Source organism: Phaseolus vulgaris, chromosome 9 (genome assembly GCF_000499845.2).
Source record: "Phaseolus vulgaris cultivar G19833 chromosome 9, P. vulgaris v2.0, whole genome shotgun sequence".
NCBI lineage: Eukaryota > Viridiplantae > Streptophyta > Magnoliopsida > Fabales > Fabaceae > Phaseolus > Phaseolus vulgaris.
The window spans coordinates 21373271-21444859 of record NC_023751.2 but is presented as its reverse complement, the minus strand read 5'-3'; the positions used below and the strand labels follow the sequence as shown (position 1 = coordinate 21444859).

Below are 71589 nucleotides of genomic sequence, written 5' to 3'. Positions count from 1 at the left end.
TTTTCTATTTAATTCTTTATTTGATTAATGCTGTGTTTGGATTAGTTTATCTTAAATCACCCTTTTGTTTTTCAGTTTTAGAACGACAAAAGTAATTGTTTTCCTAAAGTAAGTTAAAACAACAAATATCAGTGTTGGCTCCCCCCATTCCAATTAGGCTCAATTTATGGAGATCAAAATTGAGATTTTTTTTGAAGTTATATGATTCATTCTAGTCTTTTTTTTTTACATTATTTTGTTACTGGGAAAATTTGTATTTACTTGCACCTTCCCTGCAACAAACTTCTGAGTCTGTGTACGCGTTTTTGCGCTGAGCAGAGATTAGGTGTTTGTGACAGTTTTCATTTTCTACCATGTTGCAGAAAGAACCATTTGTCATAAATTTTAATTGGGACTATTCAAACATAAGGACATGGTATGCCCTGGATGGACCATCTTGTTTATATTTTTTGTGGAAACAGAAGTTAGACATGTTTTGTTGGATTACTCTACTGACAACTTTGAAAAAGCCATTTGAATGAGCGCCTCAAGTTTCCACATACTTTTCTAGTTTGGTATTGTGTTAGGCACGAAATAAATGGCAAGTACCTTCTTTTTGTTATCGCTGATGATCCCTTTTATCTTTTATCTTCTCTGTTGTATTCGTTCATTTTTCATTCAAATTTCCCCTTCTGAGACATTTTTTATGTGGCACGTTTGCTGATAATTGCAGAAAGAGTTGTATAGAGTTAAAATCATAAACATTCTCAAAATTAGACTGATAACAGAATCGGGGGAAATACTGATTAGTTCATTACTTTGATCTTAGTTGAACTATTGGTTGTTAAAAATAAATATCTTAGAAGTTGCATCACATTGAGTGATGGAATAGCAATAAAATGTCTGGTAAAATTTTAAATTAATGTTAAATTATCAGATTATATATGTTGTATGCTAAAAAAGAAGTTAATAATAAGTGGTTGAATAATTGTAAATGACCTTCATATGGTAGACCTGTGTTTCTTGACTTTGGATCTTTTATTGACTGCAAAATACTTATTTAAATAAATAAAAATTACTAAATTAGAACAATTAGCTTCCATCATTGATTTTGCAATAGTTTTCATCAGATTAAAAACTATCAAATATTATTTTAGACATGTTTGGAAGAGGGTCTCTATAAACTCCTTTTATATAAAAAATTGAAATTAACTTTTCTATCCATTAAAACTAACTTTCCTACACGTTAATTTGTAATAGTTTTCTTATATAATTGTTTTCTACTTTTAGTTTAACTTGTTCATAAATTAAATTTATTTTATGAAGAAATTAATTTTAATTTTGAAATATTTTTTCTTGAAACTCCTTACACTTGTAAAAGTATGAATTGATCTTTGAATATTATAATTTAATGACAAATTTACCATCATTAATGTAGTTCTTAATATTACAATTTAATGACCAAACGGTCACATAATTTAGCAAAAAAAATGTAGTTGTAATATTTTTTATATATATAAATGTAGGAACTAAATAATTTTTTTGTTTTATACTCTTCTATTTTTATTTTGGAGAAAAAGGAATTTGGAAAAACTATAAAGAGTAACTGTATTTGATCGCTTAGTTTACTTTGTAAAGTAAAAATTACCATATAATCATAAAATGATAGTTTACTCAATGAATCTTTTTAAAAAAGTCTATATATGATTAGTTGAAATTTATTGAATATTATTAAATTTTTATAAGTTTCACTTCTTATTTAATTGTTATCTCTCTTGATTTAAAAATAACATATTAATCTAAATATTGTTTAGCCATTGTGAAATTAACTAGTTTTGATTTCGATTCTATAAAAAAATTATTTGTTTCTCATCATTATAAAATTTGAAATAACTATTTTTAATCCTTATAAAATGTGTTTTTAGTCTCTAAAAAAGAGTTACAGGATCCAAAATCAATTTCCACATATTTTATAGAGATTAAGTAAAACATATTTTAAGAATAGTATTTATAAAAATGTTTGTAATGAAGAAAACAAAAAGATAGTCATCAATAAAATTTGGCAAGTCTAAATAGAGTTGTTTTACATTGATTCATAGTGAGAAGGGAAAAGAACAAGTTAGGGATTGATTCAACCCATAATCACCCCTTCAATGCCTGTTACTTATGAATTATTACAGTAGCATGATAAATAATAGAATAAATAGGCCTTAAAGACAAAATTGTGAGTTAATGATGGGACGTAAATAGAGGTTAAGTGGAAAAAAAATAATTAGTGTGGGTCAAAGTCACTTTAGTTAAATTTAATTGGGAATAAACAAATTTATATCCACTTATATAATACTAAAAATATAATTTTTAAATTAATTAAAAAAAAATAACGTAAAATAGGTCAATTAATTATGGTTATTATGTGTTAACTTAGCCGTCACTTAAATGTTTAATTTTTATAATATGTATTAAAGTATGTAATTAACTACTTATAAGTATTTATTATATATTTATTATAAATTATCATATTTTTAAAATTGTATTAATTTTTTCATTTGGTCTTCATCTATTCCGTCTTCCAAAACTCTAGTTGGAAACCTTTTCATGGGCGACTTCCTACAGATCAACATATTCAGAATAAGGGTTTGCATATATGTTCTATGTGTTCGCTTTGTGAAAAGCAAGAGGAATCTATTCAACATCTATTTTTTGAATGTTCTAACGCATTGCATATTTGGAGTTGGGTACGACAAATTTTTCTTACTTCTCATTTCTCTAATAAGGATGATCTACTTTCTTTTATTAAGAGTGATGGTAGTCCTTTGGTTAAATTGATTAAGCTTGCGGTGATAACCTTTTCTATATGGATGATATGGCGTATGAGGAATTATGTTAGATTTCAGGATAAGATTGGGGTTTCTAAGGCTATTTCGATAATTAAAGATTTAACTTGTCTAGTGGGAAATTCGTCTAAAGCTTCAATGAAGAATGATATGTTGGACTTCAACGTGATTAAGTTTTTCGGTATTAAGACTCGTAGTGGTAAAGTTCTTCGTCCTCTTTCTATTAGATGAGAATTTCCTTCACCAGGTTGGGTCAAAATTAATACTGATGGGGCTGCTAGGGGGTATCCTGGTCTTGCTACTTGTGGAGGTATTTTTCGTGGGAGTATGGGAGAATTTATTGGTGCTTTTTCAGCGTTTCTTGAAGTTCAAACTGCTTTGCTTGCTGAGTTTTATGGACTTATACATGCTATGGAGGAAGCTCAAAAAATGGGACTTACTAATGTCTGGCTTGAATGTGATTCTGCCTTGGTTTGTGCTGCGTTTACTGCTAGGACTAATGTTCCGTGGATGCTTCAGAATCGATGGAATACTTGTCTTAATTTTTGTGGGACAATCAAGTTTAGGGTAACTCATATTTTTCGTGAAGGGAATGCGTGTGCTGATAAGTTGGCTAATTTAGGATTTATTCATAGAGAATCATTTCATTGGTATAATAGACTCCCAGCTAGTCTGTTCTTAGAATTCTTTATGAATAGGTATAATCTACCTATGTATCGTTTGTGTTAACATATGAGTTTTGGTCTAGTCCCCCCATATTTTTGTATTTTCTTTCTTTTTTCTTTTTTTTAATAATATTTTTTTTTCATGTGATGGCAGATGATTGTTGTTAGTTGAGGTGTCAGCTTAGCTGAGATGTCAAGTTGCATAGTGATGCCTAACACGAAAACTTTATAATAAAAAAAAATTGTATTAATTTCTAATTTTTTTATAATTATTTATCTTTTTCTATTTTAGGTAGTATCAACTAAAAGACGATAAAGTTCAAGAACATAAGAATTCAGTTAATCCTACTTTATCAAAATTTTAATTTTAATGAGTTTTCTTTTTCACTTAGTTTTAATCCTTTCTTATTTCAAATAATCTAATTTTAATTTTAGAGTAAGAGAAGTTTTCTTAAACTTATAATTGAATAATCTAGTTTTCTGCATGTTTGTCTAAAAGAAATAATTACAAATATGTAATACGGTTAAATAATTTTTTACCCAATTTTTTTTTATATTTTAATGAACTAGCGATAGAATTTTAATTTAATTTTTTTCTAAAATCATAACAATATATATACACATATATGGATAATTTAAATATATGAAAAATTTGTATGACACTTGTCTATGTGAGAGATGCAGTGACTCTATGTGAGAGATGCAGTGACTGATCTTCACATGGTAGATATATTATGTGATCTTTAAGCTGTGTGGTATTGTTTGAGCGTCCAAAACTGAAATAAGTCCGAAAATATCCATGTTGGCTGATAATTTCATGATGAACATGTATAATAATGGATCAAATTTGGATGTATGAAATGCTTGATTCTTTAAGGAGATTAAGGTATGAGTTCACCATGGAGAAGGGGGGACAAATAATGTGAACTTAAACATTGTATCCACCAATTTTCATTCACAGTATAATTTAGTTGAAATCAAGTTAAGTGGAAGATATGCACCCTATGATCCATATCCTTCCCCAGAAGGTCAAACAAGTTTATTATGTCACTTACCCAAACATATATAAGAACCTTCGTGGGTAGTGCGTGCCAATCAAAACAAAACTCCGATGACATGTTCAAGTTGACAATATGATGGATGAACTGGCGTTTCAAGATGATGAGACATCTAATGTCTTACTAGTTAGAAGAATTGAACATTTAGAATGCTTAGCTGACACATCTATTATCAAAGTACTTGATGATAATGATATTCAACCACTTTTTGATGACGATGATGAACATCTTGACCCCTTAGAAGTTATTCAGAAAATCACAACAATGACAATGATGATTCAGACTTTGATAACAATAACGAATAATGTACATTACTTTGAATATACTATGTTACGAACAACATATCCTCAATACATAATTACACTAATTTTGTAAACGAATATTTTTTCAGAAAAAATGGTTAAGGCTAGAGGGAGAGATGGTTCCATTGTTAGACGTGGTCAGCCTAAGTGTGGAGTTTCCACATCTATGCATGGTTAGCTAGTTGTAGACCTGGGAAGCATCCCTTATTTTGGTCTTTCACCAATGTCTAATTTTGGGAGTCCACATGTTTCATCACATTCCTCCAGATCGCCCTTTAATTCGTCTTCCTCCACCCCTCCTCCTCTAGCCATCAGCGTTTTTGTACTGTGTAGGAAAACTACCACGAGCGCCTGAAGACCATTCAATCACAAAGTTCTCAAGGATCAACATTTGATGTCCACTAAGTAGATGTAGCAACCAAGCTTCAGGCTTCGAAGGAAGTTGTTGGAGGGAAGAGTAAAGATCGAGTTTAAGGTACTGCTAACTTTCGCCAAGGAGTGTCTTCTCTTTCTTAACCCTCCTCCTTGTGTTTAACCACTGATTACTATGATCATCTGCTTGAAAATCAATAACTTCGTTAAGAAATTAATTTGACAAATGAAAGGTATGCTCACTTTGAAGACAAACTCAAGCATATGCTTCAACTAGTATGAGACAATTCCACCATTATGCTAAGGTCATGATGATCAGCCTCTTCCTTTACGTTTATTCGAAAATATAAATTTTATTATTTCACACTTCATATTATGTACTAAATATTTTTTTATTTAAATAGTTTACATTGTTTTGACAAGCTTTTATAGGGAGATGTCAATGTTCATTTCACTATATGGGAGACTTCTCTTCTATCTTGTAATGGTTTTTTTATTACTTGTATTTCACATTTTAAATTTTAATTAAATTTAATCAATAATTAGATTTTTAGACTTATTCGTGTATTGTCCACTTTAGTTAATTGTTGTTTCATTTATCATTTACAATTACAGTTGTGCGAATTTCAATAGTACGAGTACTTTTTTTTATTGTTAAATTTTGATTTGCAATTGCTAGTTCTTATTAGATTTTGTATTACAATTAAATTTTAAATTAAATTAATTTTATATGGAGAATTTAATTGATTGTTAGATGATTGTTTTAAATTGAAAATTTATTAGTTGAAATATGAATTAATCTGGATGGTTTTATTTTGGATGATCCGAATATGCTTTAAGAATTTTTAAATAAATTCGGTTTCTTACAAATTGAAGAGTTTTTTTTTATTTACATGGGCTTTTGTGTCGGTCTAGCATATGATAAGTGTCAAATTTAATTAATATTTTATATTAAAATATAGACACTTGTGAGTATTAATTGTTAAAATAAGAATAAAATAATCATTAATTTATGAATTTATACTTTTTTATATATTTTGTGATTTTAATTTCAATAAGAACGATTTATTTCCTAATTTGTGTTAATTTCAAGTTTCTAAGAAAGAATTGAGATAATTGGGCAAAAGGAAAATATACAAAGCTAAAAAGAGAAAGTTGGAATGCATCGACACTCACCAAAGCTGCCCAAACTCACAAAAAGCCAATATGCCACCAGTGAATCACGTTGGACCTTTTTACGTTTTACTCGCCCAAGCAAACCCATTAGCGTCCAAGCGAGAAGTCACTTAAGTCCAAGCAAATTAGGCTAAATAGGAGGCTTGAGGCACAACCCTAGGGTGCAAGATTGAGAGAAAAACACCATTGAGTGACTTGTAATCCAATTGGAAGAATAGAAGGTGTGGGAAACATTAGAGGAGACAACCGTTAAGGAGAAACATCCTGAATCTTCTTTTCATGTCATCCTTGTGTGTAATAGTCATCATCATGAGTGGCTAATTATACCCTTTGGGATTGAGAGTAATTTGACCAAACTATGAGGTATTGAGGTGATATTTGAATGTAATATTCCGTTTTTGATTGATTATTAGTATTATTGTTTTGCTTCTATGTCTTGATCTAGAATCTTAAACTTGACTGAAAACTATTTTTAGGGTTCTGACCTAAACGATAATACTTAACATATTTGAGTGCCAGAAATAAACTTGAAATGTTAATTGTCATCAACGTCTAATCTTAAAGATAAGTTGTTTTTATAAATATGCGAGAATCGATATTTAGGAAGCATCTTAATAATTTTATATGCGATGAATCGATATAAATGAATTTTATACGGACATCGATATCAATCAAAGAACATAATGTTATCATGCTAATCAAAATACACACGAGTGAGAAAGATGAAACTCAACCCCTATTTTTTCATTTGAAGCATCGAACTTTTTAACTTGTTTTCTTATTAATCATTGTCATCATAACAATTCTCAACAAACTTTTATTATTTTGTTTTATATTTAGTGAATATTTTACTTGATTATTCAACTGTTTCTTGTTGTGATGGATATCCGTCCTTAGGGACACATTATTACTTCTAACAACGTGGTGCACTTGCCAAAAAAAATTATAACGCACACTTAAGCATCAACTTTGCTGCCTTTAAATCTATTTTTGACTGACTCTAATGTCTAATCCTCTTGTAGTGACATAATTTTGAGTCACTAATGATCAGAGATAAAATTATTACGAAGTGGACTTTAAGTCTAACTCAACTCCATAAAACCGACTCATAGGGTTGAGGTTTGCACTCACTTATATACAATGAAAGGCTCTAATCTCTAGTGGATGTGGGATCTCCAACAAAAATTGTTGGTTTGGCCATAGTTGACAAGGATCTCTTAGACTATTTGTCTCCTTTTTTGTAGTGTTCAGAAATATTTTTATATTTCATAATTTAAAACCTAAAGTAAAAAATATATTTTACTTTAGTCATTTTTTTAGAATAATCAAATTTGCCCACCACCTTTTAATTCCTTATATTTAGATATTTTATTGTTTTACTAAATCAGTTTCACGTTTTTATTGTTTATCTTTGCACTTTAAACTGACATGAAAACGTGTAAACACGTTGCCTCTCTCAACGCATGTTACCTCTTTCAAAGTTTTTTTTTCTGTTTTTGATATTATCTATTATTACATCTTGAACAATTCTACTATTGTTTTATTTATTTTGTGTTATTTTAGGACATAAAATGACATGGTCGTATGAATATATAAGTTGAATCCATAGAAATATAGTAAAATTTTGGTATTCCATTTTTTATCACATGGTCCAGTATCTCAAAACTGATAACTAATGTGTTTGTGTGACTGAACTTCTGATGACCAAACATTATTTTAATAATGCGGAAATCAAAAGAACCATTGTAGTGCTCCATTGTGATTTGGTAGTAGAGTAAATTCCTAGGTTGATCTGTGACCATTTCTCTCCATTTTAGTAACTTTAAATAACACTGAAATCAATGTTAAATACGAGACATTATTTAATGGTTACAGACTCATGATCTTCATGAATTTTTCTATGTGATATACATAAGTTAGATGCTATTAATTTTTTCTCTTGAAAATATTGTGGAGCTGCTAGCTGCAGTGTTTGCTCTCATACTTGAACAACAGAAAAAAAGTTTGTCTGATAGTAAATTTGGTGTCATTTTCACTGAGTTAACGACTATCCTTGATTGGCAATAAGAATTTCGTAGAAGTTCACTAGCATAGTATCCTATCCAATCACCAAAATGAATGCATCTATTCTTTTTTACCTAACTTGAGCTTCAGAACAACCACTATACCTAACCGATCCAGCTCTTGAGCTACGTACAACTAATATGATCCAAAGCAGTTAACCCTACATCAGATTCTATCATCTAAGAAACCCTATCAGACATAATTTTAATGGAGGTACCTAACATGTAAACTTGTAACCAAATAGTTTCACCTCTTATGGTTATGGATGGCCTACTGTGCTTCAGCGCCCAGAACCAAAAATTAAATGCACATGGTGGGGTTTAGAACATGTTTTGAACATATATGCAATTTGAACAACACAAGAAACTAACAATTTGAAAGACTCTGCATATCTTCCTCATATGACCATTGCAGTTATTAGTTAACTACCACTGGAAAGGGACCCTTCAAAACCTTTGTTAGCAGTTCAACTTCAATCCATTTTCGGTGTTTTGCATGTTGTCCAAGTGGAACTAGGGGACAGGCCTTGTGGAGGGCACTTTCACATGGCCTAGACAAACTTGTATGGATCTCATTTCTAGCGTCGTTAACAACAGATTCTTTGAATTTTCTTTGCTTCATCTTTCAAGCATTAACAGCAATTTCATATTGTTGTCATTATTATCATCCTTCTTCTGGTTTTTAGATAGACTCGGTTTTAAGACATGGTGGAATGTTGTATGGTCATAAATTCTCGAGCAAGGAACTTTATTGTTTTCCCTTTTGGTCTTTTGCTTTTAGGACACAAGTTTTTGCAGTCCTCTATCAAAAACTGGCACTACTTTTTTTTTTGCATGCCCTTTTGATGTTACCTTCTACTTTTTGGTTTTGTGGCAAGGCCATTAATCTCATTAGCACCCAAAATCGGTGCACTCAAATCACATTGGCTCTTTCTTGCTTTTAGTTTTTGGTTAATTGCTTTTACATTTATATCTACGGAAACTACCCTGAAAAGACAATGATGAGAAAGGCGAAAAGGTAACAAAAAACCTTCACGAATATGGCAGAAATATCAAAATCAGATCACGGGGGGTTGATTAATTCATCAAATCATATATTATTTCATCTTTAGCAAGACAAATTAGCTGGCTTCATGAAAAGATGTACCTACAGTGATTTAAAAGGGACGTTTAATATCGTGTCCTTATAAAAGATTGTCACAATGGAACCAAAAGATTTGATGTCTTACAGTTGCTGATCTACCTCGTCCTTTTGTTCTTACACCTCCATTTTACTTTTTCAAATACTCTTAACTTATTATTTGTATTATAAATATGCAATGTTTAGATTAGGCAATATGCATCAGAAAAGCCTCAAACCAATTAATCTATAGTGAAGTAAATTAAAACCGAAGCACCATATCTCAGTCTGATTAAACATATGTTCTTGGCGTTTATTTTTCTGATGTACACAATAAAAACATGTTTTTAAGGTGCACTTTTTCATAAAAAATTTCAACCCCATGTAATAATCAAAATTGCTTCCAGTTGTAAGCAAACTAAATAACAAAAATATATATAATCCACGTCTCTTATCATAATAATAATGCATGCCAATCTGTAACTGATATAGCAAGCCACTAGATGGTTAATTAATTTCTTTATTCATATAAGTCATTATCCAAATTTCTTGCAATTGCTTTTCAGTTTTCTTTCGTGGATATCAACAGAACAAAACCACCCAATTCTATTTCTTTTTTTTCCCTGAAAATGACAGTTGAATGAATTGGGCCGTAAAGAACGGGACGGGCATGTGGTGGTAACGTGGTAGGGCCAATATGAGATCTTCCCACTGCTTTTTTCCACAACACCGTCAAAATGAACGTACAGAAAAGTAGCACCGTAAAATGGTGGTTGGAACCATCGAAAGCTTAGTTTCATATATAACGTTAAACAAAAAATTAACCTTCTTCGTTATCTTTGTTTAAACTTAAAGTCCTTTCATTAAATGCTTTGTCATAGTTTACTGTATGTTATTTGTTTAAGCCGAAACAAGGTCTTTGGTTAAACGCAACCACACTTCCATTTGGCATATTCCAAATAGTATACTAGGTTAGTTGTTCCATTCAACAATTAAACTGTGTCCCTGTAATGGTTATATCAATTTAATTAACACCAAACACTAAGTTGTTGTTATTCTTGATGTACCCTTCTAACCTTAAAGATTGAATCTCTTCTAACCAAACTTGCTTTTTCATCTGAGCATGGTGACATGGTTTATATCCCAATCATGCTTTAAGTAAAAATTATTTATCAGTGAGAAATTATTAGAAAAAGACTGTGTGACTATGCTATTTGCCTCCTAGTATGGAATGTGATCTTAGTAATTCAAGGAAACTAAAATCTTTATAATAAGAAAAAGTATCCCTTTAACAAGATTAGGAAAATGGTAAACTTTTGCAACACTTGATGTGGGTGAATTCGTTGCAGAAAAATGGTACACGACAAAATGTATATACTTACCACTTAGACATATATTTCTCAGATTTTATTAAATTGTTAAAATAAAACTACAGATGGAACTAACTGAACTAAAGTGAGGAAATGTCCTTCCATACTTAAGATGTTTCATCATTTTACAAAACCCACGATGGATTTTTGTTTGGAACAGATGAAGGAATAAATGAATTACATAAATATAGTAAAAACACAGTTTAAAAATGTAGTTTTGCATATTATAACCTTAAAGACATTAACTTAATTGGTGACTTGGATATCATTTAAGAAGTGTATCATGAAAGGCTAGTTTAGTCGGTGATGTATTCGATATCACATTATATATTAAAGACTAGATGTAGACTCAGTGATATGAAAGTGAAAATATAATTTATGAGTGAATAGTGTAGTAGAAAGAGTGGGTAACTAAACTTTGATTCACCATATAAGTGGGATTAGGGTAATTTATTTTGATTCTTGTTAAATTATAGTACAGTTTTGCTTAATTAGGGCATGATTTGTCATTGTGGCCGACGGATAAAATATAGGATTCTTTACAAGTATTAGTCATCTGAAGTGACTAATAAATGACAGGATTGTAATTAAAAAGTTAGGCAACAGAAAGAAAAGGACAGAAAATGTGTAGTCCTCTTCTTTTGAGTCTCGGTTATCATTGCAAAATTCAAGCACAATCCATTTTTCAAATCTTCTTAACTTGAGCATGCCACACGTGTAATCAAAATACTTGAGCTCTTGCTTTTGGTGGAATGCTACAGTTTCATGTCGGTTATTTTGCTCTGATTCTCTCCAATATTATATCCTTCTGCATACAACTTTTGTAAAAACTTGTTTGTCCTTTTCATAGGCAAGCTTAACTTAGAAAGGGCAAGTCTACAGAGGAATAGGGGGGATTGTAGCAGCATTCACAAAACGAAATTGTGTTTTGTAGACAAGTTATAGTCACCACTACTCATTTAGAACCCTATCAGCAGGTTTTATTTTATTTTTCTGTTTAAAAAAAACTTGACACAGAAAATATAGAACCATGATTCTCCTTGTATAGTAATTTTTGGTCTTTTTCACTGCATGTATCCTTTTTTATACAACTATATTACCTCAAACACTGAATATTAGGACCTAAAAAGATATGAAGCTTGATTTAATACCTTAGGGTAACTAATCGCACTTATTAGATGAACCCCATTATTAAATAAAGTTAGAATGGTCCGTTGAATGCTAAGTAGTCCTATATAAGATGAGAAGTGAAAAGGGGTCATAGCAGTGGCACTGTAGAGTACCCTAACAAAAGTCATTAATTCTACTCTGTTTGGTGCTGCCCTCAACAGCAGCACACCATGTTGGACGTATCTGAAAGGGTAGATGACCCAAAAATGGTGGCCCTTTTCTGCTATAGGCCGTGACTTAAGGGAAAATTTAAGAAGAGAATACCACACTTTCATACGTAACGACCACATAAAATATATAAACATAAAATTACAAGAGAACAGTTGAGAAATGCATGTGCCATGTGGGTCCGTAGATTAAGAAGTTGGTAGTGTAACCGAAACATTTGCATGTGCGCTTTGATTCTTGCTCGACGTTCCAAAAAATGTGAATCAGTTTTTGTGGCTTTGGCTCTCTCTTTAGACCTCACAAACGCTATGTTGTCTGATTCGGGCATGGACCCCATTTCTCACTTTTTCCTGCCTCCAACCTATGCTTAACTTTTCCTATATAAACCCAAACCAACCTTAGCTAACCATTAAGCACCAACAAGTAAACTTCTCCTATCTTAAATCCTTTGTACCCTCAACTTCCCTAATCACTTGTACCACACAATGGCCATTGCAGCAACCTCTACCATTCTTCTCTTCTTTGTTCTTAATCTATGCCTCCAAGGCACTTTTGGTGACTATGGAGGTGGATGGCAAGGTGGTCATGCCACATTCTATGGTGGGGGAGATGCATCAGGCACAATGGGTAGGTTCAAAGTGTTTATTTAGGTTTTAGTCTCGCATTACTAAATTTTGCTTATTCTAGTGTTTATATAACTGCACGAAAACTAAACTAAGTTCGAACAAATGTTTTGCCTTTTCCTTTTGGCACATATGAGTGATTAAAATGGAAAAAAGAACTACTTAAACTTTGTGGTATTGTGGTGCCCGTACATAACCTTGTGTCACGGGCACTTACATGTACATTACATTCACACTCTCTCCTATTATTGAGTCAAAGATGTTTTCACTTAGGATATGACTCATGATTTTTATTTTTATTTTTATTTTCACAGGAGGGGCTTGTGGCTATGGCAATTTGTACAGCCAAGGGTATGGTACTAACACTGCAGCACTCAGCACTGCTCTATTCAACAATGGCTTGAGTTGCGGGTCTTGCTATGAGATGAGATGTGACAGTGACCCCAGATGGTGCCTCCCCGGTAGCATAATCGTCACTGCCACAAACTTCTGCCCCCCTAACTTTGCCTTGTCTAATGACAATGGTGGCTGGTGCAACCCTCCTTTGCAACACTTTGATCTTGCTGAGCCTGCTTTCTTACAAATTGCTCAATACAAAGCTGGAATTGTTCCTGTTTCCTTCAGAAGGTAAATAAAAAATAAGAAACCCCTTTAAGTATTTTTATTTTTTTTCTCCCCTTTTAGCTTTAAACTTTGACTCAGAGGGAGTTAGCTCCTCTGAATAACAAAGGTGAAATAAGTCATTCCAGTCTTTATCCAAAACAATCAACCATTTATATAAACACATAGCAAATATATGCACATGTAACATCAGCAGTTGATCTTTCGTGATCAACGACTGGTATTGCACACTTGCTCTTCAAAGTAAAAATTGCTGAGTTTGGAAGAGTTGGATCCAACTTGGAGCATACATTAACATGTTTTTGTTTTTGGCTTAAAACAGAGTCTCGTGTGTGAAGAAAGGAGGGATCAGGTTCACCATCAATGGTCACTCATACTTCAACTTGGTTCTGGTCACAAATGTTGGTGGAGCTGGTGATGTTCACTCTGTGTCCATCAAGGGGTCTAGGACTAATTGGCAAACCATGTCTAGAAACTGGGGGCAGAATTGGCAAAGCAACTCTTACCTGAATGGTCAAAGCCTCTCTTTTCAGGTGACTACAAGTGATGGCAGAATTCTGACCAGCAACAACATTGTGCCTGCTAACTGGCAATTTGGTCAAACATTTGAAGGGATACAGTTCTAGGAAAGGAACCTTAAAAGTTCACATTTTGTGTGTAATATATGATGCCATTGTTGATTGTTGGTTTGTTTTGTTATAGTTGGAAAGGGTGGGGAAGAGAAAAAAGGTAGATTAGGAGGAGTTCTGGCCAACATGGGCCCTAATGCTGTGGTGGCTATATGGCACCCGCTAGGACTAATATAATATAAAGTCTTCTATTTTCAGACACATATCAACACCTTTTGATGAAGTAAAAGGTGCTGCTGATCTTAATTACTTTGTATATCTGATCCCCACTATGGTACAAAACCAATTTGGGGTTGAATTAATATCAATTTGATCATGCTTTTTTATTGCAAGTCTTCTCCAACTTTTGCATCTTCTGTGACTAAATTAGTTTTGACTTGCTAATAATAAATCCTGGAGGGAACACAGAAAATTGCACCGACTATTTCATTACTCCTTGTTCTGCGCTAGTGCTCTGCCACATATGTGAAAAACTAAACCAGTGTTTTGCTCCATAAATCCATATTTTAATATTGAATTAGGTTGGTGCCTCTGAGTATACAAAGGCTACATTACCAAGAAGTGTATGATTCTCAAAGTCAAGAATTTGGAGCAGTAGAACCATTTCATTTCTCTCTTACAATTTCCAATCTCTTTTGCACTGGGAAGAGGGCATTGGGTTGACTTGGACCACCCAAAAAAGGTAAAAACCTGATTATCCATAACTTCTTTGGCCAGAGTTGAAGTGAAATGTCTCAAGTGTGTTGGTACCAAGAGAATATGTAGTCGGTTGTGAGCAACTATCAACCAAAGACTTCAAATCTCAAACACTTTCATACCAAGAATCTCAAATATTGTCGATTATGAGTTTTGAAAATCATCAAACATGAAAAAAGAACTATATAAATTTTTAAACATAGTAAATTTAGTTATAAATAAAAAATACAAGGAAAAAATTTAGAGTTAATATTTCTCTTCATAAAGTTATGTCTACTTATAAAAAGAAAATACAAAGGAACAAAATTTGGTTTTAACTTTTTTGAAAATCTGAGATTGGGAAAGTATATTTTTAACGTTTGGTTTACCTTCAAAAAATAACATTCCAAAGAAATAAAGTTTTCTGCAAATGGTTTTTAGCCAAGTTTCCAACAAAAAGTTCTCCTGGGAGATGAGAATATTATGTTATACACCATGGGTGTACCAGATATAAAAAAAAAAGTGTTAAATAGTTATATAGAATAAATACTTTCTAAAAAAGTACTAAAACGTTACAAAAAGTGATAATAAAATATTTTAGAATAATTACTTTCTAAAAATTGCAACTGGTTTTAACTGAGGCACATTCTCCCTTCACCCAACACATTCTAATTGGCACCCAATCACTTAATAGTAAAAGACGAATATACCCTTAATGAAATTCTGAAAACTATAATTGTGATATGCACCCAATCACCTGCACCAACCCTATTCTTCTGTTCTTCCATTCCATTGTGCCTGCCGCAGCCACCGCAGCCACCGAGCCACCGTAAGCCACCGTGTTGTGCAGCCACCGTGAGCAAGCTTGTTGTCCAACCACCGTGAGCGACGTTCTTCTCCATTCTTCTGCACCCACCGTGACCTCCATTATCGCAGGCAGAGCACCAGATTCGAAGGTACGTCATGCTTCCGGATATTTTTTTCCATAAGTGAGTGAGAGTTGTGGATATTTTTATCCGCAAGTGACTTTTGAGAGGTGCAGATATTTTTATCCGTAAGGGAGTTTGGGGTCCGGATATTTTTATCCATAAGTTTGTTTTGACTTACGGATATTTTTATCCGTAGGCAAAACTGTGGCTGGCTTCCGGATATTTTTATCCGTAGGCACAACTGTGGCTTCTGGATATTTTTATCCGTAAGCAACGATCAGTTCCGGATATTTTTATCCGTAAGCAACGAGCAGTTCCGGATATTTTTATCCGTAAATGAAGAAGACAAGGGCATTTTAGGATTTTTAAAAGTGTGTCGGGTGCCGGTCACAATTGATCTGGTGCAGGAAGCAATTGCCTTTAACTGATTCTCTAAGGCCCATTCTATTATTCCTTGATTTTAACTGGTTTGAGTAGCTCTTTACTTCATCAATTTGTTGTGATATTTGAACCAGGTTTAAACTACCCAACTCAACCTACTCTTATTTTTAATACTGACAAATCAATAATATATAATAAATAATCAAAATATATTGATATTTAGTAATATGCAGCTTCTTTGCATTAATATATAATTACAGATTATAGATGGCCATGTATGATTATTAAGATTTATAATAATTTCTTCGAAAGTCATGTTTAAAATAATTTCTAATTAATCCTCAGTATAAACAAAAATGCAGTGTAAAACTTATCGAAAATCACGAGTGTTGTGTTAATTTTAGTAAAGTACATATAAAATATGATTAAAAAAATGAATAGTTACTGAAGCCAGTTTAGAACGTAGAATAATAGGCTAGGCTGAGAGATTAAGCATATAATAAATATTTGTAATGTGCGGACTTTTTTATCCTATCATTTAATTATAAATTACCATATGATAATTGATTGACTTAAAATAATGTTACTTTAAAGATATATATAAAATAATTTCTGGTTGACACAATAATACATTATATTATTAATAATATATGATATTTAAAGTATTATTATTATTGTTATAAGTGCTTCATTTTTTAATAGGGACTAATTGTAGAACATGGCATGTGCATAGTGATGCGTTGAAATGAAGCCCTAGTTTTAAATCAAATCTAAGTCAAAAAAATGATTTGTAACTAGAACCAATCATTGAATTTGATTATAATTAAGCTCTTAACTTTATTTGTAAGATAGCTTAAAATTGTTTTCTTATAGCTCTGATTTTGACTCTTCCACAGCATAAACATCTTTCTGGTTACTTGCTACCAAAATGTTTTTTTAAGACATTACTTTTTTTATGTATAACATGGTTTTCTCTAAAACTATTCCAAATATTTAAACTATTTTTCTTCTAATTAATAATTTAAAAATTAATTTACCTCTTAATAATTATAAAATAGATATTTTGTGGTGAACAAACTAGATAGCACAAAAATTATCACGTAAAATATCACATTATTATTTTAATAAACGTGTATATAAATTTAAGTTCCATATTTACTCTCTTTTTCCTAATCCCAACCTTATATAAAGAAATATCATTGTTATTAATCATCATCACATTATTAGTAAATCTGCATTCAATCAACGAATAAAATATGTATCATTTTTTGAAATTTTTGTATGGTAAAATTGGTGAAATCTAAAAAAATAATGATAAATTTGAGCAATTAAAATTTTGATAAAAAAAAAATCACAAAATTACATAAATTCAATGATAAAATGCATAATCTAAAAGGTAAAATAAATTTTTAAATTTTCTACATATTAGTGCTTTAATTATCAAAAACAATGTCGAAACCCTAACTTAGGGTAAATAAAGAACCCAGTAGCACTTTAAAGATAAATACTTAAAAAATCCTTGAATATTTAGACACAAACAAATTAATATAATGAATAAATAGTTTAAGACTAGAATTAGACCTGATCTCCTCCTTTGCGCGCAGACTTTTGCTTCTTGCACCCTATGCTAACGAAAATGACTAAAATATCCTGTCTTGGGAAACTGCTGTCATATATATTACAATGCTAAGTAAACAGACTAAAATATCGTGAAACTAGTATCATATATAATGTGGAGAAAACTTGTGATAAAAAATTTGTTCTAGATGTTCCAAAAAATTCAAAACGATTGTTCTAAAATGTTTTCGAAACCAATAATCCGAAAATCACTTTGAAAAAAATTAAATGTTGATTTTAAAAATTACAAGATTAGAGGAAGAAGAAACCTTGCAAACTCTACCACCACCTCTACACATTCTCTATCCACTTTGTAAAAAATCAATTTTCACCTTTTTCTAAAATTTAAATAATTATAAATAAAATATTACCTCATCTTTTTTTATAACATTAAAAGATAACATCAACTCTACCACATATATATAGGTGGTCATGGATTCGATTTTACTTTTCAAATCCAATAAAATGAATTGAATTAAAAATCTATATTTATTTTAATTAGTTTAAATTTATATGAATTTTTTTATAAATTTTTTTAAATTTCTTTAAAAAAATTAAATCTAGATTAAATTTACTATTATGTCAATTAGATAAATCCATTTTGTCAATTAAATTAAATTCACTTTGTCAATTAGATTATCTTGATTTGGGTCCCGACCGATTTAGCTTGAAAAGTTTTCGGGTCCACTCGGCTCGACATGAACTTTAACCCATCCGACTTGACATGAAAACTAGCTGACTCGACTATACATCGGCCAGAGCACACTCGACCTGGGACCGGACTGACTCGGCCTGGGTCGACTTGGCTCTACATGGGCTCGATGCTGAATCAACCTTGGTTCAGAGCGACTCAACTTGCCATCGATCCAGGTCGACTCAGGTCGATATCATTTCGGGTCGACTCGGCTCAAAATCGGCTCAGAACAACTCGGTTCAACATCGGTCTGAGTCGACTCGGCTCGAGATCATCCTGGATTGACTTGGCTCGTCATCAACCCGAGCCGACTCCGCTCGACATCGACCCGGGTCTACTCCGCTCGACATCACCCCGGGCCTACTTCGATCAACATCGGTTAGGGCCGACTGTGCTCAACATCGGCCCGAGCCGACTTCGCTCTATATCTTCCCGGGCTGACTCTGCTCAACATCTGCTCAGGCCAACTTTGGTCGACATCAGGTTGAGCTAACTCCGCTCGACATAGGTTAGCCTGACTCCTTTCGATATCATTATGGGTCAACTCGACTCGAAATCAGCCTAGGACGACTCGGCTCAACATCGGCTTGGGCCGACTCGACTCGACATCATCCCAGGTTGACTCGACTCGACATCATCCCGGGTTGACTCCTCGATATCGGTCTGGGCCGACTTGGTTCGACATTGGCCTGGGCCAAGTCGGCTCGACATCAGTCCGGGCCGACGCTGCTCGACATCGACCCCGACCGACGCCGCTCAACATCGTCCTTGCCGAATTCGAGTTGAGTCGGCCCGAGTCGACTTGACATGGGCCTAGGCTGACATGACTTGACATGGGTCTGGGTCAATTCGGCTCAATATGAGCCCGGATTGACTCGGGTCTATACCGGCTCGAGCCGACTCAGCTTGACATGGGCTCGAGTCAATTCGACTCGACATCGACCCGAGTCAACTTGACTCGACTTCGACCTTGGCCAACTCGACTCGACTCTGAACCTGACCGACTCGACTCGGCATCCTCCCGATTCGACTCGACTCGACATCGACCTTGGTCGACGCAACTCGACTTCAGCCCTTGTCAGCGTAACTCGACATCTGGTTTGATTTGGCTCGACATCATCCCGGTTGGAGTCGAGTCGACAGGGATTCAGACCGACTCAGCTTGATATCGACCAGGGTCGATTTGGCTCGACGTTGACTTGAACCGATTCGGCTCGACATGGGCCCGGATCGACTCGACCCGACATCAGTTCGAGCTGACTGGACTCGACATTAGTTCAGGTCAACTTAGCTCAACATGGGTCTGGATTGACTCTACTCAACCTGGACTTGGACCAAGTCAAAATCTAACCCAAAATCCAATTTGGATAATCCAAAAATGTATCCAATCTAATCCATATCCAATTAAATGAATTGGACTTAAAATCCAAAAATATGAATTTGAACGAGATAAATTCATTTAAATAGATTAAAAGTAATATATATTTAAATAATGATGGATTGAATTTGGCAATTTAAATTTTTTGTCCACCCTTATATATCTACCTACAATTTCATCATTTGAATTTGTAAAAAAGTTGACAAGAGCAAAAATAAATTTTTTTAAGTTTTATACTTCCTTTTTTTACATCACTTTGATTTTTTTTCTAAATTTTGTATCTTCAAAAGAATTTTTTTTTAAAAAAAAACAATCATCACTATAGAAAATATTACAAAACTTACATCAATTATCAACAACGTTTACCACGAAAAAGATACCACATCGTCTACCATATCCTCTACCATATTCACAAGGATAGGGTTATAAATTAAGAAAATATGAATTGCACGAGGAAAATATGGTGTCCAGGGAGAACTTGTCAAAACCTAACTCAGGTATCTGCTGATCTCTTTGGGTTTAGACTATGAAAACATTTAACTCTGGCCCACTTGAAAAAAAAACAGAAAACAAGGGAGCATGACGGAGGCCGGACGTGAAGCTCATCAGCTGTCGTCGTCACACCACATTAAGAAGGTTACCGTCGCTGAAAGTCGTCGTCATTAAGAATTTATGGTTTCAAAACGCTTCTATGCACATTGGCAAGAGTAAGTGAAATGGAGACACCCGATAGAAAATTGTTACACTTTCTAAAAGAAACATTTTAATTAAAACTCCTTAATTCCAGTCCTTTATGCGTAGGTAACAGAATAACTTCGTGGTCACTTGGATTTAAAGGCAAGATATTCAAGAAATTCATACAAGGACTGATGAAATGGTGGCCTTATATTAAGCAACCATAAGACAGTTCTGATAATCACAACCAACAGCCAGACCCTTCTAATTACTCATCTAACTGCGTTTTACCTGAATCTACATAAATTAAGACTACTGTTAAACCTTGTACAACATGGAACCACTTTTACTTCCATTGTGTTTCATTGTAACCTCTGTTTTCGCAACCTCTCTAATTCCTTGACCATCTGCCAATGTTCTAGAGAGAGGCTGGACTCACCATAGCTCAATGACATGAGACGCCCCATTGTTACCAATCTGTCGGGAAAAGGAGAAAAAAAAGGCGTCAAAGGCAGGGGAAAACATGAAAAAATAAATATACTATCAGTACATGTAGAAAAGTCACTCGCAAACCTGCTTAAGTCTTGGGGACTCAAGGTCCTGTCTGCTTGTCTTGCTGCAACTAAATCCCTTTCTACGACCTGAGAACACAAATGACCAAAGGTTCCGTTATGCATCCTCGTCATAACATTTAATTATACTCTACAGGTTATTTTTAAGCAAAAGATGGGGTTTGCCACAAATAACAATGGACCAACTATTAATAATAATGTCCACATGAAGACTTCCCCTGGGATGTATTCTTGTAAGTATCAGAAGTGGGTTAAGTGTATCTTCGGTAAAGATTTATGGTTTGATGTTGATAATGAAAGAATCAGCCCAAAATGACTTCTGCTGAGCTTGGAAATTTATTAACTGCTGAGAATGCTACGTATGGGATAACAGTTAAATAAATTATTCAAGTAGTTTGAGCCAGAAAAACACTTGATCGTGAATAATGGTGCCAAGGTCACAAATACCTTCTGCATTTCTGGTTCAATAGAGTGCGTTAGCTGTCTAACAGTGGCCAAATACCACCTCCAAGCTTCCAAAACTTCTGGAGTAACAGCTTCCGAGTAACTGAGTGTAGAAGGCTGGAAAGGTACAATTACATCAGCTGGCAAGATATTTGATTTTCCCTCCGACATAACTAGCAGCTGAGCATCAGTTTTCATATCCATTTTATAGTACTTAAAATCATATTCCACCTGAAACACATAACAATCATGCAAATTTTAACAGCAACTCGAAAATAATAACTGCAAACAATCAACTGTAAATAGTGAAGTGTTTCTATAATTAGCAGGTTAAACGTATAACTTTGTCCCTCAAATGCATATCCTAAGCCATAATAGGACACGTGAGCGTGCAAGAAGATGAGCAAGTTAGACAGCCAAGCGCAACTACCTCCTGCAACTCCATTAAATTTTTCAGCAGCCTGCAATTATCTACCCCTACAGAGTTGAGAGTTCCAGCTTCTAGTTTGGTCTCATCAACAATCAAGTGTGAACCTTCAGCTAGTTGCAAGACACCAGTTTCCAGTCTGGAGTATTCACACAAAAAGATGTAAATATATTTGTATACTGGTAACAGGTCCATGCTCAGATGGATTATAGAATGTGATTACCTGTTAGTATCATAATTCTTTTTTGGTGCAAGTGAAACAGTGTTCAAGTATTCAACTGTAAGGGGTATGCAAAATGTTAATGGCAGGAGTTTCTTCAGAACAAGGGTTAGTTGTTTTCCAAAAACAGAGACGGTTTCTTTTTTAAAGCCCGTAAGATTTAATGAGAGTTTTCCCACGGCAAGACCATTATCTCTAGCATGCACCTGTTCATCAACAATCCACATATAAATACTTTGGAGGGTTGGGAAATTAGGAAGCACAGAATGAACAGCACGAGTAAAATGGGAAATAAGCAATACGAACAATAACCAGAATATTGACAGTGCATGGACTAAGGAAAATTATCTTTTAAGAACTGCGTACTTTGGATAGAAGATGTAGTAACATGAAATGAGAAGTGACGTCATCATTGCCAAGAATAGTCGTGAGATGTCTTAGCAATGCTTCCCTGAGTCCTTTGACCAAGTCGGGCTTTGGCTGTGAGATCAAACATATGCTTTTTTTAGCAAGGAGTTGTCAAGTTGAGAGAACGATCCAACTCAAAATGAAAACATAACTAGTAATCTTGTCAGAAGAATAAACTTCATTTAGGTTCATAAGATAGTTTACCTCTACAGTATGGTTATTCTGAAGAAAGTCTTGAATTCCTAGTTTCCTGTGAATAAAACAATGAAGTCGTGGCACCTGGAGCAAACAAGGAAAAATACAAATTTAAAAACCAGATGCTGAGAGTGGTCACCGACATGAAACAAATGCATATTTATGCTTTGTGGTTGTTCCCAAAAGAACAGCATAGCCTGACAATCAAGGGATAAACAAGGCTTCGAATATATGCGAAAATCCTCAGATAAACAACAATGTGCTTACCTGGTTAGGTGGGAAATGGCGCAAAGTATCTTCTGAAAACCCATCTGATAAATCACCATCTTCATTGTCCTCCTGAAGCTCTGGATCAGATGTCAGGATACCCACAAACTCAAAAATGTCATTCAGTTTCATTTCGGACTCTGGAGAATCATAAATCTGACATAATACAGAAGAAAATGAGGAATGAGGTTTGTCAAAATTTCATAAAATAAAAACAATGATTAATTATCCTAAATATCAATGAAATGTATCCCATACGAAATTAAAAGTACTAGAGATTAATTTTTACCTTGACAATACAAGGAGGTGAATTGCTAACAATTTCAGACCCCAAACTTGTAGTGGAGCTGGCAATATCAGTTGCAGCTCCCGAAGAATGAGAAGCAGCGGAAGAGTGTTCACCTTCTCTCTGCAAAACAAGAATAATTCTCAGAAGAATCACAAAAGAAATATGCAAGGAGAAAGAAAAACTAGATCATCTAGTAAACACACATTCACGTGATAAATTGAAAAAATACAACTGGAGCTATCTCTATCCGTGTAACTTATTAACAGCTCAAGACCGCATATTTTGTCATCTAAATAGGATACTGACTAATTGTATGAAGGTCAGCTTTACTCAAATTTGGATTACAAATATCTTTACTTTATTTGAATTTAATTGAAATTGAGAATAAACTTAAAAGCAAAATACAACAAAACAACACCAATTAAAAATGTTTTTAACAAACTACTTCAAACCAAATATTAATAAAGTCGACACTCAGATGGTGAACAAAATCCATTAACACAAAAAGACAGGGTCATATGAAAGTTCAGTGTACCATTCTTTTGGTATTTGGAGAATCTTGAACCTTATCACAAGACACCTGTAAAAAAACACAGATCAAGCATTTCAAAATTTATAAAAAGAACCAAAATTCTTCCAAAGTATAACAGTTATCTAGAAGCTTAAATGAAACAACCAACTCAACATTCAAAATCAATTAACAGTCGAGCCTAAACGGCCAAACTATACAAATGCAGGGCACTGATATTTGAGGTTTCATACACTCTAGGGAATGATAATTTAATGGAAGCAATAAACCAATAAAGGCAGTAACTGAAAGCCAGAAATTACAGGCATATCAGAAGACTCGTCATCTCTCATCCGTTTTTCTCTACTGTCCGACATCCAATCCATAGATAGATTGCCAAATTCTTCAGCTGAAACTTCAGTCCATGGACTCAGTCCCGGAACCTAAGTATAAAAAAACAAAATTAATCCTTCAAAATTCTACTGTTTAAGTAGATCATCAACCGTTTGTACAACTAAAAATTAATATGGGAAAATTGAACGCTTGTGAGAAAACAAACAGAGAAGACGGTAAATCAGAACCGAACACCTTACCGGGACACAGTAAAGCAGTCTCCGTTCCCAGATTCGCGTATCCGCCGAAGAACAAATAGGAGATTGTAAAACATCCATAAACTTGTTCGTCCTCCACATCGAACCATCCTTCAATAATCATCCACACAAAACGAAATATTACACTTTCCCTCAATTAAACCTAACACTCGAGGTAAACTAATCCTCAAATCTATCCCATATATTAAAAAAACGACAGAAAGAAAGAAAAATAAAACCTTAAGATTATCCAAATTAAAACACAACAAAAATAAAACCTTGTAAGCGCCAACATAAAATTCATTTCCGGGCATGTCTTGTATCATTCCGCGAAACCGCACGAGTGTATTGGGCCTAACAAATCTGATGGTGGTAGGGGTGAGAAGGGGGACCTGTTAAGTTAAGTAATCGAAAATTGAGAGTTAATATAATTGCGTAATCAAAAAATAGGGTTTGGTTGTTCTTGTATTTCAAGATAAGAGTGTCAGGTTTAAGACTGAACCTGAGAGATTCTGGATTGTTCGAAGAGGAAGTGTCTGAAAAGGGGGAGAGCGCCCCAGTCACGGCCTTCGAGGGAGGAGGGATCGGTACCGGATGCTATGGCGGTGTCGAAGGTGGATCTGACGGCGCCAAGAGGGTTGGACAGAAAATCGTACTGTGGGCCCACCATGACTGAGTCGTGACTCGTGGATTGCTCACTCGCTCGCTAATTAACACTTCGCAGTGATGGAATTGGTGGAAATCGGTGTGAGGAACGGTTTTTCGCCCGGCGAACCATTTTATAGCATCTTTTCCCGCCAAATCTTCTTGTGCCGTTCCTTCCCGCCAGTTTTCTTTATGATGTTTATTTATTCATTAACATTAAAATTCTTCTCTTTTTTTTTTTTTGGCAAGTTATATATTTCTCCAGTTGTAATCATCAATGAGTTAATACAGTGAATTATTGGCACATCTTAATTTTGCATGTTCATTGATACTCCCTCAAATGATTTTAACTCTTTTTTTTTTTCAATATGTATACTAATTGAAGCATGATTATAAAATTTTATTTTATCTTTGAAGTATAATCTCTCAACTCGATTTCATTATTTAATCTCAATAAAAGATAAGTTTTTCTAACCAAATTAGATCTAAATAGAAATTTATCTTAAAAAATACTAAATTTGTTTCTTTTTCTTGACATTGATGTGTAGATGATTTTTTTGGTTTTATTTTCATCAATATCTATTTCCTTTTTACATATCACCAGTAAATTTGTCTCTATATGCACTTAAGAACACATTTGACTATATTCATTTCCATGTTTTCACCTTCATTCAAAATGAGATAAAAAAAAATCTTTCTATTTTTTATTTTATGACAATATTATTAACATAAACTTACATAAAATCGCTAATTAAATCAGACCAAATTACAACTTTTTTATTAGTTACAACATTTTTCAAACGAATATTATCAATCATTCATAAGTTTTTAATGCTCTTGAGCATCAAACAATTGTTTTTAATATTTCATCATTAACAATATATTTTGATTACGATTAAAATAATTATCTAAAATACTTAACATTCCATTTGAAGCTATTAAAATTTCAACTATAAGGATTAGATATTCATCTTTAGGTATTATAGAAATTAAATCTTAAAAATAATAAAGTCATTACCTTTTTAATAACATGTACAGTATTAAAAATTTAATTAACATATTGTTTTGGTGAGTTTAATTTTCAAGAGTATCGTGATTTCTTTTTTTAATTTTGTCAACTACTGAAATTTTTCAAAAAAATTGCTATTCGTCTTTTTTAATAGGTAATTGGTATTTAGGATTTAGGTTTTTTTTTGTCATATTATCATAATCTAATGCAAAATAATATTTGTATTGCTTGGTCCTATAAATACAGAACAATTAATATCAATTAATAATATGGATATGAACTATTGCAGCTGCTCGTATATCTTCCTACGGGAAAGCAATCATCTGACCATAATTACTCCAACATGAGCGTAAAGATCGGTATTATTTTTTACAACTGAAACACAGTTACTTCTGCATGTCATAGGCCCATCAGCTGTAAATGTAATATCATGTAGTACTTTACTTAATATTTTCATTTACAACTCACTTATATTTTCTTAAACTCTTAAAGGTAAACATTCAATTGATTTTTACCGTTAAAATTCAAAATCTTTTAAAGAAGAGATCGACTCGTTTGTTCAATCCGAATTTTCCACCTCAGACAACTCAATCTCAAGTTTGATTAGAACATTTGGCATTCATCGTGGGGTCCTGTTAAAAAAATTTCAATACAACATTCTCACAAGGTACCATGAGACAAATAGTAATTACTACATCCCAATTTACGATGTATTCCTCAATTCTTAAAGTTCTGAAAACTCATATTGATTATAGAATCTCATGTTGATTATACAATAAAAAAGAATGAGACCACAGTTCAAAACGTCATTGATTCTGCAATGCAAAAGATTCTGCAATGCAAAAGAATGAGACCACAGTTCAAAATGATATCACTAGAATACATCAAATATTGGATAGAGGCATTGAGTCCTACGAGTTCAACATCATAATGAGATCCAAATTCTTCGGGAACAACATTGTGGAGAGATTCAAGCTATTCGGCAAGAAATACAACAATATAGAAGTCATACTTCATCTCGAACCATTATCGGATACTTTATATGCTAATCCACCTCTTAACACGAACGACCTCAAAGCACGGGTTGCTTAGTATATCAGTATAAAAGAAAATAAAGAGGCTAAGAAGCGAGCTTGCAAGGTTTTACCTCTAAATCCACTAAGTTTCAAAACCATTCGTGTTGGTAAATTGGTTGCATATACACCTCTTAATGTTAGTCGTGATGTTGTACTTCGAGAAGTCTTTACTTCCTTAGTCCACTCCTTCACCTCCTTGTGTTGATCCAACCAAGAGATGTAACTATCACCAAAATCAAGGTCACACCATCAAAGAATGCAACAAGGTGTGTGACTTAATTGAAGATCTCATTCAATCAGGCACACTAAATTGATTTGTGCAGAACAATCACGTAGGCCAAGGACGAGGACATAAAGGATATTGGGACAAAGGTAGAGGCTTCCGAGGAGGCTACTAGGGATGAGGATGAGGAGCACTAAACTCAAATGAAACACCTAATCCTCCTCCTCTTCCTCAAAATCATGTTGACATTCGAGGAATTGTTCTTACCATTAAGGATGGATTCGTTGAAGGGGAAAGTTCAATAGCAACATAAAAGAGAACTTAGAAGCATCAACTCAGTGATCTCATTGACACCTTTATGACTTTCTACGACAAGTGCACCGTTTTTTTCCAGAATTAATAATTGTTTCTAAGGACGGATATCGATCCCACGAGGAACAATGAATTATCGAATACAATATCCGCTAAATATAAAACAGAACAATAAAAATTTGTTTGGAAATTCTTATGATGGCAAGAATTAACAAGAAAACAAATCAAAGAGTAATTACGTCAATTGAAAAAATGGGGATTAGGTTTCATCAGTTTCACTCTCATGTATTTTGATTAGCATGTTAACATTATGTTCTTTGATTGATATTAATGTCCGTATAAAAGTCATTTATATCGATTCATCACATATAAAATTCTTAAAAATGTTCTTTAACTATCGATCTCTCGCATAATTATAAGAACAACTTATAACGAAGTTCAGACGTCAATAGCAATTAACATTTCAAGTCTATTCCTAACACTCAAGTATATTAAGTATTGTTGTTTAGGTCAGAACCCTAAAAATACTTCCCAATCAGATTTGTGATTATCAATTTGTCACGAAAATTTAGAAATAAAACAACAATATCAATATTCAATCAAGAACATAATATTATATCATATCAAATATCACCTCAATACATAAGAGTTTGAGCAGATTACTCTCAATCCCAAAGGATATAATTAGTCACGCATACTTCTAGCACCTTCCATTCTCCCAATCGGTCACAAATCACTAAATGGTGTTTTCCACACAATCTCGCACAATAGGGTTGAGCCTCTACCCCTATTTAACATAATTTTATAGGGTTAGGTTGCTTCTTGTGTCGCGCTAATGAGCTAAGTGATAAAATCATGGTTATCAAACTCGCGAGTCAACTCGTTGACTCGTCCGAGTTTACGTGCTCACTTTGCCTTACCGAGTTAACTCGGTAGTAAACTCGTTTTTTGGGTAAACTCGGTGAACTCGACGCAGACTCGGTGAAATCGCAGTGGACTCGCGACTCTGGTCCGAGTTGGCGAGTTCAACTGGTTTTTTTTAAACTCCAAAATGGTGTTGTTTGTGTTTGCCTATGAACTGCGTCTTCGTGTTCTTTTGTGGGTTGCGGCAGTAGATCGAGCAGAGCGTGCGGTGGTCGCAGGTTGCAGATGGTCGCGTCGTGGGTTGCAGGTGGTTGCGATGCGGGTTGCATGTGGTGGCGTTGCGATGGTGGTTGCAGGTTGCTGCTTATCATTTAAGGTTAGAGATGGGTGGTGTGAAATTAGGGTACGGAAGGGATTAGGGTTCTGTGTTTTTTTATTGGGCTGCTACAGAATGAAGCCTGTTTTTTTAATTGGGCTTGCTGCACATTTGTTTTTTTGGGCAAAAATTGAATTTGGAGGAGCAGTATAGTTTTTAAAGAATGTGTGGGAGGGAGTGGATCAAATTCAAGTGAGATTAATAGAACTGCATCTACTAATAGAAGTAAAAATGCTCTAAGAAACTTTTTTTTTTTTAATATGAAAGTAGACTCTTCCGAGTCCACGAGTCGAGTTTACGAGTCGAGTCCTTCGAGTTCCCACAAGTCTACGTAGACTCGCGAGTTTGACAACCTTGGATAAAATATAAAAAAAATACCCAATTTGTCTTACGCATTCTCACTTGAGCAATAACTTTTTGTTGCAAATTTGGCTTTTTCGACACTTTTCTCCATTTTGGGACATTCCATCTTTCTCTTTTTAGCTCAAATCATTCATCTTTAATCAAAATCTCCAGTCTTCCCTAAAAATCTGCAATTAACACCAAATTTTAGAATAAAATACTCTTATTAAGATAAAGATCATAAAAAATGTAAAAAGGTATAAATTCATAAATTAGGGATTATTTTATATGTAAATTAGCAAAAAATACTCATAAGTGCGTATATTTTAATATGAAATATTACTGAAATTAGGCACTTATCACACCTCGATTACTACCCCATATTATCTTTACAAATGCAAATTTTCGTGTCAACGATTCAGATCACAATGATCCAATGGTTATCGTAGCTACAATCACTAACTATCATGTTTGTAAGGTTCTAATTAACCGAGGGAGCTCAACAAATGTTCTATATTGGTCAACCTTTTTGAAGTTGGACTATTCCCCAATTTGATAAAGTCTTACCCATATCCATTACTGGGATTTGTTGGACAAAGAGTTCATATTAGGAGATATATAAATATCCTCACTACTTTTGGTACCAATGTCGCATACCACACATTGATTGTGATATATATCTTGGTTGAGACAGATACTTCCTATAAAGTGTTAATCGAACGTCGAACTCTTAATCAACTCAACAATGTTGTATTTACACCACATATTGCCATTAAATTTTCCACAGATGCACCATCATTATTGTAAAGTGAGATCCCACCACAACTTGGGAATGTTACACTTAGAGTTTAAGGGTAACACCTTATTTAGTGAAGACTTCAACTTATAGTACAACACAAATAGAGTTAATCATTAAAGCCCTCGAGCAACAAGATGCTCTTTGACAAATACATAACATCAAGGACATACGTCATATCTAAGGATGAACCAGAAGTATAATATGAAAAGGAAGTTAACTTGGATCACAAGGTCGAATTTGATGAAAATTGAATCAATTTTGTTGAACCGTTGATCACTATACAATTCAATTCAGTTCATACTCAAACCACTCAAGTTGGAAAAACTATTCGCCAAGCACGGAGGAATGAGATAAAATAAGTACTCCTTAGCAATATTGATTTGTTTTCGTGGAGTCTAAGTGATATGTCCAAATGATAAAGTGTTCAGTAAAATTCGAACACACAATATGCACCTTAACCCATAAAAGTGTTTTTCTAGTGTTGGCGGCGACATATTTCTTGGCTTCATGATCCCTCAAAGGAGAAATGAAGTCAATCGGATAAATGTGAAGCAATTTTGAGCATTAGGAGTTCGAGTAATCTTAAGGAACTCCAACAATTAAAGGGAAGCTCGCAACACTTTCGAAATTTATTCCCAAGCTCACCAAAAAATCTAAACTATTTTTTCGACTGTTGAAAGGAACCACCAAATTTGAATGGAATAAACAATAGATGTTTCTCAAAATTAAGCAAGACATTACTTCGTTACCTACTTTGGCAAGTCCTTATCAATAGTTTACTCTTGTTATTTACTTAGCAATATCATACTCGACGATATGCTCTGTTCTAGTTTATGAAGAAGACAATACTTCACAACCAAACTTTACAACTGGATGAAGAAAGTTATAAAGTTATCGAGAATCTAGTCCTCGTCTTAGTCTTTTCGACTCGAAAACTAAGACATTATTTTAGAAGCTTTGATATAGTTGTTTGTACTGACTACCCCGTCATACAGGTACTGCAAAAGCTCGAGCTTGTTGGCAAAATGACAATTTGCTAAGTAAAATTATTAGAATATGACAGTTGATGACTAATGAAAACCCAATTCATTGATAGTAAACATTAATCCTATCGTAATTACTATATTCCATTTGTTACCTTAAAACCTCTAAGTATTATTTGATATTCATGTATTGAAGGTAGTGTCTTTTTGACCCGTGATGATGTCTCCAAATAGAGATATGTGTGTTGGTAAAGTCTATTTTCCATAACTTTTATGGCAGTGTATACACTAGAACAACTTTTGGAACCACACAATGTTCGCAATACATTAAAAAAATGTGTCGAAAAATGAAAATAACATTATTTTTAAGGGTAAAGGCATGTAAACTTGGTCAGTTGGTAACTTGTAACGATAACACTAGGTTACAGTCGTTAAATGGCCAAAGCCTGTGAACCAACCCACTCTACCACAAATTCGAGCCAAGCTTCTAAAAGAATTACAAATTTTGATATGAATCGAAATCAAACATGGAATACTAAGAACCCGACACACCCAGGTTAGACATGTTGAGTTGAGCTCACTTATCAACTTGTGATAAAAAATAAAAAGACACCTAACAATTTTTTTTGTCTTGATTATTTTAGTAACTTGGAATTTGGTCCAATTTTCATATTAAAAGAAAAGTAGTTTGAAGTGAAAAAATAACTAAACTAACAAACGACAATTTTTTAAAAAATATTAAGTGAATATTCTTGTTTAACCCACCAACTTATGGTGGGTCAAGTTTGATTGGTCACCAACTGGTCAACTCGTGATGAGCTAGATCAAGTAGTTTGTTTTGACAAATTTACTCCAAATAAGGATACATGTACCAACTAATACTATGTTTCATAACAATCATTAGAACTAAAAAAGTTGCTCATAATATGTCAAAAAGCGTGTCAACGAAAATAACTTAATTTTTTTTAAGGGCAAAAGCATACCAACTTAGCCACTTAGAAACCCGTGATGATGCTTCCAAAGAGCGATGTGTGTGTTAACCAATACTATTTTTCATAGTTTTCATGACAACAAATGCAACATTATAACTTTTGAAACCAAAAAATGCACGCAACATGACTAAAAAGTGTGTGAAACAGTGAAATAATAAAAATTTAAAGAACAAAAGCATATCAATGTATTCACTTGGTGACCTATGATGATACATCCATTTTGGGATATATGCATCAACCAAGACTAATTTTACATATTTTTCATGGCAATGAACACAACAAAACAACTTTAGAAACCGAAAAATGCTTACAATATGTACAAAAATGTGTCCAAAAATAAAGGCTATAACATTTCGTAGACAAACAACATAATATAACAAGTAACTCGAAACAACATAATATTACTATGAGGAAATTGTGCCAAGTAATCACGTTGTTAACATCTTCATTGCTTGAAATTTATGTCGTTTAGTTTGTCTCATCATACCCAAACATGAGGTTACAATAAAACATGTTGGTTATTTCTCTCCGTTCCTCACCCATGAATTCATTAACAATTATCATCTTTAAATGATCGAACATTATCACATAACACCGTACACTCATACCACATTTGTAATCAATAATGGTAAAAAGGAATTATACATGTTAAATTCTTCCATATACACCATCTTAAGTTATATCTATTGTTGTATCGCCCTCTTTCAATGTTTCAACTTCACAAATTTATACCTTTAACAAAACGCAACTTTAATAAAAGGTGGTTCTAACTTGCAATGGGTGGTTGGGGTAACTCCATATGCATGTCACTCAAAATTCATACATGTTACACATAAACATTACTTGTCAATGTCACCAAGAAGACATGTTGACCAAGAGGGAGCTTGGATGAGAGGTGTGCTTCACTTGCAGAAGGTGGTTGGGTAGTTTCATACACATGTCACTCATAAGCCATGCATGCTAACACAAAGGCATGGGATGTCAACGTCACTCAAAAGTCGTGATGACCAGAAAAATCTTGGACAAGATGTGTGTTTAGCTTGCATGGGATGGTTTGGGTCGCTTAGTACATGTGTCGCTAATAACCCATGCACGTTGATATATAGACACAAGTTATCAATACTTTAATTTTTTCTAAGGCACATTAATCAACATAATGTACACTTGCACAATCATCCATACTTTGACTTTGTTTAAGGCACAATGATCAATAAATTGTATAGTTGTACAATCATCCATACTTTACTTTCCTTTAATACAATAATAAAAAAAATATACCATACATCAAGAATCTCATCACACGTGATATCATTTAGTGTGTTTACACTCTAGTGCATCCATTACAACTTATTTATTCATGCCACTATTTTAACAACTCCCAAATAATAGTTATTTGCCACTCAACTATTATTCAAGTATAAATTGAATTATCTGCCAAATTAAAACCACTACACAAACCACACTCTTTGTGAGGAAGGTCACCACTTTCAATATGTGTTCTCCTAAATTGTTTTGAATCCCATACAACTTTACCTTTTATCATTTGAAGGAAAAAATATGCACTATTTTGGACCTTCACGGTGACACAACTTTGAAAAAGTTATACTACCAACAATCTAAACTCACATATCAAGGTCTAATTAGGTGTGATGTCAATGAAATATTAACAAATGCCTATGTATGTCAAATGATATATTGTAAGTCTCAATTTTCTTTTAATATAATAATTGTATTGCACACTAAATTTAGAAAATTAATGAAAGAAATTATGCGCTTCTAAATTCACCCATTACAAGCCTTTTCATAAATCCCAAACTCATTACTTCAATTGAAGCAATGTTTTCTTTTGACGAACTTATCCAATGAGTCACCATAATAAAAAGTCAAAATGGTTATAATTTAACTTACAAGTGTCACAATCCTAAAAGAATGACCGTCCAATACAACTGATCTTTCAATCAATTATATCACAACATAATAAAAATATTACAACACTAAAAAAAATCACGAAAATCAACTATTAATGTTCGATTTAAGTTGTTAATAAAAATTTCATCGACAACTTAATACAAATAAAAAGAGATGTCGATACCACACAAAAATATCAATTGTTGAAAAAAAGACTTAACTTTTTCACTAAAGCATGCAAAATGAAGAATCATTCAACAGTATTTTGATTATTTTTATAAACCAAATATTTATCTATAAAAACTCATGATAAAATGATTTGTGACTTATAAGAGAATACCTACCTCAACCATTACTAAATAACACTATTTATACATTTTAGTGAATGTGTAAATTTATGATTTCTATTGTATTTAGATTCTTTCAAGTTTAGGTATTTTCTTTCCATACACTTTTAATTTTCAAATAAATAAAATTTTAATTACTCCTAACTAAATATTAAAATGTTTTTTGATTTTAAAAAGTTAGATACTTTTTAAATATTATTATATAAATTTACTATTATACAGTAAATATACAAATTCTTTGATAAATTACTATGAAAAATTTAAATTTTTTATTTTTACAATTTTAAAATTTAACTGTCCTGCTATATTCATTATTAATTATTTTACTTTTATCATTAAATGTATAATATAAAATATTTTTTTAAATAATTATTTCAAATTTATTATTACCATATTATTTTTAATAATTATTTTTCATCATTTAAAACCTAATTATCATCATATACATAATTATTAAAATAATTATAATAAGAACAATTTTTATTCTACATTTACTTAAATAACTCAAATTAATATTTAGTTTATTTAAATCAAGTTATTCTATTATTTATTTTATTATTCACAAATCTAAAATTAAAATTATATTCCACGCTTTCTATTATGTATTTTATTTTATTTTATTTTCCTTTTTTTACCTACTTTTTAAGAAGAGTTTCAAACAAAAAGAAAAATTCTGCCTGTTTTTCCAACAATGAAGACTACTCCATACAAGTCTGAATTTGAACAAATTTTGTGGAAGTGTAGTAAATTAAATAATTTTTATTTTATTTAAATATGTTTTTAATTTTCATAATTTTGATTAATTTTAAATTTGGTTCTTGTATTTTTTTTTATGTTTTTGATTTCTCTAAAATTATAAATAACTGCTTTTGATTCCTAGTAAATATCTGCATATGTACTAAAGAAAAATCAATTGAAATTCCAAATTTAAGAATATTAAAATAGAGAGGCTCTTTATCTATTTTAAACAAATTTTAAAATTTAACGGGATAAAAATTAAAGAAAGATATTTTACAAGGACTAAAACATTTTTTAACATTTTAAGGAATAAAAATAATTGTTACCAATTTTATGAAGATAAAAACAAAGAAAATTAAAGTATTATATAATTTAAGTATAAAAATTATATATATATATATATATATATACTTAAACATATTAAATCAAAATATATCAACTTTACTGTATAACTTGTGGAAGATAGTAAAATGATGTTATAAATATTTAAAATATCATAAATAACAGTAAAAGTGTCGATAAATAGTTAATAAATATATAAATCCCCAAAGAAATGTAATGTAAAATAAAAATAACACTAGCCAAAAAAAAATAATAGTGTACTAAAAATTTAATCTATAAAGAAAAAAAAATCACTAGTTACTCGAGTAATATAATAATATTACATTAAATTTCTAAGTTTAGTTAACAATTAATCATAATTCCCTCAAATTTTCAAAACCTTTTGGTTTAACAAATCTCTCTCTCGTCTCCTTCAACTGCTTACCCTCTGCTACCTCCACAGTGTCGCCGCTACCCGGTGCCGCCGCACGCCTGCACCTGCGTCCTGCTTCTACACACCACCACCGATTGTCACCACCGCCAATAAGCACCTCTGTTCCTTTCCTAGGCGCTAAGGGAAAGAATTCAGGAGAATCAACTTTTCCTTTCTCACGCTAGAATCTTCTTCCTTCCAAAGTACAAAGAGCGTCGATATAAGCACACACGCACTCTCCAAGAAAGATCACCTGCGAAGCAATCTTCTTCTCCGCCAACATGCTCCACAACAAGTCCTTCGTCAAGAAAACCAGGGCCGGCAAAGTCATGAAGGTGCACCCTTCTTCCTCTCTAGCCCTAACTGACTCCACCTCTTATCTTTTTCTATCTTATGCCTCATTCTTGTTTACAAGAAATAAATTATTTTTCTGTTTTTTTTGGTTGGGAGTAGCAAGTGCGGGAGCACTACCTGCGTGACGACATATACTGCGGCGCACCGTTTTGCACCGTTTGCGATACTTCGGGTGCTCGCCTCAACGCTTCCCCTTCAACAACCATTCTTGTCGTGGACACCAATGTCGTGCTCAATCAGGTCTGCTTCCTTCTCCGTCTTAATTTTAATTTAAATTGCTATTTATTATGCTGCCAAGGAAGATGTGTTTTTGTGAATTGAATGAATACTGTGTTGTGGTGGCAGATTGATTTGCTGGAGAATCAGGCATTCGATAACATTGTGGTGTTGTCCATTGTGTTGGAAGAGGTTAAGAACAAGAATATGGCTGTTTACAATCGTATAAGAGCTCTCTGTAGCAATTCCACTAAGAAGTTCTATGTTTTTTCCAATGAGTACCACAGGTATGTTTTTTTGTGGCCCTTTTTTAACGACTGACTACTAGTATGTAGTTTGGTGAGATTATGTTACCCTATTATTATAAAGGAGGGGAAGAAAAAAACTTAAGAATGCAACAAGTAACTCTATCTCAAGTCCCAAACAAGCATGATTATGCATTGAATCATCTTTAAACATTATGTGTGCATTTTACTCTTGCTTTGTGCATCCATGGACTGTAAAGACTACACTCTACTATAAGCTTTTCGTTTCCTTGTTTTATTTATGCCTTTTTAATGAAGCATCACCATGTTTGAAGGGCACACCCCTAGTGTTCCCAGATAATCCTGAAAGTTTATTCTAAAGGAAAGTATCCATATTACTGTGCAAATAATATGTGGTCTACTTGGAGGTCTATATATCGGTAGCAAGTTCATTTGTATTATCCCTATTAAGTACTTGCTTGTCAAACAAAAGACCTGACCCCAAATGGGTGTGTCCAGCGTGAATTTTTGAAGACTATGTTTTTGGTTAACAACTGAAAGAAAGACTTAAAGACCTCACTAGAAGAATCCCAGTTCTATATTAATTGCTGAGAAATAAATGGGGTCATGTAACACCAAAAGATATTCTCGTTTGCTGCTTTTTCTTTCAATTAAATCTCGTCAATACTGGAAGTTCCAATTTAAGGAAAGACCTTAAAATAGTAATGAATGAATGATCTAGTAGTACACATTAGAAAGCTGTAAACTATGAGTGAAAGCCTCTTGACAAGAAACTTCCCTACCAAATTCCCCTCCCAAGTTAGAACAATTATCACCACCCAATCTGAAGGAAACCAAGAATAAAGCCACACCCCACACACATTAAGCTGATATTGTTTTGTTTCTGATTAAGGAAGAAATAGCTAGGCTAAAAAGGTGATGAAGTAGGATAAGATGTCCTCTCTCAAATAAGCAAAAGGAAAACACAAAAACATAGAAACATGGATCTTGTTGCATATCGACTATTGAGTTGAGACACTTCCAGGTTAAGGCTATGCAAACTCCAGTATGGAAAACCATGTTTTTCTATTGAAGGTGCTGTGGAAAGTATTTATCCTTGAAAGGTGTGGCATTTCTTTGCAACATTGGCTTCCAATAGCTGCATATTTGTGCATTACATTGTCTAATGTACTCTTCTCTAAATCTCTAAAATGATAGAGAAGGAGGTTGTATTAACAAACTTCACATGCCCACCTATAAGATTCTCTATGCATGTTGTCAATATTTTCTGCTTGTGGATGAGTGCATATAGACTACCTATATTTGATTTTGTTTCTGTTTGCAGGGATACATATGTTAAGGAAATGAGTGGTGAAACTAAAAATGATAGGAATGATAGAGGTTGGTCTTTCTGATGAGTTTCGAATTTATTCTTTACTTATACTTTATTTGTTTTCTGGTTCACTTGGATAGTTTGCAACACGATTTGCCAATGGAGATAAAACAGTTTTGGGGTTTTAACTTTAAATATGGTAATGCAGCTATCCGAGTGGCTACTCAGTGGTATCAGAATCATCTTGGTGGTGCAGTAAAGGTTTTGCTTATAACTAATGATAGAGAGAACAAAAGGAAGGCTAGTGAAGAAGGCATTTTTGCTGAAACAGGTAGTTATATTTCTTGGCATTTGAAATGTATGTTGAATAGCACTTCAGCTGTGTCTGTGAGGAATATTAAAACTAAAGTTTTGGTGAAGGGAGTCATCCTTAAATCTTACTTTCCAATTTGTCTTTTGTTTCAGTTGAGTCATATGTCAAGTCTTTAGACCAACCTGATCTACTTGATCTTCTTGTGCGGCCTGCATCAGAAGATGTGAACATGGAAGAGGTTGAAGATCTTAGACCATCCAAGAGGAAAGTCATATATTCAGAGGTATCAAGTTAATGTCATTTGTATCCAGGAATTGTGTCTGTATATTTTAGTTAAAATGACAGGATGGAGTGTTTATGCTGTGTTAATTTTCAGCATAAGCCAATGTCAGAAATTACTTCTGGTTTGCATCGTGGAATATATCATCAAGGGAAGCTTCGCGTAAACCGTTACAATCCATTTGAAGCATATGTTGGGAGGGAGAGCATTGGTGATGAAATAGTTATTTATGGGCGCTCAAATATGAATCGAGCTTTTGATGGGGATGTTGTGGCAGTTGAACTTCTGCCACAGGACCAGTGGCAAGAAGTCTCATCTCTATCTATAGCTGGTGAAGGTACCGTAATTGTTAGATTATTTGTAGTCTGGCATAAGCCAGACTTGTCACTTGTAAGAATTTATTCTTTGCAAAGTTAATATTATTACTTAATTTAACTTAGAAGGGAAAGTCTTTAAAACATGACTGAGGTTAGCAAGTCTTGTGCTTTTAGTTTGGTTCATAGATCTGGAAATGTAATTCATTATTAAATTTTGGAAATTTTATTTTAAAAACGTATCTGCAGTAAACTTTGTCAGTTCTTATAGGAATTTCTATCTTATATGTTATTCATAATGTTTGAAAATTTAAAATTGTGGAAGAGAGACATTTAATCGAAAGTTAATACAAAATCTTTATTATGAAATTTCATTGAGTCAAAAGGTTTGAAGGATAAAAAACCTACATATATGGCCATTGGGTAATTTGGAGGGGAAAACAACTTCTCCTTCACTATAAATTAAGACATCCATATTGTTAAACTTTCTAAAGCTCTTTGCCAGAAACATTTTCAGTTCTTCTTTAGCCGATTGAGCTTGAGTGACATACTAAGTCATATGATTGGTCGGTTTACAAGAGACTAATTTTAGTACAATCATTTGGCCATTGAATACCATTTACTAAGATACTTTGGGCCTTGTTACAAAATAAGTTACAGGTTTTGAAGGTCATCAAAGTTTCTAATTTGTTCGGTTACAACTTGATTTTTTAAATTTAATGTCGCATAAAGTAATATTATTTGCTTGCAGAAGATGAGAATGAGGATGAAGATGTCCATCTAGCTCCAAATAGCGCTGATGTTGCACCTAGGACTATTCCTCAGCAGGGTTCTTCTGGACAAGTAAATGCTGTACCTAATCGTCCTTCGGGTCGTATTGTTGGTATTATAAAGAGGAACTGGCATTCGTAAGTATCTATTTAATTGTGTCGAGCATGTCAGATATATGTACAGTGTCTAAAGTTAATTTTATATAGGCTAATGAAATCATGTAATTATGTTAATTAGTGGAATTAATTTATGTATTTTAATATCTTAGTTTTTATAATTTGGCTTTGCTGTATAGTTTACACTTTAGATGCATGGAAGTCATTGAACTTCTCTTATTTCCGTCTTTATTTAAAACATTTTTGTTTTATTTGCTAACTGGTACTAATGTTTTTGGAACTTGAATTCACTTTTTTTCAGTAGAGGAAACTAATATCTCTTTTATCTATAGTAATTAAGAGATGTTCTGCTGATATCGTCATTGTTTTATAGTTTTTTGTGAATAAGAAGTTGTAAAGAAATGTAGATGGAAAAATATGAAGTTTACTGAAGCAGTAATGTAATTTTGAATTTTCAGCTGTAGCTTTTGACCAAAATTTTGTTTGAGTTCTTTTAATGCCAATTGCACTATATGTGAATGGGATGCATTCATTTTACTAGCACCATGAACTTTATCTATAGGACATTGGTAGATATGTAATATGTTTGTAACTGTCAACGTACATTTACTGTTTATATTGTCAATGCAAAAGGGAGATAATTAACTATATAGCTGATTTTTGTGACACACTGGCTACCTATTCTTACATATATGAGTTAGCTTTAGGTATGACAGAAAAATTCAAGTGAAATGAACCAGAAAGTTTGACATGTCTTTGAGGATGAAGGTGCATGTAGATTCTTTCTTTGAGATAGATTTGGCATTTGTTATATAAATGTTAATCATTGTTAACTGATTGGTTGGAATGTTTTGTTTGTTGAAATGTTAACTAATAAGTGTGGGTCTGTGTATTTAATTTTTTAAGTGTATATGTTCTGTTGTTTGACAATTGGTATATTTAAATTGTTTTTTCAGGTATTGTGGATCTTTGGAGCCAATGCCTATGCCTGCAGGAAGTGGTGGAATTGCCCATGCCTTGTTTGTCTCCAAAGATCGCAGAATTCCCAAGCTTCGAATCCAAACACGCCAACTTGAGAACCTTTTGGATAAGAGGATTATTGTTGCAGTTGATTCTTGGGATCGTCAGTCTAGATATCCATCAGGCCATTATGTGCGAACTATAGGGGAGATAGGTGATAGAGATACTGAAAGTGAGGTATGCACCTTCTGCTTGATTGCTATTATATTTTTGATGAAGCTGATTCATATAAAGTTGTCTAGGAAGTTATGTCTTTTCCCTTCATCTTATTATCTTCTGATGATTATAATTTGAAATTTCAAACCTAAGTTGTAAAAACTAATGTAATTATCAGTCTTGGGAATAAATCATTAGGAATCTGTCCACTTGCCTATGGTCTCTGCAACTTACTCAGCTTGTTCCATTTTGTTGATGATTTCATTAACTAGAAACGAATCAGAATTGTGATTCCCATTCCCCTTGAATAAAATTCATAATTGAAATACCTTCTGTGCAAGCAAGGAAGCATTTAAAATGTTTGAAACACTGTTGTGGGATGGTATTTATTGTATGCTGTGAACTGCAGAGTGCAGACATCATAGATACTTCCTGCACTGTTTTCTGTAATTTTTATTCATTTTTATTTGTTTTTTTTAATATTGTTTGGTACACAAGAATTTGATAAATTCTAGCTTACACTGTGTCTGTAATGACTAATACCAAATAATAAGACCCCACCCCACACTTTCCCCACTTATGGAATGACCTATTCATCATTTTGTATGTTTTCTTATATGGTGGTTTACTTGGTGTTTCATGATTTATTGTTATTGTTTTAAATCCTGCAGTACCTGAATTCTAATGTTTTATCAAATGTCATACTTGTGTCTTGCTTGTTGACAATATAGTATTTTTTTACCTGAACTTGTATGATCCATGCATTATAGAGTAGTCACTAACACAATTTCATATATCTGAATTCTGAATATGATAAGGCAACTATTTGTTATACTTTTAACCAACTAAACCAAATTAATGAGATGCCGCCTCTTCTTTTTGTTTCAAATTAGGTGGTTTTGATAGAAAATGATATAAATACACGACCATTCTCTTCACAAGTGCTGGCATGCTTGCCACCATTGCCATGGTTGGTCTCTTCTGAAGATTTGTCCAATCCAATCAGGCAGGACTTGCGTCATCTGCTTGTGTTCAGTGTGGATCCTCCAGGTATGGTTTTATTTAATTTCCATTTGTATAAGCAAAAGGTGAAATGTTAATGCTCATCAACTATTGAAACTTTGATATTAAATATTATTGTTAAACTATAGGAAATAGAGAATAATGTGTTTCCAAGACTGTACAAATACTTAATATATATTCAGAAAACAAAATCAGTAAAATAAATAGAGGAAATTTGAAATCCTCTAGTAATTACGATATGAGAATAAATAAAAACGTTCCTAGTAATAATACATACATAATCTAGGTGTTCCTAATTATATAGGATTTGCCACTATTTCTATAATTATAACACTCTTCCTCAAGCTAGAGCATAGATGTTGTATATGCTCCTCTTAGAGACTTGGTGAATATGTTTGTCAAGTGTTCAATAGAGTTAACAATTGTAGTGGTGATGTCTTTTGACTCCAGCTTTTCTCTTATGAAATGACATTCTACCTCTATGTTTGGTCATCTCATAAAAGATAGGATTAGAGGCAATGCATAATGCTGCCTGGTTGTCACATATAAGGTGCATTTGAGATTTTTCTTCAAATTTAATAAGTTCTCTTAAAGAGTTGCTTTAGCCATATGAGCTAATGCCATTGCTTTGTATTTTTGACTTGTTCTTGCCATAACATTTTGTTTCTTACTTTTCCATGATATTAAATTGCCCCCAACAAGAACACAATACCCTAAAATGGACTGTCTATCCCTTGGTGACCATGCCCAATCAACATCAAAATACCTAACAATATGAGTATTTCCCTTATCTTCATAAATGAGGTCTTTGTTAGGAGGCATTATTAAGAATAGTTTAGGATCTGTATGACTGCATCCCAATGGTCTTGACAAGGAGAGTTAAAAAATTGAATTACTATGCTCACTGTAAAGGTAATGGCATGGGAAGTCAGTCACAATGAGGTAATTTGGCTTATAGACTAACCTTCCGTATCTTCCAAGATAATGTTGGAGAGGAGAAGATAAATTACATGAGTTGGGTAGCTACATTAACTTCTAACAACAGGGTGTTTATTCTGCTCATGACTTCTCACTGACACAAAAACTAAAGAAAATAAAAGAGCTACTGGGGGTACTACCCCTAGGGTACAAGGTTTCATGATTTTATAACATATCGAGCTGGACCTTTTCTTCACAACTTGCTCACAAATTGCCACCTGGGTCAAGCAGTAGCAGAGGCAGCGACAATAGTGTGCATGCCACATGTTTTGCTTGAGCAAATACCACTCGCTTCCAATTTGTGATAGAATATTCTCCTTTTCCTAGAAAAATAAACAAAAACAACCAAAATGTAAAATCACATTAAAAAATAATAAAAATTGAATTTGAGCTAAAAACTGTTAAGAGGAGAAAAAAAGAATGACAAGTGCCCAAATATAAGCAAAAAATAGGGTCAAAATGTACCAATTTTTGACACTTATCATTTACCAACAATTGATTTCCAACTGGAAGAGGAACCAACTCCTAAGTACCAATACTTTGAAGGACACAATCTCATCAATCATCCCTTGTCACTGCTCTGGGTGAGATAAAACATCACTTTGAAACTTAGAAACAGGAACAAAAGATGATGAGGATGTACAACTGTAATGTATGGTGGAAAGTCGATGATAAATGAGGATAGTATAATGGGGAAAAGCATTAAGGGTAGAATGTGTACCTTTTCAAATAGCAAATGGTGGAAGGAGCTTAATAAAACCATGTAAGGCAGCCTGAAGTCGCCCAAGATAAGTACTATAGGACTCGCAATCGTCGTGGAGCAAGAAGTGTCAATAATCTTGGCACGTACCGTACAAGTGTTGTGTCATTGGTATAAATGACATGAGTCTCACTTCAAATTGATGCACAAGTCTCATGGGGATGGAAAATACGTTTGAGTGAGGTGTGAATAGTATATTTAATAAGCATATATAGTTGAGCATCAATCTTTATTCATTGTTCAGGTTGTTTTGTGGGAACAGATTCAGTAGTTGTAGTGAGATAGGATTTGTGGCCAAACCCACTTAACCATAACCTGATTTTTGAAACCAAAGTTGAATTAGACTCGGGCATCTTCTCAATACTATCAATATGGTTTGAAAGGATAGGAGAATATGTTTGTGATGTTGATGGGATTCTAAAAGATCTTTTATTTCTTCTTGAAATCGAACAAAAAAATAATCCAAGGAGTCAATCGAAACACTAAACAAACTCTGATGGAGTCACCACCATAAGGGTAGGAGTGCATTGAGGAGGTGACCTGGGCTCAGATTGGTTGACCGTTAGCCACTGCATGTGCCACCAACACTGATTGAAGTTGCAGTACTGTGGGAGAGATGATGAGTGTGAGGGCATGTGGATGGATGGTTCACATCGGCGTTTATACGGTTGGATATATCGGTGTGGCGCGATACCAACCCTATGGTCATATTGGAGTGAATGTAGGTCACAAACTTGAGAGAAGGGTTTGAAAAAATTCCTTTGGAGACATTGGGTCTATTGAGCCAACACTGTTTGAAAAAGGCTTTAGATACCATGTTAAACTATAAGAAAGAGAGAGATTTTGAGTTGAAATCATGTGTTTTTGAGATAACACAAATGCTTTAATTATATTGAGAAAACGAAGTCAATACAATAAATTGAGGAAATTTGATATCCTCTGATAATAAAGATATGATACAAAAATATATAAAATCATGCCTATAATACATTTATAATCTAAATATTCCTAATTTTATAGGATCTGCTCCTTAGTTTTATAATTATAACATTATATTTCAAAGATTGATGGGAACCAAGTGGGTTTGGAAGGCCATTGATGGATCAGAGGCAGCTATTATTTGGAGGATATGTAATATGAAATAACCTATCTTGTCTTAATAAATCTGCATTAGTTTTGCATAAGAAACTGCATGATGTCAGTTATTCATAGAAAATAATTGATGGCAGTTATGTATTATGATTATATATAATAATATATAATATTAGGGTGTGTAATTAGGCAAGTGTGTTGTTATTTGCAGTTTGTGGGCAGAGAATACTCAGGAAATTTGTCTTTAGGACATCAAGTGTATTGCTGTATTATGTATATGATTTTTGTGTTCAGGATTGTATGTTACAGTTTATCATTTGGTGTTCTCTATCAAAGATCTATTCCAAGAACATTATTCGTGAAAAATTCATGGATTAGTTATTCTTAATGTTTATTCCAGCTTCCAATCATTAAATGATATGAGAATATGGTTGTTTTTGGTTTTGTTTTTGACGAAAAATATACTTTCAATTTCAACATGCTCGAGATGATGCTATTGAAACCTGTGACATGCCTTGGGCCAATCTGATCCCATACCTCCAATCTTTTACTGAAAACAAGAATATTTAATAGATTATGAAATGTCAACTCAACAGTAGAATATTGATAAGATATGCAAAAACCTTATATAAAAAATGTAGAGAAGGAAGTCTTTTAAATGAAATAAAATGATTATGGTGAAATCATGAAAGCTCTTATATGAAGCAAGAGATTGGAATGGTTTTGCTCTAATTTTTTATTTTTATGAGACAGCAACTGTATGATCTTGCATACATTGCCTTTTACTCTAGCTGATTATTGTTTTCTTCTTGAACGAGTATACTCGATGTTGATAATCAAAATGGAAGTGCTCGTCTCTCCTGCTGTTAAAAATGGACACATTGGAATTCTGTTTGTGTTTCTATTTTTTCTTTTTCCCCTTTTCTGACATAACATTTGCATCATGAAAAAACTTATTTTTATGTTTACCAATTTCTGTCATTAGTAGTGTCACAGTCACTTAACTTGATACTGAGCCATTTGAAGTAGCTGCTTTTTACTTTGTTTTAGAAGAAACATGGTAATGTTATATAAGGCTTTTGTTGTATTTCTACTGCTTCTTGCATGCAGGCTGCAAGGATATTGATGATGCACTCCATTGTCACGCTCTTCCAAATGGAAACTTTGAAGTTGGAGTTCGTATCCTTTGTTTGAGGACATACATTTTACTAATGATGCATGTGTCAGTAGGCTTATATGTATTCAAATTAGAATTTGTGTTACTACAATTGGATGGATGTTATCGTTTAATATTATTTGCATACCATGGGAATTTTTGGTTCAGCATGTGGGAATTTAGTTAGCTGGTGCTTACTATTTTACTTCTTTTAGTATCCTTTCAAAATTTGCTTATGCACTAATCTCAGTCCTGCATATGCATATAATATCAGCAATCGATTTTCTCATGAACAATTGAGTACTTTAACTCTCAAGTGAAGTGCCCACTTAGAGGAGTCAGATCCTAGTATATGGTTTTGCTTTGTTGGCTCAAATTTTAGACAACCTGAATGCTGTTTTGCAAGGGTTTCTTTTGTAAACACATTTTCTGTCTCAACTGAAGTTATAAGATGATGCAGTTAGGTGCTTACATCTCTGAGCAATTAATGTCTATCCTCTATGGATGCTGCTTTATCCTCTGGTCCTCTTTGCTTCATTAGTTTTTCTACCTTTTTCCTGTGTCTCCTCATTCTTCCCTTAGCTCTTGCTATGTAATTCCTCTATAATAGTTTATCTTTAATGGAATTCTGTCAGATATTGCTGATGTTACAAATTTTGTTCATCCTGGCACTCCACTTGATGATGAGGCTTCACAGAGGGGTACATCTGTCTACCTTGTGGAGCGGCGAATAGACATGCTTCCCAAACCTCTTACGGAGGGTAATATCATTTTACTCTTTCGAAAAAATGTGATTTTGGTGGTTATAGCAATTTCTCTTGCCTTCATTGATAAGCCTTTATCTGGCAGATATATGTTCTCTTCGTTCTGATGTGGAAAGGCTAGCATTCTCTGTCATTTGGGTATGTGTACTGACGTAGTTTTGCAATGATTAAATCTAGTGTCATCTACATATTTTGTACACACCTGTATGTGCATTAATATGGTGTAAATATCATTATCTGGTTGTTGAATCTTCTAAATATTTACCAAAGAATTACAAACATCACTTAAATCTTTTTCCTTTATTTTGTTAGAAGTTTTGGTACTCCACGTTGAACTTCTGCTATGTTTTTTTACTTCATTGTTGCAATATTACTTCTCTTCTCACTGTCTGTCCACAATAAAGCTCATTTACAAACATGCAACCAGCAAATGACTGGTTTTTCTGTTTTTTTTTTCCTACATTGAGCACTACAATTTAGATTCACAACTGCCACTGCACCCATTTTTGTTGAGATCATCTTCACCATTTTTGTTGCCTGCATTGTATTGTGTAATATTCCTTTTATTCCAACTTCCATTACTACCTTCCCCATCCACACTTCATTATTATCACACAATTACTACTATTACCATCATGTGCTATATCACATTATCAGAGCCATAATTCACAATCTCCATTTTTTTTTCTTTTATCATTGCTTTATAATTTTAATTGAATTGGGGCAATATTGTTACGGGAAATGTAATGCAGGCATTACAAACTTGACATAATACAAGGCTCCTTTGTTTAAGCTTTTAAAAAAAATGATTTGGAGGTATACTTTTTTCTTTTTCTTTTTAAAGTGTACTTACGTACTTTCCAACATGGGTAATTAGTGTATTTCGTTGCCATCTGCAAACATTATCAGTTATTGCTGGCATATCTATAGGGTATTGTGCCACTGTGCATAATGCAGAAAGTGCATATGCATTTATATTAATAATTTGATATTCTTGAAGTTTATTTTATCTACTCTCTTCAATAATATGATCAGAATATGATCACCAAAAGGATGTCAACTGAAGCAATTTATATTTAACTACTCTTTATTTCTTCACCACATTGAACTAACACGATTTACTGTGTTCAGGAAATGACACCTGAAGCGGACATTATTTCCACCAGATATACAAAAAGTGTCATAAAGTCCTCTGCAGCATTGTCTTATGTTGAAGCACAAGCGAGGATGGATGATAGGTGTGCTTTTATTTCTCTCAGATCCTTTGTAAAAGGAAATGGTTTGGTGTGTCTTTAATTAGCACTCAGTCATAATCTAGACTGGTAAAATATAATAATGTTTCTTTTCTGGGATTCTGTTATTTCAGAGTATATTTGTGCTTTAATTATTTACAAATTGTGAATCTTGTAAGATAAACAAAATCATGAGTTAGAAGGGGTGTATTCTTCATATCAAACCAAAGCTGGGGCTGAATGAATGGGCTCATGTTCATGTTGTTCAAACTGTTTGGTGATTGATACTTTCTTCAATTTTTTATGTGCTTAGATGTTCATTTTCTTGTGGATTGCTAAATGTTTCGTCTAGTGTATTACTTTGTCTGGAGCAATATTATTTTCAAAGTAATTTAGTTAGTCTTTTATTTCCTCTTTGTACAGTCGACTGAGGGATCCCATTACTACAGATTTGAGGAATATGAATAGTTTGGCTAAGGTATGGATTTTGTGGACGCAGGCTTATTGTTTTACTCATGTTATTATAAGTACGGTTATATTTACTTGTTATCTAAGGAATTTGTCTGAAAAGTGTAGCTTTGTGTATGATCTATCAGAAAATGAGATTGAGGCGCATTGAGAGAGGAGCTTTGACTCTAGCATCGGCTGAAGTCAAATTTCAAATTGACACAGAGACTCATGACCCTCTTGATATTGGTACTATATTCTTGCTTTTTAACAGTATTTAGTATTTCTTTTTGAAGTTGTAGAAGGTGGGGAATTGTGTATACTTAGTGAATAAGAAGTTCTGCTGGTGTCATTAAATTATTCATTCTAGGAGGATTAAATCATTTGGACAAGGGACATATCAGATCCTATAGGATTAAACCATTATTATTAGCAGACAGACCTTGAATTAATGATCTCTAATTATGAACTTGATGAAGGGTGATAGATCACTTTCAATAATGTTCTCCATTTTGTTCCATGGTAAGACTTTTACTTCAAAGCTGTTGTCTAGTCTAGGTCCTTGTTTTGGAATAATGTTTTGTAACACATTTTTGTACATATTGTTGGATCTCACGAAAATAGATTTTTGATTTTTTTTTGTCTCAATTAACTTTTACTGCTTGACAATGTAATTCATAATTCCACACACACAATGTTAGTGTGATAGAAACTGGTTCAAATACAAACGAAGGAATGGATTTTATTAAGAAATACCCGCTAGTTTTGAGAGGTTCAGGTCTCCCCCAATTCCTTTACTAATTCCCTCACAATGATTGACTCCCCTCTCTACCCTTCTTCCTATTTGTATGCATCATTCATAACCCACTAACTAACTAACTAAGGCCCTTAACTTATAGACCTATCAGTGTGTCATGTTAAGTATATTGTCTTTAAGTTATTTTGTGTTGGTATGTTCTTAGCATTACTGATTTATACTTCTTTTGTATAAAAAATTCAAAGTCTAATTTTGTTATCGTATATTTCTCCTTTTCTCATTTCTTCTAATCTGTAAAATTTCAACAGTAATTGATTTAATTTTTTAAAGTATGTTTCATTGTACCTACAGTTAATTGGATATTTTGTAATGAAGAGTGGCTGAGCTGATGCCTTTCTTTTTACTTTGCTTTTAGATATTCCTTCGTGGAAGGAGAGGAAGAGAGCAGTTTTTTTCCTCCCTTTCTATTTCTTAAAATTATTTTTTCTGTTTGAATTTATATGCAGGAATGTACCAGATCCGGGAGGCCAACCAAATGGTGGAGGAGTTTATGCTTGCTGCTAATGTTTCCGTTGCAGAACAAATTCTTAAAAGTTTTTCGTTGTGCTCATTATTAAGGTTTTTTTTTTACTTTAGTTTTGATATGTTTTTTTTTTGTCTACTAATTGGTTTACTATATATCTAAATTCCAAACTTTCTCTTTATTGTATTATTTTTGCATGTTTTTTGCCCTGTGTTTTTTTTATCTGTGTTTTTCCATGTCAATTATTGGAATTCAATTTTGGAATTGAGGATTACAAGTAAAATTCAATATGCATTTAGAACCATAAATAGTCTTTGATTGATTGCATGGGGTGGTTAAAAGAGATTTAGTGGGTGAAAGCAGAATGAAACCAATCAAGAAGATGCAAGCACATTTGCACCCAATAGAGACAAGTACTCCAGAAATGACCTGTATTGGCTAGATGTTGAGTCTTGGGCGTGAATTTTGTTACAGATATGGTTTGATTGTACTAAATACAGAGATGTGATTTGATATGAAAATATCTTACCAAATATTTCTCATTATTAGATGTTGATTTTGGTCCTTGTTATTGTATTTCTTTACTATAAATAAGAAATTCATGTGTACACAATACATATACAATACACGAAATTTATTATATTCTACCTGGATTTTTCTCTTCTCAACATGGTACTAGAGCATACCATCCTTATTGCCGTGTTTAGTCACCAATCCTCTTCAACCTGTTTTGTCACTAATCCTTTCGCCATGGTATCCGAAGCCTAACAAGATGGAACCCTAATCCATGCTTTTCCTGTGGGTCCACTGCTTACCGGTGTAATTTTTTTTAGAAACTGTACATTCCCAGTTTCTGTTTTTCTACTGTTCATTGCTGACATTACTGTTCACAGCTGTATCAGTATACACCGTTGACGACTTTCTAGTAAAGTAATTATTTATTGGTTCCTGTTTAGGCGTCATCCAACTCCAACCAGAGAGATGCTTGAACCCTTATTACAGACTGCTGCTGCAGTTGGCTTGCACTTGGATGTTTCATCATCAAAAGCATTGGCTGATTCTCTTGACCATGCTGTGGTAAATATTTTGTCTTGCCTCTTTTTATTAATTATTTGCATCATTCTTGTTTTTTAATAATTTTCCATCTTTGCCGTCCTGGCCCTGGTTGGGCTCATGGAGAGGTCCATAAAGCAAAGTGGTACTTGGACAGCAATCCGAGAACCTACCCGATGTGACCATGTATGATCGGTGGCGGGAGGATGTTTCCCAACACCCTTAGGTCGGTCCTAGGGAGATCACCTCCCCGGACCCAAACTTACGCGATTTGTCGTAACTAACCTATATTCTTGGCGAAATTCCTGGAAACTGATTAAGTTCAAGATTCCTGGAAAACATTCCTGATCACCCCTCGTTATACGGAAATCCTTGCCTATAAATATTAGGAAATTTAAGGAAAATGATTTTTTTTTATGTGGCTGATTCAGAAAGAAAAGAGATAAAATCAAATGCATTATATCCCACAACCCAGGAACACCTTTGAACCATAACACCATCAAACATAATTTATATGTTTCATGCACGATTATTAGCTATGATGCTACAAGGATATCCAGCAGCGGTATCTTTAATAGTTTACTTTCTTTAGCTTACACGCACATAGCTAGCTTAAGCATATGGTCTTACTTTGTTTCACTCTTATCTTGTACAAAATGCCTTTTTCAGGGTGATGATCCGTACTTCAATAAGTTAATCCGTATACTGGCAACTAGGTGCATGAGTCAGGTAAATTGAATTTGAATGAGAATCCAGATTTAGAATTTACAAAGTAAAATTGAGTTCTTGTTATTTTTTTAGGCAGTTTATTTCTGCAGTGGGGATCTTAGCCCTCCAGAATATCATCATTATGGGCTTGCAGCTCCTTTGTATACCCATTTCACATCACCTATAAGAAGATACGCAGGTAGTTATGCTATAATTTTAATAAAATGTTTACTTTGTCAATTGTGAACAATGTGAGATGAAACATTTTTTGTTGTAGATGTCATTGTGCACAGGCTACTTGCTGCTTCTTTAGGAATATCAAAGTTACCGTCTGTATTTCAAGACAGACTCCAGCTCAGTAGTATTGCAGACAGTATGAAATCTCCTTCATGCTTTAATAGAACTTGATCATTTATGTTTCTGTTTTCAATTGTGTCCAATGCCTTGAGTGAACTTTTATCTATGTTTACTTTATTCATTGGGAATCAAATAATAAGTTCATGATTCTTATTGTTTTGGTGTTGGCATATATGGTTCAGATTTAAATTATCGGCATAGGAATGGCCAGTATGCAGGGCGAGCATCTGTAGAGCTACATACTCTAATTTATTTCAGGAAGAGGTATGCAACATAACTTTTGCTTCCTGTTGCTGTTATTTTTATCTATACACAGTTTTGCAGCCTATTCTAACATTTATCTTTCCTTATGCAGGCCTACAGACACGGAGGCTAGAATAGTGAAAATAAGATCTAATGGCTTTTTTGTGTTTGTTCCCAAGTAAAGTATCTTATTCGTGCTTTTGCTGCTTTTGCTTTTAAATTTCCTTTGTGATATATCAGTTGTAAAGGTGAATCTCAAAAAAGAGGAAAAATTGTTTTGATTTAATCTGAGCAGGACATAGTCATGTCAATAATGTTAATCACTGAAGAAGCTAATGTTAAGTTGACCTTTTCCCCGTTCACAGATATGGCATAGAAGGACCTATATATTTGACAAAATCCGGAAAGGGAAATGGAGAATGGTACGTAGATGAGCAACAGCAGAAAATAAAAAGGATGGATGGTAGCCTTTCATACAGTGTTTTGCAGACAGTCCAAATTCACATGGAGGTTGTGGAGCCTCAGCCTAACCGTCCCAAACTTCAGCTTACTCTCATCTAGAGGTATATGATCATTGAACAACAGGCATTACTCAAATATAACTCATATTTACGATTGCCATTTGCTTCTCAGCACTTTTAAGGAAGGAATTTACTGTGGCATGAAAAAGTTGTGGAAAGAATGAGACGGAGATGAGAGATTTTGGTTGGAGAAGTTTTTCCTAGATGGAACTCAAGGTTTATATGGTTGATGGGGTGGTAGCTTTTAGTTTTTACGACTATTTATTTTTAAATTGGGAAGTGGAATTTTTATACATGATGTTGCAAGCGTGAACACTCCAAGTAAAAGGATGTGTTTAGCTTAAAAGCGCCGTAATGTATTTGTAGAGAATATCAGAACTATTATTACATTAAAAAATGTGGAATCATTCAAGAGACTCCGGAGTTTAGTTGTTGTAGAGAATTTTCCCAGATTATTTTTTCTCACCAGCTATAAGATTTTGCTTTTGCAACATTATCATCAACTGGATCCGGAACTCATGGTTGTCTCTGATGTACTGCTATTAGGTGTGTGTGCACGAATTATTACACAATGTGATTTATATGCAGGGATACTGGCAGCGAAGAGTTTATGAGCAAGCAACTCGTTTAATTAGGGAACTTGTATTTTATATAGGGCTGTAGCAATTCTTGAAATGTACGTGAGAATTAGTTTGCTTGAAATACTGGGGATAAAAGAGATAGTGAAATTCATGTAGTATTTTTACATACCTTTTTTTTTACTTTTTTATTTTATTTTTCTATCTTTTTTAGTTTTTTTCTTAAACCAAACATCTTTATGTTTTATTCAATTCTCTTATTTTATTTCTGTTTTTTTATTTCTTTGTCACTATTCTTTCTTCTCACGGACCTAAACATCAACGCCTGTCATGTTATTCCCTTTTCAGGGCCTTTCTTCCTGCACCTTATAAAAAATGTGAAATGACGAAAATGATCCTAAAGAACTTTGCATTACGGAGTATCTATTTTCAAATGATTTTTTCACTTCTGGAAATCTCATTCTAGAAAACAACTTTCCATTCTTTGGAATTCATTTTCCCATTTTAGAATACCAATTTCGGAACTCATTCGGAACTCCATTTATGCACTCACGCCACCATACAATCAAAAACAGTACAACACCTATTTTTTTTTTTTATTATTTTGATCTCAAATCACTAATGAAACCTTCTCAACACACTAGTAGCTCCATGGTACCTTTGTCGAGCTCAACCTTTATTGCAGCAACTTCCATGATCCACTTGCAACTCACACTGCCATGAAAGTTGTGTTTCGAAATAAAATGTGAAGGAAAGTTTTGGATTTCAAAAAATGATAGGGTGCAGAAAGAACACCCTCCTTTCCATTGTTTTCAAAATTTTGTTTTATCAAGGTTGTGATCAACAAAAAAAGACACGTTTTCATTTCAATTGGTTCATCTTTTTCGGCTTTATCTTCATGCACCTAAATGATCACCACTTGCACCCTCCGTTGCCCCTGCACTTCTGTTTTTTAACCCATTGTTTGAGAGGAAGGGAGAGACTTCCGAAAATTCTGTTCCAAAAATCATGTTTTGAAAATTCTAGAAACTTTGTTATAAAAATTATAGAAAGTTTATTCTGGAAGATTTTTAGAACAGGTAATTTGGAAATCACCATGAAAGATAAGATCGTCATTTTAAAAATTATGAAGATTCAATTAGAAATTATGGGATGTAGGAAGTAAAAACTCTTTTTTTTTTACTTAATGGTATTTTGTTCTCGACTGGTTTAATGTGATAAGTCATGTATGACAATTACTTCCTGTACTACATCTGAATCCAATTTCAGCATGATGAAAATGTTCTTATGGTATATATAAAAATACATTCCAGACTCTCTTTTCTGAAAAATGTTTGTGGACAATTTTTTTGGAATGAGATTTTGATTTTGAGAGTTTCTTCCTGCACCCCCACAATTTTCAAATTTCTCAAACTAGTTTTGGCCTTTTATTTGAAAAGAGCGTTGTGGATGAGTTGCTTTTCCACCGTTCTTCTTATTCATTTTAACTGCACGGAACAAGATGGAGGAGTGAGTTGCATTGTCAAAGTGTTGGATAGCTTTTAGAGGTAAGAACTAAGTTTTTTTAAGAGGTTGGGTAGTTACGGTGTTTTGTGTTTTTAGGTTCTGAGAAATCGGGATCCAGGACTGTGCTATGAATGGATCAATCCAGAAGTGAAAATGTGATCTACGGATTGGTCGTTCCATAAGAAATTTGTTGACTTACAAATTGTTGTATTCAGAAGTAGTTTTTCAGTTACGGATTGATGGATCTGGAATGTATTTTTTTTAGCTTACGGATTGGTGGATTCGAAATGCATTTCAATCTGGATAACTTTCGGACACACTCATTTGGGAAATTTTTGGATCACTCAATCCGGGAGTATGTTGTAGAATCACAATTATGGAAAACAAAAACAATAGAGAGGAGATGGAGAGACACCACCGAACCACCACCAAGTCGACGGAGACACCACATAACCACCACCAAGCGAAAGATGCCTCACGATTCCTGTTTGATGAGATGAAGTCGTCGTGCACAAAGAAAGACAAATAAATGTAGGTCTGTGATGTGCGTAAGGAAGAAGAAGAAAGAGTCTGGGTAATGTGTTTTAGGGTTTTTAGAAAATAATAAGAATAATTTTATCTTTGTAGAACATTGTGGGGGAGTAGGAAGAAAAACGTAGAGGTGCAAGAAGAATCTCCCTTTGATTTTTGAATTCTATTCCGAATTTTTATTTCTGAAACACAATAATATTTTATGAATCAACTTTTCCATAATGTATTATTTTTAATTCCATATTTTTATTTTCAGAATAATGGGCATTTCTAGAAATTTAAAACTATGTAAGGTGCATGTTGGTGTAGGAAGAATTTGTCGTCTTGTATTTGATGTTTGAGAACAATGGGTTATCAAAGGTACGTCGAAAAGTTATGAAAGGGGTGATTCATTTTATTTGGTTTTATTTTAATGATGCACAATGGGTTATCAAATTTTGGAGTTCAGAATAAGCTTATGTAATATACATTTTAAAATGTATTTTCTAAATTGTTGTATTCAAAAGTTGTGTTTCTAAATTTTGAAAAACACATTTTGGAATGTAGTGAAAGAAAAAACTAACTCCAGATTGTTGTATTTGGAAGGGTTTTTTTGTAAATTTCAGAAAGCGCATTCCAAAAGTGTTATATAAGGTTCAAAATGAGAAATGTGGAAACTTTCTAGAACAATGATTTCATAAAACAATATTCAGAGCTTATTTTAGAAAGCGTATTCTGCAACAATAATTTTTCATTTTGAAAAGCATATATTTTAGAATAGTAAATCTACGTTTTAGAATACATATTGCAAAAAAATAAAATATATATTCTTAATTGATAATTTTGGAACACATATTTTCAGTTTGAGAATCGGTGTTCTGGAGACTAAAAAAGTTGTTTATTTGGTACTTAAATTTTATTTATATAGAGTTAATATGGATAAAGATTTCTACACGAGGATATAAGATGATGTTGATGTGTGTTTGGGTATAAATGATGTTGATATGAAGTATGTTTTGTCTAGTAATATATTGGATAATGAATGTAGGTCACAAGATTGTAGTGACATGTTTACGACAATATTGTAGTTACACTATAATTGTCAGACATATCTTGTGAATGAAATATAAAGTTGTACTATTTTTTTGTAGGTATTCACTACCTGGGATGAGTTGTTGTACTGGGAAAGAAATATTGCTTATAATTTTAGGTTTATTACTGTGATATTAAGGTCAAATACAACAAATGGACAACAAGGAAAAAAGACATGTGTATTATTAGGTTATGAGAGAGGGGAGAAGGGTAAGTACAAACAATACATGAATGACTTAGAACTAATTGTTTGTGGAAGTACGAAATGTGAGTGTCCTTTTAGATTGCGAGAAAAATTAGTAAAATATGGTGAATTATGGATTGTGAAATTAATTTGTGCCTTTAACAATCATGACTTGACAAATACATTGGTAGATTAACATGAAATGAGAAGTTCATGCTATTGATATGAGAGAGTTCAGTTAAGTATATAAATATTTTGTTGACGATTAAGGAGCATAATGAGAAGAATGTGACCATCATAAAACATGTTTATTATGCAAGGTATGCCTATCGTAGATCAGATCAAGGTCATAAAACTGAATGCAACAATAAATGATGTTACTTCTATATTCATTGGTATAAGTTTAATGAGGGTATCAATATGGTGATATATATTTTGGACACACATAAATTTAATGAAACTATTGAATTCCTTTAACATGATACTCATGATGGATAATACTTACAAGACTAACAAGAATAAGATGTCCCTACTTGAGATTGTTGGCGCTACCTCAATTGGGATGACCTTCTTTGTTGCATTTGTTTTATTGCCATGTGAACGTGAAAACAACTTTGTATGGGCATTTGTTAAAGGGTTGTTTTTTAGATTTGATTCCTACTTTAGGGTCTTAGTTTGCCTTTATGAATGCAATAAAGGTTTTGTTTCTTAAAGCTTCCAATATGCTATGTCAGTTTTGCAATAACAAAAATGTGAAGGCAAAATGTAAGACATTTGAAGTTGTTTGTTCTCCATGACTTGTATCTTTTTAATATGTAAGTGATGTATAGTTAATTTCACAAAAATAAAAATTTATTAAGTAAGAACGGATAAAGTAATGCACTTAGGCAACACTATAATAAACAATTATGACCTTTTCCACCATATATTTTGTCCCACTCTCAAAGTTATGTCAATTCATAATTCTTTTGTTATGTAGGGTTGAGTTTGGACATTAGAACCTAAAATGATACTTCAGATATCCACAAGATATTTATGTTTTTGTTGGGGTTCCATTAATAACATGATAATTTTTCAACGTAATAAAATTAAATCTTCGTTTAAGAAGAGTTTTCATGTGGTGGGTCATGTGTTCAACGTCACAACATGCAAAAAGTTATAGAATTTTGTGTAAAAATTTGCATTACATCATATAGCGGAAGAGAATGATTAGGTAAAATACATTGGATTAGATAAATTACATTTTTGTTGTACCCTTAGGTCTACTCATGATATTCCTTCGAATCATATCAACACATCGTTTGTCAGAAGATAAGAAATTGCTTTCAATAACAACGTCTGTTAGTTGAAGAATGAAAATAGACGAAAGAACATTAAACAAACCTTCACTTCATCTGATAAGCGCTGATGAATGTCAGATGGAAGGAACATCACAAAGATCAATCATTATGTCTGATAAAGAAGTAAAAGAATATATGATGATAAACTTAATGTAGACTTCAAACCAACATATCATCAAAGAGTATTCTTAAAACTTTAGTTTGCTTTTCACAGAATCGTGTCAAACATCAACATTCAAATACTTTTTGGGACATGAGTTAAAGCTGCAAGGACCGCTAACTCTCATGACATTTATTTTCAAATTTTGGCTCAACTACTTGCCTTGTACTGTGGACATTCTTAGCATGCGATGGTACAAAAGGCTCTACGACTGAATGGAGTATATACTGTTAATCATTCAAGAGATTGCGTAAAGAATAAGAGCACTATGCATAAGGTGCATTAAATCATAGTTGACAAGTTGAAGCTTGTTAGATGTAAGGAAGGCATAAAAGAAGAATTGAAACTACTCAACGGATATAAACAACCTCTCAACAACTATCTTCTTCCAACGATTATGTAAAACATACCATCAATAGTCAAACAATATATGTTTGGAGAAGATTTCCGCATAAATAGTCTTGAGATAGAAAAATAAGAAGAAAAAATAAAATTACTTTCTCCATAAGTTAATTTTAGTTTATTCACTAAAATTAAATTTTAAAAAAGTTAATAGAAAATAATTTCTAGCTCGTACGTAAGTTAATTTAGCTTAAGAAAATTTGTGTTTAAGCAATTTTCAAAATAGATCCATCCTTTATGAAGTAGTTCTGATTAGTCAATAATGTAAACATGTATATTTTGATCATGGTAGTAAGTATATTATATTGTGATTCATGATACAAATTATACGAAACAATATGATTCTGCTCTATCGTGTAAACAATCATTTTTGTTTCCGTATTGCACAATACAAGTGTGAACATTCAAAAAGTTATAGAACTGTGGTATGGTTTTATATCGGGCTTTGAATCGTGTTGCATTTTGTTTCGAATTTTACCTTTGGTAAAAACCATTTTCCTTCAACAATGATTCCCCTCTTCTCCTCAATGAACCAAATGTAGTAAGAATCGGACAGAGTTCATTTGAAACCATACTTTTTTTTTATTATTAATCCTTTTGTTGATATAATAGTCCCATTGAAATTGAATCTCATTGGATTGAGTACTTACAATTAAATTAAAATTAATAGTCAGGAAATAAATCTTTTGATGAATAATATTGTAAACACAATAATCTAATTATTATTTCATCCACACCAAATTCTTCTTAGTAGACCATTAATATAATATGCAATACCAATAATAACTAACTTTTTTTTTTGTTATTGGGTAATTCATTGAGATCTATGGTTAAAGTATTAACAAATATTAATACAATATTAGTTATGTCAATTTAGGAGCTTAAGTATAAGTCTTAGTTTCATATTAAATAAAAATAAGAAGTTAAAGTTAAATAATAAAAAAAAAAACAATAACACACATTAATTATCTTTAGATTTTTGAATTGCAGAATACTCATCTTTGTTTTGTTACTAAAACTAGAGATATAATGTGATCATTGGAAGAATAATAGAAACTTTATAAAGCTACATTAGAAAATGTGTTCTTTACCAAGAGAAGAATTTAGTAAAGAAGTTCCCTGATTTAGACTTCTGTAGACATGCAACATGAGCATATCTTCCAAAGTTGTCCACTTGCCTTTCTTCTCCTCTGGTATCCTTTTTGCATACCTTGCATGTTTTGTCAACCCACCCCTCTTCAACATATTCCCCATCCACTGTTCAATTGAAAAGGAATTTTTCAGTACTAATTAAGACACAGATTCAACTAACCACAACCAAAACATGAGCTTCTGTATATTAACCTAAGAGCATCCATTAGAAAATGAAAAAAATGCAACTTGGTGATAGAATTTAGTAACCAATGCACTTGAGTCTGATAAACAGTTATTGGGACATAAATTATGGTAAAAAGGGCATGAAAGTTATCCTTCTATTGACAGAGAAAAAAAAAAATTAGTATAGAAGGTCATTAGCCAAAGAAGAAAATGAAGAGTGAAGAATGTTGGCCATTAATGAAGAGGCAAATTAATGTGTGATTTATTTGAAAGATAGAAGTATTGTACCTTCAACATAAGACTTGAAAAAATCCTTGTATGTACCACCAATTTTCCTTCTTAGAGCTCCATACTGAAGTAAACAAAAAGAAAGATGGTAGTTAGAGGGATCACAAAAAGAGTAAAAAGAGTTGGAAGAGTAGAATATACCTGTTCCCTGTTCATCCTTTCTCCGGATCTTGTGGCTTCTCTGGCCTCTTCTATAAGCTGAGCATCTTCTGCAGATCTCACTTGAGAAAAATCAAGAGCCTCAGTCACACTGCTAAACAAAGATTGCTTTTTCTTATTCTCTTCTTGCTTCTCTTGTTTGGCTGAAACTCTGAACTTTATGCTTCTATTCACTCTGCTGCAATCAGTAGTGTCATGTATAAGTCCTGAGTTTGGAGAAAAACTGGTATATGAAGGAGTCAATGGCAGAGTTCCAAGTCTCATTTTAGCTTCTTTTGGTACTCAGCACCACCCTGATTCTGAACCATGCTCCAAGTGTTATTATATATATATATATATATATATATATATATATATATATATATATATATGCATACAAGTGTGCATTTCTTAAGTTTTGGTGGCATTAAACTGCAGCCACACAAGGTTGTGAATTTATCCACAACACTCTAGCCACTCATAAAACCTGGTGGTTAATAGAAGACTATGTGGCACCTTAGGGAACTCAAAAACGATAGGAACTCTCCTATCTCTTATTTTGCCACCTAATAGTGTAATTCCTATTTCTTATTATTAAGTAAAATATCTGGCTAAAGGCCGCCTAGGATACACCATGGAATCTTAATGTTTGCTGGCTTTTATTTTCACAATTTTAATCCACTTTCACAAAATTCAATTCATAAAATTTTAAAGTGGGTCTATCATTTATCATCAATAATAAGAATTTGTTTATGGGTTAATATGATTTTGATTTATTTTATTTTTGTATTTATTTGCTTGAAGTTGTGTCTAAAAAAATATTTTTTATCTTTTAAATTTTAATAATTTAGAATTTGTATATTTATTTTATTTTTAAACTAAAAGTGGAAAGTTAAGAATTAAAAAACAATATATTCAACAACTTAAAGTACAAATAATAATTAATATACACAAACAAGATGTCAAATAGATGAATTAGTTGTGAAAAGTAGTCTCGATAATAGATTTTTTATTTGATTCAATTCTTTCAATCACGATATATATATATATATATATATATATATATATATATATATATATATATATATATATATATATTAATTCGGCTAAGTAGATGAGACCTAGAAAACTATTTATTGACTTCGTCTTCTTCCCTTCTCTCAGTCAGTCAGTTTGCACTTCAACTTTCTCCTTTCGTCCTCCTACAACTCCTGGAGAATGCCGAATGAGGTACCTGCAAAAGACACTCCGACGCTCAAGGCAGCAAAGGACGCTCGGCACTCGGATGTATATGGTAATTAATGACTTGTTCTTTGAATATGCGCTATTTATATTACTTTAGTGGGCTTACCTTATTGGGCCGGATTAATGAGGTGGGTCGTACTTAGAAGTGTATTACCTAATTCATAATGATGGTTTAACTTTGCTGACCTTAATTGAGCGTTAATGAACCGAGGGCCGACCGTCCTACGCGAACATGTCATTCGATCGGCTCAGTTATGGGAGTCGAGCCTGGTGTTGACCGGTCATACCAATATATATATATGTATATATATATATAGGTATATATATATGTATATATATGTATATACATTTTCTAACCCTTCCTTTTCTACAAATATATCCATGTAAACATAAAAAACAGGGAATGGCAACATATATCTATGCAAACTTTCTGTCATGCATTCTAGTCTTCTATAAAGATTGGTCTGGGAGAGAGAAAAAAAATAAAAATGAAAGCATTCTATATAAATTACCATCTCTTCCTTTTGTGCAAGGACTTCCTAGGATAAAAATAGAGTAGTATTTTTATAAGGTCGAAAATTTTCTACACGATGTCTTTTAGGTTATTATCTCGAAGTCTTCACACCTTCAATCTATTTGGTCTTTTGATCTTGGTATCTTCGCATCTATGGGTCTCTCAAACTTAGGCAAGATACTTGTAATAACACTTTGGCACTCAAATCAAGTGCAATTTTATATTAGAAACGCGTCAATGATTAAGTGTTCATTACTTCTCATCTCAAACACATCTACCTATTTATAATTGTTTTTTGGACCTCTACCAATAGGGGAGGACCATGCTAGGTTCATATTCCCTTAATCATGATTTTGAGGGATAATTAGGTTCCCTTTGGCATTAATTGTTATTACAACTTTGACAGTTAGGTTGAAAGGTCAATTGGTTGTGATTCATGTAATTCGTTAAGTTGAAAGGTCGATAGGACGAAGTGCCCAAAGTTTCGAGTATGGACTCGATGCCTCGAGCTACCAATAGTACATTTGCTCCCATGCTTGAGTATAAGTGAAAAGCCGTACTCAAGTATTGGTTAGAACTTGAAAGAAAATTTCATTTTCTTTTGTTGTGTTGTCATGCCGTTAGTCTGACATGTGGATGGGGTCGATGGGTATACTTTCCACCCAAGTCCGAGTTGTAGAAGACTGCAAAGGGCCTAAAAGGTGATTTCTGTAGGAGGCGACATATGTCAGAATTCATATTGTCACACGATCTAGATCGTTGGTTTGGGAGTGATCCAATGCTTGGTATGCAAATGTGATGACTGTTTACGGCAAGTGCATCACGTTGTCAGAAGTAATAATGTGTTCCTAAGAACGAATATTGAACTCATAAGAAACAATTGAATAATCAAGTGAAATGTTTGCTAAATATAAAATAGAACAATAAAAAGTGTGTTGAAAGTGGTTATATTGACAATGATTAACAAGAAAACAAAACAAAGAGTTGTTCTCTGTCTTGGACAAGTTACCTACAGTCACATTCCGACGCTCAATGTGCAGTTTATATTAAAGTTTATATGTCAAAGATAAAGTGTTCATTATCTCTCATCCCAACAACATACCTATTTATGAACATCTACCTATTTATGAAGGACTAAATATTCCCTTAATCATAATTATGAAGGATAATTAGACTCCTTCCGTCATTAATCACAATTATAACTTTGACTATTAGACCCAAAGATGAATAGAATAAGATGATGAAAGTTCCAGATACATACTCGGTACCTTGTGTTTCCCCCTAATACCAGTAGTCATCAACCTTTTTCATATTCATGGAAGCATTATTATTAGAATTATAGAATGGTAATTAAGAGAGATTAATAGATAAGAAATAGTTTGATTGGACCGCAAGACAGTTGCTAAGAGTGTGGTATACAGTATTTTTTACTTGTCTCCTTTATTGATTCATTCATTACGAAGGCAGCGTAGAGAGATTGACTTGCTGCAGATATCACACAGTTCGAGAAATGAAGATCAAACAACTGTTATACAGGGATATTAGGCTGGAACGCGGTTTGAGTCTGCAGCATTTGGTGGTTTTGGGACCAACCAATTCATTGGGTTTGAGGACTAACCAAATATGATGCACCTGTTGCATCTTTAATGTAATGTTTGGTTAAAACAAATGAAATGGAAATAAAAAAAATTGTGATGAATCTATAGAATATGTAAATTTCTTTTGCATGTTTTTTTATTGGGTTTCATTCTTACACCAAGTATAAGTTAGTTTTTAGTCAACAAGTTTAGCATAATTGCTTTTTGGTTTTTAAGATTAAATAACTAATTAGAGGTTTAGAGTGAAAAATGATTTGCTAGTAGCAGCTATTATGTTTTTCATCCTCATATTTGTCATTTTGAAAGCATTAGTTAGTGTTTGATTGCTTAGCCTAATTTGATTATTATAAGGTTGGGATGATTTATTCATGTTGGCTATATTGTATATATTTTTGTTCGTTGATGAACTATTGCTTAACTCTCTTATCTCTTATTTTGCCACCTAATAGTGTAATTCCTGTTTCTTATTATTAAGTAAAATATCTGGCTAAAGGCCACCTAGGATACACCATGGAATATTAATGTTTGCTGGCTTTTATTTTCACAATTTTAATCCACTTTCACAAAATTCAATTCATAAAATTCTAAAGTGGGTCTATCATTTATCATCAATAATAAGAATTTGTTTATGGGTTAATATGATTTTGATTTATTTTATTTTTGTATTTATTTGCTTGAAGTTGTGTCTAAAAAAATATTTTTATCTTTTAAATTTCAATAATTTAGAATTTGTATTTGTATTTTATTTTATTTTTAAACTAAAAGTAAAAAATTAAGAATTAAAAAACAATATATTCAACAACTTAAAGTACAAATAATAATTAATATACACAAACAAGATGTCAAATAGATGAACAAGTTGATGAAATTCTTTCAATCAATATATATATATATATAGAATTTCATCACTATATATATATATTAATTCGGCTAAGTAGATAGGACCTAGAAAACTATTTATTGGCTTCGTCTTCTTCCTTCTCTCAGTCGGTCAGTCTGCACTTCAACTTACTCCTTTCGTCCTCCTACAACTTCTGGAGAATGCCGAATGAGGTACCTGCAAAAGACATTCCGACGCTCAAGGCAACAAAGGACGCTCGGCACTCGGATGTGTATAGTAATTAATGACTTGTTCTTTGAATATGCGCTATTTATATTACTTTATTGGGCTTACCTTATTGGACCGGAATAATGAGGTGGGTCGTACTTAGAGGTGTATTACCTAATTCATAATGATGGTTTAGCTTTGCAGACCTTGATTGAGCGTTAATGAACCGAGGGTGTCGATCGTCCTACGCGAACATGTCATTCGATGGGCTCGATTATGGGAGTCGAGTCTGGTGTTGACCGTTCGGTCATACCAGTATATATATATATATATATATATATATATATATATATATATATATATATATATACACATTTTCTAACCCTTCCTTTTCTACAAATATATCCGTGTAAACATAAAAAAACAGGGAATGGTAGCATATATCTATGCAAACTTTCTGTCATGCATTCTAGTCTTCTATAAAGATTGGTCTGGGAGAGAGAAAAAAAAAATGAAAGCATTCTATATAAATTACGTTAAATTTTAAGGGTAGAGTCACCCCTCAGTCCGATTCACAAAATCCTTGGAAAACTGCACACTGCTTTGGCATTGAAGCCTGTGTCTCTATAAGAAAGACAACAAAAAAAGGAATAATTACAAGTTAGATATTTCTACACAATGTAAACCATGCCAACCTCCAAAAGAGAAACTGGGGGGACCTTAAGTGCTACATCAGGGCCTCTACAATTCCTTCTCAAGAAATTGTATCCATAATTAAGTGCCAATTTCTTTAGGACAGATGAGCCTTGCTTTGCTCTTACATGAGAATGTCCAAGAATGAAAGCAATCCCAGCTTCTTGACCAGTATAAAGATCTTCCAGTTCTTCCTGCATTTGCACCCCCACCTCAGACCTTGCATCACCCTCAGGCTCATAGTCAATAGCAAACCTCACTCTCCTCTCATTCACTGTTGGTTCCATCTCAATAACATCAGTCACACTTTGAACTGTAGGGAACCCAACAGATACACTAGCTTGCTGTATACTCTCACCACCACTCTCATATCCTGGTTGGATGGAGAAACCAGTTGTTCCAATAACAGTTAGTCTGTGACTTGATGATTCATTAGAGTTTGAGACATCATCCTCAATGCTCATGCTACTCCTCCTACTCCGGTACCAATCATATTGGATGAAATCTGCAAGCCTTGCTACCAGTTCAGACTCAAATGAATCAACATCTTGATGAACATCACGATATCCATATCTGACTATACACCTGTAGGACCGATGAGCAGGAGGTCCCACACGCCCCACAAGATACCTCTCAGCAGCAGGAACATGAGGGACAGGCACTGATTTCACACACACAAAAACAAGGATGCGATGATATGCAGGGAGGTTGGTGACAAAGCGGGAGAAGTTTGCTGGGATGCCAGCTGTGAGATCAGTGAACACTAGTCCTATTCCTGGAACTCTAGCAATTCCCAAGCTAGGACCTAAGGCTAGAAGCCAATCTAGTGATACCTTGTTGTGAAGGTCATATTCATATTTTCTGATGGTTGCGTAGTGCCAAAGGAACATTATAATCATGAGGAAGAGGGCCAGAAGGATAGGTAACCAGGCACCCTCACAAAACTTTGTCAGTGAAGCTGAGAAATAGAGCAGTTCAATAGAGCCAAAAAACAACAGGAAGCAGAGTGCTACTATGGGGGGTTTATGCCAGCAAACTACGATTACCAGCGAAGTAAGGCATGTCGTTACCAGCATCACAGTCATCACTGCTAATCCTGCACCGAATAAAGATTGATTTAAATGTCATTCTAATTAACACAAGATACCTAATGTCTCCGAAATCAAGAAATCTCCAATTCACCTAGGGAAAGTAAATGTTAAGAGTAAACAATAAGTAGGGTAAACCCCAAGGATCTAGCATAAAAAATTATGATAGTGGAAAGAAAATTTCATGCTTTGTAAAAAAGAAAAAACCATGATTCAGTCAGTGTTGCATAAATGTAACAGTTACCTGAAGCATTTCCCATGTGTTTTGTGTCCCTGAATCCAATGGTCACAGCTATACAGAGGATCATTAGTAACCAATTAATTTCAGGAATGTAGACCTGACCATGTATCTTGTCAGATGTATGAACAACCTTGACTCTTGGGAAGCAACCTAGAGATTGGCTCTGGTTTATGATAGAAAATGTTCCGCTGATGATTGCTTGGCTTCCCACAACTGAAGCTAGAATAGCTAAGATAAGCACTGGCCACCTCACACTTTCTGCAGCCAAAACATTGTATAATGTTTTCTATAATATGCTCTATACCAAGCAAGGACAATCATATACATACTTCCAGGAAACTAACAAAGGCATTATAGATAAGTTCATATATACAACCACATTGCCAGGAGTTTTTCCACCTAGCTATTTATGTGGCTTCCTTCCAATTTTACCACCTTCAGACTAGAAAATAATTGTAAAGTGAGCTAGGACAAGGAATACCTGGAACTGAGACATAGAAACTGATTTGTAGTTCAGAATCATGATGATGTGACAAATAAGCAGCTTGTCCCATGTATGCCAATATAAGCGCAGGATATACCAGAAAGGTGAATGCAGTCTGCACATGACAAACTGTTAGAAGACCTTTTCCTGGTTAAAAATGACCTTCCAGGCCCATAAGAGCTGTCAATATTCCAGGAAAGAAGTAGGGAAATAGAAAATGTGAAAATAGAATTAACCAACCTGAATGGCCATATATGAGAAATGGCCAAGATCAGCAAACATAGCTTCTGAGCCTGCACACAAGGTCAGCATAAGAATTCCTTCATGTGCTAAACAACATCATGTTGAAGCAACCATAGATACTTTACAACGCTCCGCGAAAAAACCAAATCTATTGGGGTCATATCTCTTGCTTGATTATAATGAAAGTAAACTAAATTTGTTTATGTAAATAACACCATGCCGTTGAATATTTTTAGGGGAATAATATTGGAGGAGCATCCTGAATCGATTCAAAAGTCTTACTAAAATAACAAGAGAAGAGTTTATTCAAAGGTAAATGTTCACATAGAAATTAATCTGAATCTGATTTGGCAAACTTGTCCGTATTTCTAGAAGAAAACAGAAAGAAAAATTAAAATGGGTTTCTCCACAAATTAAAAGTAGCTTATACATAAGCTAATTTGTAGAAGGTTCATTCTTATTTTTTACTTGTATACAAGTTAATTTTAACTTGTAGATAAATTTCTTTCATTTTTTTTCTTATTTGTTCTCCTAGAAGTACATATGCAGAAGTTTCTCTAGACAAACTCTATCTCTTAATTTAATCATAATTTTTTACCAGGAGGTTGCAGAAAAGACAACAACTACACAACATATGTATTTTTGTAGATAGGCACACTTTGGAATTTAATGAATATGTTATGCAGGTGTACCGTCCAAGATATTATACTTAACCATATATATGAATTTTCTATATTTACCTGTTATGCACAGCAATATTCCACCCAAAGACATCCATCCACTTATCCTTGTCTTCTTCAAGAACTTGAACATATAATATGGAGAAAGAGCTTTATATACATGTGGATTCCATTTGAATATATTATATAATCCAAGGGTGCTGATGCACAACAGCCATGCTAACACAATTGGAGCAAAAAGGAATCCCACCCTATGTGTACCATAGTGTTGTAGTGCAAACAAACAAACCAGTATGAAGCAAGTGATGGGAATCACAGCATCTGCAAACGCATATCAACAGGTTCAAATACAAAAACAAGGAAGAAATCCTGCAAACTAACCATTTCAACAATTATGATAAGCTATGAGTGAAATTTTTAAGTATTTTATTCTAAACAGATACACACTACTTCATTTTTTTTTCAAACTTCAATAGAAATACAGAGAATGACATTAGTGAAACTTACACTGGTGGTGTTTCTTGGACATAGATACCTCAAGACCAGATACTGCCGAGAAAACTACACAAATGGATGGCCAGTCAAGGAATTGATAAGAAAATATTTGTATAAAATATGGTTAATAAGGTGGAATCTTACCAGAAATGGCTGGGGTAAGTACTCCATCCCCTATTACCATACAAGTCCCAAGAAGAACCACGATTAGGAGAACCGTATGCAAGCCCTTATATTTCTCAAGTACCATCTTAAATCTAGAAGTATCTTTCTCTGGAGGCTCCTCCATCTTATATGTAGAAAGCGCTTCATCCGCATGTTGTCGATTTGGTAGGAGACTAACTTTGGCATGCCTACAAATCAAGGAATATAGAGCAAATGTACCCCCTGCAGAACCATGCAAGAAAACCATAAAAAAGAGCTGAAGCGGCATATCGGCTTCCCTCATTTTCATTCAAATGCTTACCCTCTCCATTATCATCAGCTCGAAGAACTACAAAGACGTATTTGAATAGTGGCACCAGTGTCAGAGTCCAGAATACAAAAGAAAGGGCACCGAAAATCTCTTCATTGGTCTCTGAATGTTCAATATCTTCCGCAAATGTGCTCGTGTAAACATACAAAGGAGAAATGCTCAAGTCCCCATATACCACACCGAGGCTTTGGTAGGCCAAGAGCATAATAGTCTTCCAAGAGTCCTTCTGAAATGCAAGTTGGCATCTTACTCTTTTAGTATTCATTTTGAACTAAAATTTTATGTCCAGCAGTCCCTTATCAGCCAATGAAGAAACCACATACAGTATGAAACGTTTCATGCTTTGTTTTTGCAAAGTTTTTCCAAGTTAATGCACTAACCTTTGAGGTATCCCAACACTTTCTGGATTCAAGATCCATTAGCTTCACTTCTGAATGATCTCCACGCAGAAGGTATCAGCTTTAAGCACACTTGTAGCTGCAGATCTGCCCTGTGCAACAGCACCACCTATGTTACATAAAACGAAGGAACTTGCACTCTGAAACAAGAGAATAAAGGAATCTCAGACCAACAATTACAACCACCCATCTTGTGTGCCCACAATCAGAGGTGATTAGAAGAAGGAAGACATTCACTCACTTTTGGATAAACTCACATGACATCCATATCTCTGTCAAATCTCCCTGAACAGTGGGCACAATTTTTTATTTCTTCAAAACTTAAGAAGGGCAGAAGAAACCCAAAAAGCAGTATTCCTAAGATAATATTTTTCCATTAAATCACAATTCCATATAATAATATATTCAAAGGAAATAGTGCAGAAGAAAAAAAGGTAAGAGATTAAAAAAATAGCATTATGAAAAATATTTGTGGTGAAAGAATCCACAGGTTGTGTTAGTCAGATACACTGGAGCTAGAACCATACAAGGAAAGAAAGCAGCAAGTGCATCTCATACATCCCACACACAATCATTCAAATAACCAGTTGTATCATGTGCCACCTTATTTTATCATTTGCCTTTTTGCTTTCTCTTTTAATTTTACCTTCTACCCATTTAATTTCCATTGGTGTGGCTGGACCATGGAGAGATAATAAAAACAAACACTTCACTATTAGCTGGTAAGTCCAACAGGAATGATTAAGCCTTAGAGAGAAAGGAAGCACCTTAGGAAATTAAATCTCTAACAGAAATATGGAGTTGGGACAATGATGGAGATGAAGACAGAACAAAAAGAAGATAATTTTGCGGTCAATTATTATGATGAATGGATACATAAAGTCACAGCAGAAGCAGGAAAAAAGAAAAACAAGAATATAATGAGCCAACCGTCCCCATGAGGTTGACACAAAGCATGATCACGTGATTTAGCGACAGTTACAAGTTCACTAGTCCAAACCCCTGCCCCAAATCAACCCAATTTGAAGGATCACTTATCTTTTTTTGATTTCCCTTCCCTTCTCCCTCACCTTCTCCCTCACCTAATTTATGTAACACAACTCTCTTTTCTTCATGTTAGGTTTTTACGTCATTTTACTTATCCACTACACATCTTTTCAAAATTCATACTTCCCCACCCACCTACCCTTTCAAATTCTCCTTTAGTCCGTTACCAGATAAAGCAGCCAGATCAGTGATGACTCAGTTACAAAAAAATTAGGCTATCAATATATAAAAAAAAAAATAGAGTAAAGTTTTAACTGATGAATTATATAGTATGTTTGATTTCCCGTTTTGTAACGTTAAATTTAATTTTCTTTTGAATTTTCTTGTTGTCTGATTCAACTGATATGCAAGCACACATCTAGATGGAAACATATAATGAAGAATCAGAATTTCAAGTAACGAAGTTTTAAAGAGGTGAGAGGAAGCCAAATGGGGTTAAAAAAGAAAGAGTGAAATTAGTGTCTAAGAAACTAAATTTGGAAAAAAGGAGAGAATGGACCATAATGCTGCAGTGAGCACGGTGGAGTGAGAAAGCAAAGGCATGTGCATCACTATAAATGCTACATTTTGAAAGGTCATGGTACCTGAACAACTGAACGTGCTCCTCACTTTCTCCACCACCCAAGTCCAGGATTTTTACAATTCCTTTATGGAGACATTAATGCCAATCTTTTCCGTCCTTACAACAAATCAACCAAGATGGCTATGTGCTATGCTCTTTTTGAGTCACTTTATCCTTTTTGGCATTCACCCAAATCAACTTTTTTGACCCTTATACCTTTCTTTCAATCACGTCAATATGGGAACGGAATGGGATCACGCAGCATCTAGCATCGTCCCAAAGTCCTAACTTCTGCTCGTGAAAATCACTACTTCACTCAACACGTTTTCTAAAGTGAGTTATATGAATATATCTCATATTTATATCATGGTGCAACGCATGTGCCACGTGGGAATTTTGAGAGGTAGATGATAACGAATCCATGAAACGAATCAAACCTTACCTTGATACATCATTTACTTGTGTATGTGCATGTTTAATGGTGCCACTTTTCACTCCAACCAAAAGGGACAGATACATCCCATGCCGAATTGCAGAGAATTTTATTTTGTTATTTTTTAAGGTTGAAGGATGAGACAATGGTAGAGGCACTGTTATGTTCTAGATTAAACGAACAAGATTGGAGACTGAGGCTGTTAATTTTCTCTACCAACCGACAGTGACGAATGTCGCCAAATAAATTATGGTGGACAAAACAAAAAATTACTATTATTTTTTGGCTTGTAAAGAGAGTAGAACGTGACT

At 33.5% G+C, this 71589-nt stretch overlaps 6 protein-coding genes across 32 annotated transcripts in view; 3 read left to right on the top strand and 3 right to left on the bottom strand.

The window, feature by feature from the left end:
* LOC137821664 (bZIP transcription factor 18-like) overlaps positions 1-601 on the top strand; it is a 4227-nt gene extending 3626 nt beyond the window's left edge. Inside the window, exon 5 of one of the 3 annotated variants that reach the window (XR_011082857.1) lies at positions 76-601. The gene's annotated coding sequence lies outside the window, so the exon portion shown is untranslated. The other 2 variants (XR_011082858.1, XM_068626365.1) reach the window with 2 other exon arrangements.
* Positions 602-12576: 11975 nt separating this feature from the next.
* LOC137820762 (expansin-A8-like) lies at positions 12577-14482 on the top strand. The gene is made up of 3 exons (XM_068625004.1): positions 12577-12904; positions 13215-13527; positions 13844-14482. The coding sequence occupies exons 1-3, from the start codon at positions 12763-12765 to the stop codon at positions 14145-14147; spliced, it is 759 nt and encodes a 252-aa protein (XP_068481105.1). The 5' UTR covers positions 12577-12762; the 3' UTR covers positions 14148-14482.
* Positions 14483-20626: 6144 nt separating this feature from the next.
* Positions 20627-25408, bottom strand: LOC137821024 (mini-chromosome maintenance complex-binding protein). 2 transcript variants are annotated; one of them, XR_011082731.1, is made up of 14 exons: positions 24922-25243; positions 24698-24811; positions 24423-24530; positions 24153-24272; positions 23857-23901; positions 23322-23441; positions 23033-23188; positions 22775-22849; positions 22529-22642; positions 22166-22368; positions 21946-22081; positions 21519-21746; positions 21073-21426; positions 20627-20976 (listed from the first exon to the last, which is right to left on the bottom strand). XR_011082731.1 is itself a non-coding variant. In XM_068625433.1 (14 exons), the coding sequence occupies exons 1-14, from the start codon at positions 25087-25089 to the stop codon at positions 20862-20864; spliced, it is 1770 nt and encodes a 589-aa protein (XP_068481534.1). In that variant the 5' UTR covers positions 25090-25408; the 3' UTR covers positions 20627-20861. The 2 variants fall into 2 exon arrangements, 1 of the variants encoding a protein (XP_068481534.1); XM_068625433.1 differs by having other exon boundaries at positions 21073-21140; positions 24922-25408.
* A 10307-nt stretch (positions 25409-35715) lies between these two features.
* LOC137821022 (exosome complex exonuclease RRP44 homolog A) lies at positions 35716-53022 on the top strand. Of its 2 annotated transcripts, none has more exons than XM_068625431.1 (25): positions 35716-36122; positions 36241-36381; positions 36487-36644; positions 37948-38003; positions 38144-38266; positions 38401-38531; positions 38625-38865; positions 39594-39750; positions 40686-40926; positions 41799-41955; positions 45869-45937; positions 46550-46675; positions 46764-46816; positions 47810-47916; positions 48334-48388; positions 48507-48606; positions 49621-49732; positions 50594-50714; positions 51360-51419; positions 51492-51597; positions 51676-51771; positions 51938-52019; positions 52111-52176; positions 52364-52561; positions 52632-53022. In XM_068625431.1, exons 1-24 carry the CDS (start codon positions 36069-36071, stop codon positions 52557-52559), a joined length of 2808 nt encoding a protein of 935 aa, XP_068481532.1. In that variant the 5' UTR covers positions 35716-36068; the 3' UTR covers positions 52560-52561; positions 52632-53022. The 2 variants fall into 2 exon arrangements, with proteins under 2 accessions (XP_068481532.1, XP_068481533.1); XM_068625432.1 differs by having other exon boundaries at positions 35727-36122; positions 39597-39750.
* Positions 53023-59243: 6221 nt separating this feature from the next.
* LOC137821021 (uncharacterized) lies at positions 59244-60395 on the bottom strand. Of its 2 annotated transcripts, none has more exons than XM_068625429.1 (3): positions 60038-60395; positions 59897-59960; positions 59244-59548 (listed from the first exon to the last, which is right to left on the bottom strand). In XM_068625429.1, the coding sequence occupies exons 1-3, from the start codon at positions 60317-60319 to the stop codon at positions 59379-59381; spliced, it is 516 nt and encodes a 171-aa protein (XP_068481530.1). In that variant the 5' UTR covers positions 60320-60395; the 3' UTR covers positions 59244-59378. The 2 variants fall into 2 exon arrangements, with proteins under 2 accessions (XP_068481530.1, XP_068481531.1); XM_068625430.1 differs by having other exon boundaries at positions 59244-59519; positions 59904-59960; positions 60038-60392.
* A 4545-nt stretch (positions 60396-64940) lies between these two features.
* Positions 64941-71377, bottom strand: LOC137821018 (potassium transporter 2). Of its 22 annotated transcripts, none has more exons than XM_068625411.1 (11): positions 70868-71377; positions 69478-69593; positions 69219-69376; positions 68830-69064; positions 68508-68750; positions 68376-68429; positions 67929-68189; positions 67186-67238; positions 66943-67060; positions 66465-66719; positions 64941-66228 (listed from the first exon to the last, which is right to left on the bottom strand). In XM_068625411.1, exons 3-11 carry the CDS (start codon positions 69255-69257, stop codon positions 65111-65113), a joined length of 2376 nt encoding a protein of 791 aa, XP_068481512.1. In that variant the 5' UTR covers positions 69258-69376; positions 69478-69593; positions 70868-71377; the 3' UTR covers positions 64941-65110. The 22 variants fall into 22 exon arrangements, with proteins under 22 accessions (XP_068481512.1, XP_068481517.1, XP_068481510.1 ...); XM_068625416.1 differs by lacking the exon at positions 70868-71377 and adding an exon at positions 70167-70347 and having other exon boundaries at positions 69219-69328; XM_068625409.1 differs by lacking the exon at positions 70868-71377 and adding an exon at positions 70167-70343.
* Between the last annotated feature and the right edge of the window lie 212 nt (positions 71378-71589).

Coding starts and splice junctions, on each gene's coding strand:
- LOC137820762 (XM_068625004.1), top strand. CDS start 12,763: ATGGCCATTGCAGCAACCTCTACCATTCTTCTCTTCTTTGTTCTTAAT. Junction 12,905..13,214: donor AGATGCATCAGGCACAATGG/GTAGGTTCAAAG, acceptor TTATTTTCACAG/GAGGGGCTTGTGGCTATGGC. Junction 13,528..13,843: donor GTTCCTGTTTCCTTCAGAAG/GTAAATAAAAAA, acceptor GGCTTAAAACAG/AGTCTCGTGTGTGAAGAAAG.
- LOC137821024 (XM_068625433.1), bottom strand. CDS start 25,089: ATGGTGGGCCCACAGTACGATTTTCTGTCCAACCCTCTTGGCGCCGTC. Junction 23,442..23,856: donor CTCCAAATACCAAAAGAATG/GTACACTGAACT, acceptor CTTGTTTTGCAG/AGAGAAGGTGAACACTCTTC. Junction 22,643..22,774: donor AGAATAACCATACTGTAGAG/GTAAACTATCTT, acceptor TTGATCTCACAG/CCAAAGCCCGACTTGGTCAA.
- LOC137821022 (XM_068625431.1), top strand. CDS start 36,069: ATGCTCCACAACAAGTCCTTCGTCAAGAAAACCAGGGCCGGCAAAGTC. Junction 51,420..51,491: donor CAACTAGGTGCATGAGTCAG/GTAAATTGAATT, acceptor TTATTTTTTTAG/GCAGTTTATTTCTGCAGTGG. Junction 51,772..51,937: donor GCTCAGTAGTATTGCAGACA/GTATGAAATCTC, acceptor TATATGGTTCAG/ATTTAAATTATCGGCATAGG.
- LOC137821021 (XM_068625429.1), bottom strand. CDS start 60,319: ATGAGACTTGGAACTCTGCCATTGACTCCTTCATATACCAGTTTTTCT. Junction 59,961..60,037: donor AAAGGATGAACAGGGAACAG/GTATATTCTACT, acceptor TGTTTACTTCAG/TATGGAGCTCTAAGAAGGAA. Junction 59,549..59,896: donor TTTCAAGTCTTATGTTGAAG/GTACAATACTTC, acceptor TCAATTGAACAG/TGGATGGGGAATATGTTGAA.
- LOC137821018 (XM_068625411.1), bottom strand. CDS start 69,257: ATGGATCTTGAATCCAGAAAGTGTTGGGATACCTCAAAG. Junction 67,239..67,928: donor AATATTGCTGTGCATAACAG/GTAAATATAGAA, acceptor CCTTGTGTGCAG/GCTCAGAAGCTATGTTTGCT. Junction 67,061..67,185: donor TCTCATATATGGCCATTCAG/GTTGGTTAATTC, acceptor TGTCATGTGCAG/ACTGCATTCACCTTTCTGGT.